At 34.8% G+C, this 72089-nt stretch overlaps 5 protein-coding genes across 12 annotated transcripts in view; 2 read left to right on the top strand and 3 right to left on the bottom strand.

Annotated features, from left to right (window-relative positions):
• Positions 1-5735, top strand: part of LOC112771355 (homeobox-leucine zipper protein HDG2) — a 6637-nt gene extending 902 nt beyond the window's left edge. The window contains exons 2-12 of one of the 4 annotated variants that reach the window (XM_072225320.1): positions 345-676; positions 1174-1460; positions 1534-1651; positions 1738-1926; positions 2425-2880; positions 2981-3082; positions 3158-3533; positions 3741-4012; positions 4105-4200; positions 4298-4675; positions 5247-5735. In XM_072225320.1, coding sequence (XP_072081421.1) covers positions 1219-1460; positions 1534-1651; positions 1738-1926; positions 2425-2880; positions 2981-3082; positions 3158-3533; positions 3741-4012; positions 4105-4200; positions 4298-4663 — 2217 coding nt within the window. In that variant the 5' untranslated portion in view covers positions 345-676; positions 1174-1218 and the 3' untranslated portion in view covers positions 4664-4675; positions 5247-5735. Of the gene's footprint in view, positions 1-344; positions 677-1173; positions 1461-1533; positions 1652-1737; positions 1927-2424; positions 2881-2962; positions 3083-3157; positions 3534-3740; positions 4013-4104; positions 4201-4297; positions 4676-5246 lie in introns of all 4 variants that reach the window. The other 3 variants (XM_025816075.2, XM_025816074.3, XM_025816073.3) reach the window with 3 other exon arrangements.
• Positions 5736-19585: 13850 nt separating this feature from the next.
• LOC112772699 (uncharacterized) lies at positions 19586-21186 on the top strand. The gene is made up of 3 exons (XM_025817674.3): positions 19586-19812; positions 20326-20405; positions 20739-21186. Exons 1-3 carry the CDS (start codon positions 19699-19701, stop codon positions 20815-20817), a joined length of 273 nt encoding a protein of 90 aa, XP_025673459.1. The 5' UTR covers positions 19586-19698; the 3' UTR covers positions 20818-21186.
• A 3487-nt stretch (positions 21187-24673) lies between these two features.
• LOC112771169 (glutamate receptor 3.4) lies at positions 24674-29608 on the bottom strand. 5 transcript variants are annotated; one of them, XM_025815812.3, is made up of 7 exons: positions 29132-29608; positions 28246-28576; positions 26433-27769; positions 26046-26323; positions 25916-25947; positions 25377-25786; positions 24674-25257 (listed from the first exon to the last, which is right to left on the bottom strand). In XM_025815812.3, the coding sequence occupies exons 2-7, from the start codon at positions 28562-28564 to the stop codon at positions 24814-24816; spliced, it is 2820 nt and encodes a 939-aa protein (XP_025671597.1). In that variant the 5' UTR covers positions 28565-28576; positions 29132-29608; the 3' UTR covers positions 24674-24813. The 5 variants fall into 5 exon arrangements, with proteins under 5 accessions (XP_025671597.1, XP_025671598.1, XP_072081418.1 ...); XM_025815813.3 differs by having other exon boundaries at positions 28710-29435; XM_072225317.1 differs by having other exon boundaries at positions 26433-27761; positions 29132-29392.
• Positions 29609-36725: 7117 nt separating this feature from the next.
• LOC112770740 (glutamate receptor 3.7) lies at positions 36726-41475 on the bottom strand. The gene is made up of 6 exons (XM_025815133.3): positions 40697-41475; positions 38819-40161; positions 38429-38706; positions 38195-38226; positions 37585-37991; positions 36726-37377 (listed from the first exon to the last, which is right to left on the bottom strand). Exons 1-6 carry the CDS (start codon positions 40944-40946, stop codon positions 36955-36957), a joined length of 2733 nt encoding a protein of 910 aa, XP_025670918.1. The 5' UTR covers positions 40947-41475; the 3' UTR covers positions 36726-36954.
• Positions 41476-57203: 15728 nt separating this feature from the next.
• On the bottom strand, positions 57204-61883 carry LOC112770647 (protein DETOXIFICATION 40). Its single transcript, XM_025814973.3, has 5 exons — positions 61195-61883; positions 60478-61109; positions 58295-58351; positions 57554-57998; positions 57204-57453 (listed from the first exon to the last, which is right to left on the bottom strand). Exons 1-5 carry the CDS (start codon positions 61516-61518, stop codon positions 57388-57390), a joined length of 1524 nt encoding a protein of 507 aa, XP_025670758.1. The 5' UTR covers positions 61519-61883; the 3' UTR covers positions 57204-57387.
• Positions 61884-72089: the final 10206 nt, after the last annotated feature.

Raw genomic sequence — 72089 nt, 5'->3', positions numbered from 1 at the left:
AGTTGATTTTTGTAGTTTCAGAAAATTGTCAACAATAGTACACTTTTCTTCTCTGCATTTTCAGTCACTTATATATATGTCATATATTACATCACATTTCTTTCGGAAATCCTTAGAAACACTCAGAAAAAATGTTAGTCCAACCCTCCTCTACTATCATTAATTTTTCTTCCTTACACATAATTCTCTCACTCTGAACAAATAGCATAATAAGAAGCCCTTAATTAATACGTCAACGTTTTCTAATTTGCCTAAATTTTATTTTATTTGATCACGTTGCTTATTATATAGTATATGTTATACATGTTAATATGTTATTATGTTAACTTCATTTTTATCTGTAGTGACGTACTCACATTAGCCTTGCCACACCGCCGTACCAACTGCAAGAATCTAAAGAGAAATTAAAGGATCCAAACTTGGATCGGAAGCTGAATTCATCGAATTAGTAAAAGGGTCTAAGAAAATCTAACTCTCTAACCCAATAACAAAGTTGTTATTACTATTATTATTGTTGTTTTGGGGGTTGTGGAGAAATATGCCAGCCGGTATTATGATTCCGGCGAGAAACATGATGTCATCGATGATCGGAAGGACCAACAATGGAAACAGCCTTGGGGGTGGGTTTGGATCTTCGTCTTCCTCTGGACTCTCTCTTGGCCAGGTTAATTAATTGGTGCGCTTCACTTTTAAATTAATTTAATTAATTAATTAATTAGTCGCTTAATTATTAATTTCAACATCCTTATTCAAAATTTTCGTGACAATTTTCTTGTTCTTGTTTCCCATATTTGATGCTAATTTGACTAGCTACTTGTCTATCTATTATGTCTGGATTTATCACAGTCTCTATAGCGCCATTTTCTTTTCTTTTTTTATAATTTTTTTTACCAGTTGGAAAATAAACATCCTTCTCGATATTCGTAAAGCGCGTTATCCTTTTCGATTTTCACTGTTTGGAAGCTAAGTTGTTTACCTCAAAAACATAAATCTAGTACTCTAGTCAAACCCCACTCACCACCCAAGTTTTCAGCACAAACATAAACCCTTTTTCACCATTTTTCAAAACTAACAAAATAGATAAAGAAAAATAGTAACATTAAAAAAGAAATTAATAAAAGAATAATGACTTAGTGTACTTGTACTATAAACCTCGTATTCTGTTGATGTTAGATTGAGAACCACAACAAGGGTTCAGAGACACATCACCAAAGATCCATGGATATGTTTCAAGCCAACATGATGGAAGGTGGTCAATTGCACCACCACGGCCTCGAGATGGGTCAGAACACGCCGGAGAGCGACGTTCCTAGAATCCGAGAGGACGAGTTCGACAGCGCCACCAAGTCCGGCAGCGAGAACCAAGAAGGTGGCGCCTCCGGCGAGGACCAAGACCCCCGCCCTAACAAGAAGAAGCGTTACCACCGCCACACCCAGCACCAGATCCAGGAAATGGAAGCGTAAGCAGCTATAAACGATAATCAATTTTATATTCACATTTTTGGATTTATTTATTTATTTTGGTTCCTTTAGATTCTTTAAGGAGTGTCCGCACCCAGATGACAAGCAAAGGAAGGAACTGAGCCGTGAGTTAGGGTTAGAGCCATTGCAAGTGAAGTTTTGGTTCCAGAACAAGCGCACTCAAATGAAGGTAACCACTAACCACTTTCTTTCAAAAGCTTAAACTGTTGGGTAAAGACACGCAAATAAATATACATGTTAATAATATCCGTGCAGACGCAACATGAGAGGCACGAGAACACGCAGTTAAGGACAGAGAACGAGAAGCTGAGAGCGGATAACATGAGGTATAGGGAGGCTCTTAGCAATGCCTCTTGCCCCAACTGTGGTGGACCAACCGCCATTGGAGAAATGTCTTTTGATGAACATCACTTGAGGCTTGAAAATGCCAGGCTAAGGGAAGAGGTATACTACATACAATATGCACCTTACCAACAATAACAATCTTCTCTCTCTGTTTCTTGCTACTTACTATTTGCCGAATAATAACTGTGAAAAACGTGTAATCAAAGTTGAAACCAACAGTTTCCCACTAATTTATCGTGTTAAATTAGTCTGACACGGGAATAAGTACCTTGCTCTAAATATATACTACATTAGCCACAAGCACAAAGTTATAAACTCGTTTAGAATGGTTAAAACAACATATTAAATTATCTAACAGTATTTTTTACTATCAATCTTAGATGAATACAACTGTACATAATTGCATGTAAATTTACACTTTAAATAAATAAATTGTTAGTAATTTTAAACACTTGCAAATTGCAATTACAGTATATATTGGTAACAAAACAACACTTTCCCCCCTCTATCCGACAAACCCTAGATTCAAGAATATATGTAGTTGAAGTTGATGAGCCTTGAAGTGTTTAATTTGTGTTTGTTACTTTTGATGTTCAGATTGATCGGATTTCTGCCATTGCTGCAAAGTACGTGGGGAAGCCAGTGGTGAACTACCCACTCCTTTCGTCATCCTCAGTTCCAGCACGTCCGCTAGAACTCGGCATTGGTGGTTTCGGTGGGCAAGCGGGCATGGGTGGCGGCGACATGTACGGAGGAGGTGGAGCCGGAGATCTTCTGAGGCCAATAAGTGGGCCCACTGAAGCAGACAAGCCAATGATAATAGAGCTGGCCGTAGCGGCCATGGAGGAGCTGATTGGAATGGCACAGATGGGTGAGCCTCTTTGGTTGACCACACTTGATGGTGCCACCACTGTGCTTAACGAGGATGAATATGTTAGATCTTTCCCCCGTGGAATCGGACCCAAACCTAATGGATTCAAATGTGAGGCTTCACGAGAAACCGCTGTTGTCATCATGAACCATGTGAACCTTGTTGAGATTCTCATGGATGTGGTAATAATACTAATCAATTGCATGTGTTATGCGTACACATATCAGTAATTTCTGTCAAGATGCATGATAATTAAAAAAATAGTTGTTTTCGTTTGATCAGAACCAATGGTCGACAGTTTTCTCTGGAATAGTTTCAAGAGCGGTGACTCTAGAAGTTCTATCAACAGGGGTAGCAGGAAACTATAACGGTGCCTTGCAAGTGGTATGTGTATATATATATATACATGGATTGAGAGGAGCATGAATGCATATTGTTAATTAATATGTACTGATGCAGATGACGGCGGAGTTACAAGTGCCTTCGCCGCTGGTGCCAACAAGAGAGAGCTATTTCGTAAGGTATTGTAAGCAGCACGCGGACGGCACGTGGGCAGTGGTGGACGTGTCGTTGGACAATTTGCGGCCTAGTCCTTCGGCCAGGTGCAGGAGAAGGCCTTCTGGTTGCTTGATTCAAGAAATGCCCAACGGCTATTCCAAGGTCATATGGGTTGAGCACGTTGAAGTTGATGACAGAGGCGTTCATAGTCTCTATAAGCAGCTTGTTAGCTCTGGTCACGCCTTCGGTGCCAAACGCTGGATTGCAACCTTGGATCGCCAGTGTGAAAGGCTCGCTAGTGCCATGGCCACTAACATTCCCACCGTTGATGTTGGAGGTAGCAAATAATTAATTACAATAATTGCTAATATTGATATCTGAGAGCTGTTAAATAAAAATTTAATTAAATAAGTTAAATCATCTAACGACTCTCAAGTATCAACTTTATGTGAAGTCCACTGCACTTGTTCACGTAATAAATAACTTCCTTTCTTTCTTTGTTTTTATGAGATGATTAATGTGGTCGGTGTTGAGTAACTAACAGTGATAACAAACCAAGAAGGGAGGAAGAGCATGCTGAAACTGGCGGAGAGAATGGTGATAAGCTTTTGTGCTGGGGTGAGTGCTTCAACGGCGCACACGTGGACAACGCTTTCTGGAACGGGTGCGGATGACGTCAGAGTCATGACACGTAAGAGTGTGGATGACCCTGGAAGGCCACCTGGCATTGTTCTCAGTGCTGCTACTTCTTTCTGGCTCCCAGTCCCTCCTAAAAGGGTCTTTGAATTCCTCCGTGACGAGAATTCCAGAAGCGAGGTCACCGTTTTTAACTATCAAATTGAGTTCAAATCTTTCTTCTACTCTTCAATCTTCATGTATGTCTAACTAGCTTTGGAAAAATCAAACAGTGGGACATCCTTTCCAATGGTGGAGTTGTTCAAGAAATGGCACATATTGCTAATGGAAGAGATACTGGAAATTGTGTCTCTCTCCTTCGAGTCAATGTATGTTACGTACTTTGACCTACAATTTACTTTATTTAGTATATATATATATATATATATATATATTCAAAAATAGTTATCCTTTTATTTGTTTCAGAGTGCGAATTCAAGCCAGAGTAACATGTTGATATTGCAAGAGAGTTGCACGGATTCAACTGGGTCATTTGTGATCTATGCCCCAGTGGACATTGTTGCCATGAATGTGGTTCTGAATGGAGGAGATCCTGACTATGTGGCGCTTCTTCCTTCTGGCTTCGCTATTCTTCCGGACGGGACAACGCCCGACGGAGGTAGCGAAGCCGGTGGACATGGTGGTTCTCTCTTAACCGTTGCGTTTCAAATACTGGTTGATTCCGTTCCAACCGCCAAGCTGTCTCTTGGTTCTGTTGCCACTGTTAACAACCTTATTGCTTGCACTGTTGAGAGAATTAAGGCTTCTTTATCTGGAGAAGCTCCTTCATAAAGAAAACCTATGGTATCAACTTGCATTATATTTCTCACCTAATTTACGCCACATAACAAAAATAAAATCACAATCTTTTTCTACACTTTTTGGTTCATAATTTCACCAAGAGGAGTGTTAGGGGCAGCAAGTTTTGTAATTTGTAACTATTAATTAATTATTATTAGTGTTTTTAATGGTATAAAATTACATCTAATGATGTGAAATTACTCACTTTTCTTTTGATAGTTAAGTGCTGGCCAAATTTTAATAAAAGTGCTGCCCCTAGATTTTTTCTTAGAGGAATTCTAATCCATGTTATTTCTTATATCATTTTTGTCCTATTTTCTAAATTCGTCACTAATATGATCAACAAAACATTGATGAAACCTAATTCATGATTTATACGGTTCATTCTTAGTGTTATTGTCCCTTTTTGGTCTTGGAAACTAGTGTTTGAGTGAGATATATTATGGTCATATGTTAAATTTAAGGTTTGTGTGTATATAATATAATGATATACACTTAAGTTTTCTAACAATGTACATGATATATCAAATTGGGAGCGTGAATTAATGTGTTTGGTTTAAACCTTGATATGCAGTTGTATTAGAAGAAGGAAAATGGGGGGTGCATTGCATTTTGGAGAAATGATGGAGGAAGGTGTATGTTTGGGAAGTTCGGCTTATACACAAAACAAGCTAAGGAAATGGGGGGAGAAGTCAAGAGCGCACCTTATTGCATGAACCCTTCTTTGCACATCGATCATCACCAACTTTATATGATCATCAGTGCTTAGAGGATTAAGGTTCGGGAATTGACTTCCCTTGAATATTATTATACCAAACAAGCTATATATCGAGCTAAGAGGCTTCGATTAAGACCTTAATTACTACTTCATTCTCTTCTTCGTTCATCACCTTCTCAAGACAAAACAACATAATTAATATTTTATTCTTAGCTAGGGTTTAATTTTTATTGTTGTTATTAGCTTTTTTGGATATGTAACTGGCGTCTAGCTTTAACGTACCCCCTCTTATGTTGTTCCTTCTTCACTTGTGCTAATCAATTAATATTATTGTTGTTGTTGTTATTTGTGTTTTAGCACTTGCAAGTTTAATGGAAAGCTTGCACCACTACCAAACAGTGGCTAATTTAATTTCTCACATCAGTTTCTTCACCTCATTCATATTTTTCTTATTTTATATATGGATTTTGAGATGTATGTTGCTTTCATTAATTTTCCTAGTGTCATGATATTAATTTTTAAAAAAATATAAGCTAATAGATGCAGGCAACATATATTTTTTTGGTGATTAAACAGAAAAGAAAGAAAAAAAAGATAAAGATAAAATTAAATTAATTAGCTAGATTCATATTTAAATCTATTAGATGTTAAAGTTTACTTTATGCTTGACTCTAATTTGAGTGAAACAATATATATATATATATATATATATATATATATATATATATATATATATATATATATATATATGTAAGTAAGTATTTTTTGATTTGTTTAATTTTTGGACAAGTCTTTTTTTTCTTTATTTTATATTATTTTTTTTTATTTTTAAAATTCACTAAGAATTAAACTCTAAATTTTTTGATATAAAATTTTGATATCATGTATGTGATACATTCTTTTTCAGAAATTTAGGCTGATAAATCAAAAACTTCATCATGACTTATTTATCTATTTAATTTTTTAATCCTATGTATATATGGCATATAAAGTATAAACATGTTGAATATCATATCTCACATCTAGGTGTTGATTTAGAGGCACAAAAGAAAATGTTTAAAGTGTTTTCTTGTAGTGTCAATCTCTCTAACGTAACAGCAGTAAAAGGAGCAAGCTCCCATAAATATGAAAGTATGGGTTGGTTATCAATTTCAACATCAAAATATCAAATGTTCAAATTGACTTGTCTCTGCTTCATATATAAGACTGATATTTGCTCCTAAAATGTAGTATGATCCTAGCTTTGTCCATAGATTTTACATCAAGGGAAATGAATAATGTTTCTTTTTTCTATTTTTTTTTTTATCGTTTGAAAACTGCGTCTAATTTTGTCAAAATTGATTATTGTAATCCAGTAATTGAGAATTGAATTACTTTATTATTTTTCTATATATGTCGCAATAATCAAGCTTATTACTTATATGATTAATTTCTTTAAGCAACTTACTTTGATTTGATTGGAATTTTAGGTTCTGTTTGTTTATAAGAATAAGACACTAAAATAAAAAAAATACTAAAATATTAACAAGGAATATAATTTATTTTTTTATTAATTTTTTTATTATTATATTTTTTAAAAAAATTTAAATAAAAAAATAAAAATAAATTAAATTTTTATAATTTATTTTAATTTATCACTAAATAAAATATAATAACACTAATTTTTATTTTTATATTTTTTATGTCTTATTTTTAATATTTTACCTTATCCTATTCTCATAACTAAACAAAACTTATAATGTTGTAGAACTTTATCCATCCTTGTTATAGAATCTCTACATGATCACATGCATATAGTTGCGACTAAAACATCTCAACTACTTTGTTTGCTAAGATTCTTGAAAAAGATGCATCACCTCAAAGGATTGTTGCGGTATCAATATGTTTTCAATAATTGGCATCAACAATACATAGATTTCATCTATAAAATTTTACTCTATATATTTTATCTATCATATACTAAACACAACAAACCTTACCTAAAACAATTTAGGGGAATAGTTTGTTGAGATTTTTTCGGAAGGATTATTGAACACTTTCAATGATATTATATGGATAATATATACTAAGAAAGAACATTGAGTAAAAAACTAAAAATATATATTTATTAATGCAGTCAATCCTTAACGGCTAACAATCAATTAAATAGGGTTTTAAAAAATGAGAGAGAGCGTGAAAAAGAAAGCGTGGGTGAGAAATACCGGAAGAAGTAGGTATAGAAAACAAGAAAAAGATTCAAGAGTTTGGAATCGAGAAAATTATTGAAAACTAGAGAATGAATTTTTTTCAATTTTCGTGAATAATTTTCCTGAAGATATATTAAAGAGAGAACGGTTTCAATTATATATATATTTGCGTTCATACATTACACTACGAAAGGAGGAGCCTTGATGGCTATAAGAGAAATGAATCGAATGAAGTTGAGAGAAAATGTTATTTTTGTGGGGAAAGTGAAGTATAGAAGAATGTTGGGTACGAATGAAATGAAGAGAACTTTGAGAAAAGAAGATGATCAAAACACTACTACTCGTTGGCCACAACGCGGGGAGGTTCAGATAGAGGGCCAGATGAATACAAAAGAACCAAGAAAGGAGACGAAAGACCTAGATCCATATGAAAACGGGTGGACAAAAAATGTGAAAGTAGTTGTGGTAAAAGAAAATTTGGACTGGTTACAGAAAAGCCTCGTGGGAGGGACAACAATTGCTATTAATTTTAACTATTTGAAAGATCAGATTGCAAAAAACCTGCCTCAAGTCATCCAAGTACGAGAACTGGGCGCATACAAAGTTTTACTGACTTTTGATAGTGTGTTGAGCGTTGAAGAGACATACACTTTTAAAATGAATAGTCTTCTACAATTTTTCTATAGTGTATGGAGATGGGAAGAGTCAGAGCAAAGTGAAATCAGAAGAGTGTGGTTAGAATATCTTGGAGTTCTGTTGCATGCCTGGTCTGTGGAAATGTTTAAAACCCTAGGAGGTCAATGGGGTGAAGTATTTGAGTGCGATACGATGACAGAATCGTGTAATTGCTTCAGTGTTGGATGAGTACAAATTGATGCATGTGTTATGGACGTGATCAACGAATGGATACATATTACAATAGGCATCAACAACTTTGATCTTTTGGTAAAAGAGGTGGGGCGCGAGATATATAAAATAGGTTGTAAGTTGGATAATGATACGCTGATGGAGACACAAGCTGTGAACAACAAAGAAAAAGTACTGCATGTAACTGTATAGATGCGACTGTCAGGTCGGTGGGGCAAACAAACCTACCGGAATGCGTTGAGCAGGCGGCAGAACTGCTAATGGCGGTGACGCGGGAGGGTGAAGAAGCTAAGGACAGAATGGTAATTTCAGAAAGTATTTGAACGAGTGGATTAATGAAAATTTAAAAGAGAATTATTTTAATTTGGTAACGTATAAATCAAATAATGATGTTATTGAAGGAAGTGCTGATTTTGAAGGGGGGGGGTACCATTATGAGTAATAAAGAAGATTCGGATAAAACTGTATCTTGAATCTTTAACAACTTGAATTGTGGGCTGCAAAGGAGTTCCATAAGGGTAAAAATAATAAACACTAGCATTAAAAAAAGCTAGCCCAAAAATACTAGTAATTACAATATGGGCTATGAAATGCATTTGGCCCAACTAATTCATCAAGCTTAACCTTGAGGGGCGCTGGGGCAGGAAATTGAGTGGTTCGGGTCTGGTGAAACCGGCTCGTGTGGAGCGTAATAACCTAAGGGAGAGCTGACCCATTCATAGCGCAACAGCTAGAGGAAGGATTCATGGAGGTGGAGGCGCTGACTTGACCTAAGACACACGAGCATGACGAGCTGGAAAAGGCTGAGGGTTGAAACGTGGGAGCCATAGGTTCGAGAACCGTATTATTGTGGTGAATGATGGGGCTGTGGTTGAGAAGGTTATGAATGATGGAAGCGGCAGTGCAAAGGCGTTTGGGAACGAGAAAGTTGTGGCGGTACCGACGGAGTTGGAGGATGTAAGGATTAGAGGGATTGAGGGGGTTGATTACGCTGAGCTCCTAGCGAATAGAGGCTATGGATATGATGGAGCTGTCGGAGGTAAAAATGGTGGAATCAAGGAGGTTTGCGACGTGGGAACTTTGAGGATATTGATGGGAAAAACGGTTCAGATGGGGAGAACAAGTCTGTAAGTGAAGCTGAAGACAGAAGCTACACAAATAAGAAAGTTGATGTTATTGATGCTGTAAATGGACGTAGTGGATCGAAGGTAGATCGGAGGATGTTAGTGCAGGGTGCGGATGGAGTTGGAGATACTCAAAGGGGGGAAGACGGAGATGAAAATGATGAGGAAATTGTTGACAATTAGAGTTCAACTTTGGAGGTGCAGATGCTGGAAAACAAGAGGACATGTGAAGTAGCAGTGGAGTCTGGTGCAATGTTGTACAATGAAGAAGATGATATTATGGCTATTCTCTAAGCTTAAAATGAAAAAATTTCTCAAAAAAGAAGATTGACGAAACAAAAGGCGAAAGCAAGACGGTGCAGACCTAAGAATAAAAATAAGATGTGTAATAGTCTTTTAAAATGATCTTTAGTTTGTGGAATGTTAGGGGGTTGAGAAGGGATGGAAAGTTGAGAATGATAAATGACTTAAAGAAAAAATATAGGCTGAATATGTTAGGTTTGATTGAGATTAAAAGGCATGTAGTGACGAAGTTTGATGTAGCAAGTTTTTAGGAGTGTGATAGTGTTGGGTGGGAATATATGTTGAGTCTGATGGTGCATCGGGTGTGTTGTTGTTAATATGGGATGAAATAATTTTTAAAATGAGTAATTATTATAAAAGGGAGAGATGGTTGTGTATGGAAGGGATCATATTAAAGAATAATTTCAACTGTGCTTTTTTCTTAATTTATGGTGCTCATATTAGAGATGAAAAACTTGTTGTGTGGGAGGAGTTGAGCTATACAACTGGATTATGCTAGGTCCCTTGTTGCTTCATGGGAGACTTTAATGAGATTGTACAAGTAGAGGAAAGAAAAGGTATTACTAGCTTAATAGTATTTGCTGAAGAATTCAAGAATTGGATACAAGATATGCGCTTGGTGGACTTACCACTTAATGACTGTAAGTTTACTTGGTTCAGAGGTTGTTCCTGCAATCGGATTAATAGAGTTCTGGTTAGTCTGGAATGGGTTGAGGAGTTCCTAGAGATTCGCTTAAGAGGAGGATCAAGAGGCTTGTCAGATCACTTCTCGATGATAGTGGAAGATACAAGGTTAAGATGTGAACCTAGACTGTTCCGGAGCCTAGACTCATGGTTTACACATGAAGGTTTTTTAAGAATGGTTAAAGAGGAATGGAGGAGATTATAGGAGATACATTTCATAGATAACTTGAAGACCTTGATGATTCCTCTGGGGTGATGGCACAGAGACAATTTTGGCGACATGGATAAAAAAATTATGAAATTTGAGGAAGAGATAAAAAAGATAGATGACATGGTAAGAAATGTGATATATGATAGAATGGTAGAGGTAAGAAGACAGGCGTTAGTGACTTGTTATGAGAAGTAGTTTGTGATAAAAGAATTGCACTGAAAATAGATGTCGCGATCTCGACTCGCGAAGGACATGGACAAAAGCACCAGGTACTTCCACAACATAGCTTCAACAAGAAGGAGGAATAACAGGATTGATGCGCTGGTAATTAATGGAAGGTTAGTAAGAAATCAAGCAAGAATAAAAATTGCTATCAGAGAGTTTTACAAAAAATTATATCATCAGGTAGAGTCTCCTATGGTGGGTTTTAGGGATGGCCTGGTGGATATGATAGCTCAAGAGGATTCTGCGGCTTTGGAGGTGTTGCCGTCAGTTGAGGATATTAGAGATGCAGTGTGGGACTGTGAATCATCTAGGGCACCAGGAAGTGATAGGTACAACATGAACTTCATTAAGAAGTGCTAGGATGAGAAATTTAAGAGTGGTAATATGCACCCTACTCGTGGGTACCCAACCCGACCCCACCCGGTCGGATAGGGTTGCCAACCCGATCCGCAGCAGGTAGGATAGGGTGCGGGTAGAGCTCTCGTACGGGTCGGGTAGGGTGCGGGTTGAGCTTCAACCCTACCTGACCAACTCGCACCCTATATATGTATATGTTATATACTTATATAAAAATATGTTTCAAGGGGATGTTGAACCAAAACCTCTCACTAAATGCAAAAGATCCTTAGCTACTATAAAAAGACCATTAATTGATAATTTAATATTTCTTTTACATAAAAGTTAGTTCTATTTTAAATTATCATCAACTTATATAATAATGTTGCATCTTTTTTGTAACCCACGGGTAGGGTCGGGTATTCGCGGGTTAAGAACGGGTAGGATTAGGGTTGAGATATTCTCAATCCGTCGGTAGGATAGAGTTGAGTTATATAAAAATCTCAACCCGTAGGTAGGGTTTGGGTTGGCTCCAAACCCTATCGTACCATACCCATTGCCACCCCTAGATGAGATTGGGGTTGAGTTCACGACAATTGTGTTGGGGTTCTTTCAGACATCTAGGTTACCGACAGATTCTAATATCACATGGGTTGCATTGGCACCAAAGTTCATTGGAGCTAAGGAAATTAAGGACCTTGGACCAATTAGCATGGTTGGTTGTATGTATAAGGTGATTTCTAAGGTATTGGTTAGGAGGATGAGATCAGTTATGCCAGGCTTGGTTGGAGAAACTCAGAGTGGATTTGTCAAGGGTCGAAAAATACATGATGAGACTCTTATTGCTTGTGAAACTGTACATTGGCCTAAAATAAAAAAAAGGAAGCGGCAATAATTAAGCTAGATTTTTAAAAGGCATATGATAGGGTCAAGTGGAGCTTTGTGGACATTATTCTGTAGAAAATGGGTTTTGGACGAAGGTGAAGGGAGTGGGTTGTAGAGTGTGTCGCCACAACTTCTATGTCGGTGTTGATAAATGGTTCACCAACGAAGCCATTCAAGATGGAAATAGGTCTGAGATTAGGTGATCCTCTATCTCCATTCTTTTTTGTACTTATTGTTAATGTCCTACATGGAATAATTGGAGAGCGGCCGGATATCCCCATTATTCGTTGGGAGAGACAATATAGAATTGTCACATCTTCAGTTTATCGATGAGACTGTGTTGTTTTGTCTGCCAGAGGAGGAGAGTATTAAGAACTACAAGAGGCTTCTACGATGCTTTGAGTTGATATCGAGGTTAAGTATCAATTTTGACAAATTCAGTTTGATCCCAATCAATTGTGAACAACAGTGTGTTCGAAGTATTTGCAGTTTGTTGGGGTGAAAGGAAGCTACTCTTCCGATCAAATACCTTGGAATTCCTTTAGGAGCTAACCCGAGGTTGGTCAAAACTTGGAAGGCAATTATAGACAAAGTGGAGGAGAAGCTCAGCTTATGAAAATCTAAGGTACTCAACAAAGCGGCGAAGTTGGTGCTCATCAAAGCAGTATTAAATAGCCAGTCGGTATATTATTTAAGCTTATATAAGCTGTTGAAGGCTGTTGCGGAGAAACTGATTTCATTACAGAGAAGGTTCTTGTGGAGTAAAGAAGATAGAAGGAATGATATGACTTTGGTTAGATGGGAAGTGGTCCAAGATCCAAAAAAGCTAGGTGGGTTAGGAGTCAAAAATGCAATGGTTCATAACACAACACACTTGTTTAAGTGGTGGTAGAGGTTTTCAAATGAGGAGTGTTCGTTGTGTAAGAAGGTGGTATGCTCTTGTAATAATCTCTCCCTCTAATGAACTATTATCCACCCCGACATTAGCTACTAGAGGTGGTCCATGGAAGGATATTTGTCAGCTACAGATAAAGGAGGAACATATAAGAGACAAGATGATAACTGGCTTGTCCATGGAGATTGGTGATGGCAGAAGAACTCATTTCTGGAAAGATGTCTGGCTAAGTTGTGGTCCTCTGAAGGACAGGTTTTCAAGGCTCTTCTCGGTTTCAATCCAAAAAGGATTTGTCATAGGAATTTGTGGGTTATAGGATGGGTTAAAGTGGATTTGGAACTTCCAATGGGGGCATGAGCTATTCCAATAGGAGTTGGAACTTGTGAATCAATTACACGATACTTTGAGACCGGTTAAACTAGCTTTTGACAAATAAGATAGAGTTGTCTGGAAGTTTGACAGGCAATGTGTATTTTCTACTGACTCTTTTGTGCAGGTATTACAAGGAAAAATGCTTCCAGATGAGTATGATGGTTGGAAGTATCAACGAAAAAGCAGTAAGTCTTGTACAAAGACTCGGTTTTATCTTTTCCAATTATGATGGTTGGAAGTATCCAAGGAGAGAAAGTTGTGGTGGAGGAAGACTTTTCCAACCCGAAAGATTGCTAGTACAGTAAAGAGGAGGAACGGAGTAAACCCTTCAATCCGTGTCCATTAATTCCTGTGTCTAAGAATGAATGTCGAATGGTATAAACCATGGAAGGCGACTTTAATGGTAAAAACTCTTCGGAAAGAGAGTCACTTTTGCATTCATGGAGCAACGTCTTTATCATAGGGATTGGGTGAATAAGAAAACAATAAAAGTCATAGATTTAGATTGCGACTACTTCCTGGTGCACTTTTCAGAATAAGAAGATTATCCTCATGCTCTCCTTGGAGGTCCATGGATAATTCTTGGCATTACCTGATCGTTCAACGTTGAAGACCTTTTTCCCTATCCTCGGAGAGTACGGGGAAGAACGTTGCAGTGTAGGTCAGAATTTCTAATCTGCCGATTGAGTCGTATAACCACCACTTTCTATGGAGGGTTGACTCGGTTATTAGTCATATGCTGAAGATTGATTAAACTATGTTCATTCACTCTAAAAGAAGGCTAGTATGGATTTGCATTGCGAAATCCTTCTGACAAGGAAGTTAGTTCCTAAAATCTCTATTTTAAGCAACAATCTTAATATTGAATATGAAGGTTTGCATCTTATATGCTTCTTATGTGACAAATATGACCACAAGACGGTTCAATGCTTTAAAGTCATCGTCACTAAGACCCAGCAATCGAATTTGGTTGCCGCATCCAGCTAAGGAGGGGATGGACTAGTGAAGGGAGGGACCAGCTCTTTAATGAAAACTATTATTCAGAAAAGTCCCAATTCGGGGGAGAAAGTTAAGGCCGAACAAAGTCTCTCCTATTTTTGGTCTTGGATGATGGTCAAATGACTAATTAGAAAAAAACAAGAAAATATTTTGATTGAAAATAAAAATAATTTGAAAAAAGAATGATACTCAAATAAGGCGAGTGTTAAAGGAAATCCTATCAATAGTAAAGAGGAGAGATCGTGTTTTGATATCCTGAACAAAGAGAGCTGAAGGGTGAATTTGATAGTAACGAGAACGTACGTGTACAAGGTATTCATGTTAAAACCATGTAAGATGGGCCACTCCAAATCAAGCCTAAATAGAAGACCAAACAAGTAAGCTTGAGATTAGGAAAATCTTGTGGCCTACTACCGGAAAAAACTTCCAAGAGTCCAAAAAAGCCTCTTCCATAAAGATTGGGCCTATTATGCTCAAGAAGGGTTCAAGTCCAAATAGAAGAACCTGGAGAAGGTATCTATCCCAAAATACTAAACTCCAAAAAATGAATGAGAACTCCACTCTAAAACTCAAGAATCCATACGCGAAGAAGATAGAGATGGATATACATGCTTGATAGAATCAGAGATCTCAAAGCAATAATGGGGTTCGTCTTAATTATGACTTGTTACTTGATTGCCAATAATGACATTCTATGATTGAAAGGTGCTGGTTAATTTTGTTTTTCGTATTCTGTTGTTTTCGGGACTTTGTCCTGTTTTTTCATAAAAAAAATGATGAATCAATATAATGCTAATATGAATAATGACTTGATTGTAATAAATAATAACGGATTTTTTAATTTAAATAAATGAAATGAATTATTTATTAAATTAAATAGATTTTTAAATTTTTATTATTTTAAATATTTAAGCATAATTTCGCCGACAGCAAAATCTGCTCCATAAATATTACTGATGTTCTTTCGCGATAAACATGATTTTTTTTTTGCGATTTCACTACTAATATCAGCAATATTTATTAAATTTAATCCTCACGGAATTCGTTAATAGTAACAGCGCAATCAATATAATCCTTGATTTCGCTCTTTGTGCTAGCGAAATCATGCTTAAATATGTAAAACGGTAAAGAACTAAAAACCTATTTAATTTAGTAAATAATTAATTTTATTTTTTAAATAAAAAAAAGCAAAATAATAACCTTTTTTGGTTTTCAGGTACACTATAGAGAGAAGAATTGAATCTCTTAATTAGATGCTAGGTGTGCATATTTGAGTTAATTTTACTTAAAATGTTACACACATGATTTTCAAGGACAAAATAACATAAAAGTGGAGAGTTGTTTAGATACGTCAATACATTTACATATCGATTTTATTTTATTCTTCCTTTATTTGTTTAGGTCAACGAATATACTTGTATTGTTGACCTTTTAAAAAGTGGTTATTTCCTTCTTTGAATTTTTTATTTTTAACCTACTAAGTCAGGTATTTTATAATAGATATTATTTTAACATTAGTATTTTTTTAACTAAAAATAAAGAATAATTTCAAAAAAGCAAGAATATATTTTGACTAAAAATAAAGAACAATTTCAAAAAAAAAAAATGACGCTCAAATAAGGCAAGTACTAAAAAAAATTCTATCAATAGTAAAGAGGAGAGATCGAGTACTAAAAAAAATTCTATCAATAGTAAAGAAGAGAGATCGTGTTTTGATATCCTGAATGAAGATAGCTGAGGAGTGAATCTGATAATAACAAGGACCTACGTGTATAGAGTACTCATGTTGAAATTATGCAAAATGGACAGTATTTAAAATAAGTCAAAATAAAAGACCAAACAAGTAAGTTTGATGTTAGGAAAATTTTACGGCCTACTATGGAAAAAGATCCCAAGGATCCAAAAAGGCTTCTTCCATAAAGAGTAGGCCTATTATGTTCAAGAAGGGATTCAAGTCCAAACAAAAGAATCTAGAAAAGATATCTATATCAAATGGTAAACCCAAAAAAATGAATGAGAACTCCTTTCTAAAATTTAAGAATCTATTTGTGAAGGAGATGGAGATGGAGATGGAGATGGAGATGGATATACTTGCTAGAACGAGGGATCTCTAGAAGCAACAGTGGAAAGTCTTCGATTTTATTATGCCTTATTACTTGAATGTAATTGCACTCTATAGTGAGAAGTACTGATTAATTTTGTTTTTTTTTTTATTTTGTTATTTTCGAATCCTTGTCCCGCTTTTTTTATAAAATAAAATAAAATAATATAATGCTAATATGAATAATAATGATTTGATGGTAATAAATAATAAAGTTTTTTATTTAAATAGATAAAATTAATTATTTATTCAATTAAATAGATTTTAATTTTTTTTATTTTAAACATTCAAACATAATTTTGCTGGTACCAAGAGCAAAATGAAAGATTACATTAATTGTACTGTTACTCGCAGAAAATCCGCTCCATAAATATCGCTGATTTTTTATTCCTGATAAATATGATTTTCTTTCGCGATTTCGCTACCAGTATCAGCGATATTTATTAAATTCAATTCTCGCAAAATTCGCTGATAGTAACAGTGTAATCCATATAATTCTTGATTTCACTCCTTGTGCCAGTGAAATCATGCTTAAATATTTAAAACGGTAAAAAATAAAAAATTTATTTAATTCAGTAAATAATTAATTTTATTTATTTAAATAAAAAAACAAAATAATAACCTTTTTTGTTTTTTATGTACACTATAGGGTGAAGAATTGAATCTCTTAATTAGATATTAGGTGTGCATATTTAAGTTAATTTTACTTAAAATGTCACAAACATGATTTTTAAGCTAAAAATAACGTAAAAAATGAAGAGTTGTTTAAATACGTCAACGCATTTATATGTCGATTTTACTTTATTCTTCTTTTATTTGTTTAGGTCAACGACTATACTTGTATTTTTTTTTATCCTACTAACTCTAATATTTTTTAATAGATATTATTTTAACCTTGGATGATGGTCGTCAAACGACCAATTAGGAAGAAACAAGAAAAAATTTTGACTGAAAATAAAAAATAATTTGAAAAAAGAATGACACTCGAATAAAGCAAGTGCTACAGAAAATCCTATCAATAATAAAGAGGAAAAATCGCATTACCTATATTCTAAAGTTTAGTATTCTTTTTTTATCCACTTACATCAATAATTCTTATTGATCTCTTGTCTGAGTCAAATCCCATTTGAATACACAAAATGGTTAGAAAAAAGAGAATAATAATACATTAAAATTTTGGTTAGCATATATAGATTTATAGGCTTAGGTCTAGGCATGATCTATTGATATCTTGAATGAGGAGATATAAGGGGTGAATCTGATAGTAACGAGAACGTACGTGTACAAGATACTCATGTTGAAACCATACAAGATGGGCCGCACCCAAAATAAGCCCAAATAAAAGACCAAACAAGTAAACTTGAGGTTAGAAAAACCTTGCGGTTTGTTACGAAAAAAATTATGGGTTCAAAAAGGTCGTTTCTATAAAGATTATGTCTATCATGCTCAAGAAAGGGGTTTCAAGTCCAAATAGAAGAATTCAAAAAGGTATCTATCTCAAATGTAAACCTCAAAACATGAATATGAACCAGCGGAGACCTAGCTCAACTGGTTAAACTATATGCCTCTTAATATGCTGCATCCGGGTTCAAATCTTGGTGAGTGCACGAGGTATTGAATATGAACCTTTAAGTGTTGTGAGTGTGTAATGTGGGTGTGTTGTGATACCTAAGATTGAAGGTTGTCCAATCTACTTGACCAAAAAAAAAAAAAAAAAAACCTCGAAACATAAATAAAAACTCCTCTCTAAAACTCAACCATGGAAAACCTTCGATTTTATTATACCTTGTTACTTGATTGTAATGGCACTCTATATTTGAGAAGTGCTAGTTAATTCTGTTTTTCTTGTCTTATTGTTTTGGAGGTCTTATCCCGCTTTTCTCATTAAAAAATAATAAATCAATATAATGTTAATATGAATAATAATGATTTAATTGTAATAAATAATAATATTTTTTATTTAAATAAAAGAAATTAATTATTTATTCAATTAAAGAAATTTTTAAATTTTAATTATTTTAAATATTTAAGCATAATTTTGCTGGTACAAAAAACGAAATTAAGGATTACATTAATCGCGTTGTTACTGACAGCGAAATTCATTCTATAAATATCACTAATTTTCTTTTGTGATAAACATGATTTTCTTTTTCGATTTCGTTACCAGTATCAATAAAATTTATTGAATTCAATCCTCGCAGCATTCGCTGATAGTAACGAGTCAATCCATATATTCTTTGATTTCGCTCTTTGTGCCAATGAAATCATACTTAAATATTTAAAACAATAAAAAAAAAATTAAAATTCTATTTAATTGAGTAAATAATTAATTTTATTTATTTAAATAAAAAATAAACCATTTATTTTTAATGTACACTATAGAGACAATAATTGAATCTCTTAATTAAGTACTTAGTGTGTATATTTGAGTTAATTTTACTTAAAATATCACACACATAATTTTTAAGGGCAAAATAACGTAAAAAGTAAAGAATTGTTTAGATACATCAACCCATTTACATGTCGATATTATTTTATTCTTTTTTTATTTGTTTAGGTCATGGAATGTACTTGTATTGTTTACCTTTTAAGAAGTGATTCATTCTTTGGGGTTCTTTTTATCTTACTAAGTCTAAAATTTTATAATAGATATTATTTTAATACTAATATTTTTTAATAGTTAATATATGTGTTCATTTTATTAATTAAAAATAACTTAAATATATAATTAATTAATAATAACTATATTTTTATATAAATATTAAAAATATTTGATGTATGAATAACATCAAATTTTTTTATTTTCTATGATATTTCTCAGCCTAAAAGGTTAATGACTAATTCGTTGCGGATAGTTTTATTTAAAAGTTTGCTATTAGCCAATAAATTATTACATACACTAGAGTGAAATTCGAACCTTGACACTTATTTAAAATATTTATTATTTTTTGGTCTTTCTCTTCTTCAAGATGGGCCTGGCCCACTTAGTATTTTTTGTTGTTAAAACTTATTGGGGCCAAGTTGAAAAGGTAGGCCCATTTAGTCCAAATCAAGGAGCAGAATGAACCAGTAGAGAGTAGCTCCAGGGACAGGTTCAGTTGAATTGCACAGAAGAAGAAGATGAGCGAGCCGAGGCCAGTGCCGAGGAGAGAGAGTCCATGGGGAATCACCGGAGAGGGTCATCGTGAACCCAAAGCTCACCGATGTAACGACCGTGTTGAAGATGTCGTTCAGGTGAAACCCCCTTCATCAATTTCAACTCCATTTTTCCAATTGTCTTCTTTTCTTTCAAAGTCGCTTCATTTGTGTTCCAAAGTTTCATTTTTTGTGAGGAACATTTCGTAATTTGGTGTTTTGGACATGTTGATTGTATTCTTGTGATAAGGTTCCAATGAGGGCGTGTGATTTTTTTTTAGTCATGGTTGTTTAGTTTCATTTCGTGGAATTTTGCCCTGAGAAAATTGTAATTGATCCTTAAGTTTCATAGTTTTCATAGTGACAATGGAAGCATTCTTGCCACTAACATGAAACTTTCTAAATTATGTCTCAATTAGTAAAATCTGTGGAAATCTCATTAGAACACAAGATAGAGGAGAGAAATATGCAAATTTTATATATATATAAAACCTATTAGAATGGTCATGATGGAATGAGAAATGGGATTTAAGTTTTCAGGTCTTTGGTTATTTCACTTGTTATCTTTATTTAGTTGGTATAAACTTGCTGTTTATTTCACAAATTGTGCAGGCTTGTTTTGAGGGGAACCCATTTAAGACAGTTCCAGGGCCTTTCAAGCTCTTCTGGAAATGCATGCGTTCTAAACCTGGGTGAGTATTATTATTATCATCTATCTATGCTGGAATATGAATAGCTTTACTACTGAATGTTGTGAATTAGTTCAACATTCAATTTCAACATATACATGTCTATGTGGTATATACTATTACTATATTACATTTGTTACGCCATAAGTTCTTGAAACCTAGAGAATTAGTCATTATTAGAATCATATCAACTATTTCTTGATTACTCATACAATGAAGCTGGCAATTTTATTGCGGGCAGGAGTTTTCCTAACTCTCAAATAGCCCGAAAAGTTTTCCAATTACATTTTTGCGAGTGTTCTGTCATGTTGCTTATGACAGTTTTGGATTTTGCAGCGAGGAACCAACAGAGCCATTTACCTATCTGGATTTGGAACCTCCAAAGAGAGAGGAGAAACCTGTAAAAGTTGAGTAATTCCACTCCTACAAATCCCTTTGGTTTTCAACTTCATTCCTCAACATGGATGGTTTTTATGCAGATCATATGTAACTAAACCTATGTTTGTTATTTTGCTATGCAAAATAGGTATCCTGTACATCTTGTTCTGCAGTATATGTTGGCATGTTGCTTGTCCAATAAAAAACATGGCCACTTGCATTGTTGAAATAACTTTTACAATAATTTCTTGATCACATGTTTATTGTTATAATCGCCACAAATTCCATGTTTGTTACATAGAATGTAAATTCCTAGTGTTTGCCACTCCTTGCTCTACCATTTGCTGTAAAATTAAAATGATAAAACATGCCTCTTTCCTAAGGAATGATAATGTTGTCTTTCAAACTTCTAAGTTTCCTTTTTATTCGATTAGAACATTGAGTTAATTTTGAAATGTTTGGAATAGAACGAAAAGAAGTGGATATTTTGGATAAATGTATGTATAATTCTGTTATATTATTGGCAGTTCAATTAAGCTGGCAATAATATTAATAGACTATATCTTGCACTTTCCCTTAGGCCAAATTTAAATTCTAAGAGAATTATATACTACTCTAGCTAACTCATATGATTGTATGATGAAAAATGTATTGCCAGTTATAAATATTAAATAAAAGGTAATACCAAATACAAAGCATATATGAAATAATTAAGGGAAGTACAGGGTCCTTTTTCTTTTAATTTTAAAAAATAAGCTTATGCTTTACCCAGAAAGGATAAACAAATAAGCTTTGCAGCTGAAAAACAAGACAATATCATGCATAGGTTGTAAGCATGTTCCCATAAAAAACATGTGGAATGGGCGACTGCCCATATTGTTTATTTAGATGTATAATTTTAGCGTAACTTTTATAATTATTGGCGGATAAGACCTATGCGGAATTCTTTAATAATGCATAATTATATATTTATTTTTGCAGATTTGTGTATCTAACAATTATTGTAATTATCTTCCTTTAAACAACAAAGAAAAAATATCTTTAAAAAATAAGGAGCAAACTGGCGGCATCTCTATAGGATAATTATTTAGGTTTAGTTAATCAGTGTCTTAAGAACTTATATTAATATTATTATTAATAAAAAAATGCAAATTTATTTTAATAAATATATAAATAAATACATTAAAAATTTAAATTTTATATGTTTTTTTTTTATATAAAAACGTGTTAACATGTATGAGAACATCTATTAGCTAAACTTAATTATAATACAGAACTCATTAACCAAGGAAAAATCTTAATAATGTGAATGTGGTTGGTGAGATACAAAGATTCCTTTAAAAAATTACTAGCTTTGATGGTAGCTGAGGCCTGAGGGTCTACATCTATAGGATAAGATCATTAAACTTAATTTGCTGTATTATATTACAAGAGAGAATAATTTGTTACCGATTAAGGGTTAATACTTTTGGATAAACCAAATTATATTCAAAGGGTTAAAAGTGGTGTTTCGTAGGGAAATATATTTTTTGTTTTTAAAATTTCTTAAAAATTTTAGAAATATTTTTAAATTTTATTTTATTTCAATTTTGTATAAGAAGTTTTGATTTGTATTAAATATATCCCTTAATTTAGGACTACTTCAATAACATTACAAAGATAATCTTTAATATGAGCAATTAGCTCTTAGTTATCAAGTATTATTGTTAAATTGACTTAAAATTTTTAAAAATTAGTTGTTAAAAATACATTTAATGTAAATAAAATTTTTTTAAAATAAAATTTACGAATATTTTTAAAATTTTTAACAAATTTCAATGATAAAAAATATTTTTTACTCTAATTTGTATCTTAAAACTAAGAGAAATTCTTTTTGTGACCATTTTTATAATTGTATAACAAAAGTAAGAGAAATAATACAAAGTAGAATAGAAAAGTTTTCAAGGTTGATTAAGAGGGCTAGGAGTTAGATTGATTCACCACTAAACTTGCACTTTTATCACTCTCGTGCTTAAGTATCTCTTTAATTTCTGCTTCTCTCTTATCCACAAATTCAATCAAGTCCTTGAAACTAGCAATTTTGATTTTAGGCCTTGTTGATTGAATTTCTTCATCATCTAATTGCTTAGCCTTTGGTCTGAATTTGGAGTACTGACAAAGCACTCTAACAAAGAATACAATCAAAGCATTGCCTTGAATTCAAGATCTCTTGTTAAGCAAGCACAGTGCACTCCTTCAGCTAAACCATGTGTTTGTTGGTATCTACTTTCTCTTGTTTATATACATATATGGTAATTCATACACAAAAACTGAACCTGATTATGCAATGAATGATATATTTTCTGTGAAGAATATGGTCCAAGGTGGCACACATATATAGCTTCAACCGCAACTAATTGAAGGGGAAAAAAATGGAGTACAAAGAAATAACAAATAAGTAACTACTCCTATAATTGGTTTCTAAAAGGTTGGGAAATACCTTCTGCTATTCCAAGAAACCCGCTGCAATCTGTATCATGCAAGATAAGTTCAAGTTTAGTGTGAGGGAGAATGCTTGTGTTGGCATTAACATCATCAATGGCATCAAGTATTGCAGGTCTAGCTGTTCTTCCAATGACAGAATTCACAGTAAAGAGTGCTCCAATTCTCGAAACATTTGGTTTAGGATCAACAGTAGAATCTGCAAAGGTAGTTCCTTTTCTACCCGAAACTTGCATTGGAATCCACCTGCAGGACCATAAAACCAAAAGCAACAGAACCATCATGTTGCCATGCCTTGTGATTGAAAGCAGCTCCATTTTCTAGAGAAGAATCTCTGAAAAATCACAAAGCAAGAATCATCATTGCATGTGTTAGATATATAACCAATTACGCACCTTTAACTATCAGTGACATTTTTATTATCTTCTGGTTTATAGTAGTAAACCCAGACAAACTTTGATTATAACAATTATTATTGCCAATAGAGAAGCAATAATACTCCTCAAAAATATCATATGAGGACTCACACATTTGTCGTCTCTTAAACGCCTCCATTTCTTGGTCGTATAAAAAATCTTAATCTTCTTTTAGTTAATGAGAGTGCTTTGCATATTCTCATGAATGGTAATAAAGAAGGGCCACCGTGGAAATAGTAACACTAATCTTCCTTGCTTTATATTATAGTGGATTATAATCGATGAAAATAAAAACAGAATTATTAATTAACGTAAGAATTGGATAGTCTTCAAGAAACTGTCATTACTCTGCAGAAGTACCAAAATAAGATTTCTGAAGTTTCTCACTTTTTTTTTTGAAATAATAATGCTGAAATGAAATTTGATATTGTTTTGTGCAAATTTTATATTCTAGGAGAAATTGTAGACTCTAACTAACTAATAGTGTTGTATGTTGATGAAAAATATATATAAAAATACTTACTTAACAAAGCCTTATCCCACTAAGTCGGGTCGGCTACATAGATCAAAGACGTCATTGCATCGTGTCATGCATTGAGATGCGACATTGTTTTACGTTAGTTGTCGCAAGCTTAACACAACCCTATATGGATCCAAATAATGTTTAAAGAATAAACTTTGCTTTTACCGGAAAACGGATAAACAAATCATGTTTGCAGTTGAAAAACAAGACAATATCATGCATAGTTCAGCATGTTACGATAGAAAACATGTGAAATAGCCATATTTTTTAGATTAATTTTTTTTCAGTTTTAAGAGTACAAGTTGAAATTATTTAACGGTTTAAGGAGTCTTGCAGAATTTAATAATAGTAGTGTGTGATATTATATAGAAAAGTTGAATGCAGTTGCTGCATCTTATTTTCAAGAGGAAACAGTTTGCTACATATTAAGGGTTTGCATAAACAAACAAAATTATTAACACTTAGAGCTATAATTTCCTCAGCAAAAAGGAAAAGCTAAACTTTTTATATATTTCAGTGTAGACAAATTTGTGTCACTAATAGTTGCTATGGTATAACAAAAATAGGATGGTTAAAAGGAGTTACCAACCAAAAATAAATGTACATGGTTAACTTAGGAGGGTGATGAACTAGATTGCTCATCTAGACTCTGGCTTCTTCTCCTTTTACTATTCCTAAGTCTCTCTTTGATTTCTTTTTCTTTCGTATCCACAAATTCCATCAAGTCCTTGAAACTAGTACTTTTGAGGTTCCTTCTAGGAGGCCTTGGTTGAATTTCCACATCAACTTGTTCAGGCTCAGGGCTAAATCTGGTGTATTGACAGAACACTCTAACAAAGAATACAACCAAAGAAAGGAAGCATGCAACGCCACATATGAGAAAGAGGCCCCAGAAGCTACTCAGAGACAGTTTATTTGAGTCTTCAACGTTGAGTTGCGCAGTGCAGTCTCGTTTCAAAAGCCATTTGTCATGGATCTTTTGCAGTTCCCCGTTCTCCGAAAGTTGAAGGATGGCAGTTGACAAATCAACAGCAAGCGGTGAATCCCTTTGGAATGCCTGTGATCCCATTTGAAAATAATGACATCAGAATAAGATAATCTTACAAGAAAACTTGGCATAAATTTAAGGAGTGTAAAAAACTATAGACATGCATATGAAGAATTGAGGATACTTACAAATCCCCAACCACTTTTAGTGAACTCCTGTCCAACTGTTCTGAACTTACAGTTGGTATTGGACATGAAGAGCTGAATATAAGGAAGCTCATCAACAATGGCCACAACCCCTCCATTCCTTGGTCCGCGTTCAAGGGCATCAACATATGCCTCCATATTTTTCAGTGTAACTATCCTAGATGGTGCTATGTTGAGTTCATCTGTCAGATACTTTTTCGCAAAAGATCCTTCTTGGATTCCAATTGGTTGAGTACCTGAGATCAAGCTGTCAATTCCTTCAATCTGTGATGAAAGTTGCTGCACTGTAAGGATGGATGTTAAGCTAGCTGTGTAGCTTGAATTGATGATTAAAACCACCCAAAGCCATATGAGTAGAACCAATCGACCGAGTGCACTCACAGTGTTCTCTCCTGTGCAAGGTGAAAAGCAGAGAAGATAGAAGTCAGAGTTCTCAAACCATGTATGATACAAAACATATAAGGAGTGTTACAACAGAAAATGGAAAAAAAAAATAGAAGTGAGAAATTTGAGGAACATACTGTGTGAGAAAAACATTGTTGAGAAACTAAACCTGCACAAGAGGAACTGCTCTCAGCACGAGAAGATTTGAGCCTAAATAAGATGCAAGATTTATCTGAAAAGGCTTTAAAATGATCAAAACATACTAACCAACACACTGTTATAATTTGTTTCCTTGGAGGACCGCGGAATTCTTCATTGTGCCGGTGCTCGAGAATCCACACGACGGCTCCCACGAAGAGAAAGAATGCACCGGTAACTAACCACATTTTAGTGGTGAATGGCTTTAGAAAGGACCAAGGGCTTGACTTGATTTCCTTAACAGGAACAACAACCACCAGCCCTGATTCCATGTAAGGCTGAGTAAAATCCACAATCCTTGTCCTGTTTGTGACAATTGTAATATCTCCAACAACTGCATCAAAGTTCTGAAAAAAAGGAAAGTATTATGTTAACATAACTACAACCTCAAGATAGCTACTTAGATTAAGAAATATGATTAATAAATTAAGCCAAAAATTAGACTAAGAAACTTACATTTTGTGCAACCTGATATGCAAGGTCATCATAGCTGGGATTTCTATCACCATGACCATATAATATATATTCTGTTGGGACAGGATAAGGCAACAACTTTATGGCTGCTTCAAAGACATCAATGCAATAGCCTTTTACCCCAGGAGGGTTCTTGTCCTTACCAACAAACTCCAAATAGCTTACTCGATTAGGCACTGCGATTCTCAATGGTTTCCCATTGTTTGGGAATACCCATCCCCTTGGTGTAACTGTTGTTTCTCCAGGCCATATAACACTATATAGGTGTTGGTTGCTTGCCGAAGCGTTAGGTGGTTTCAGATACAAAATTTCAGGAGCTGTTACTGAGAGACCAGAATAATTAGACCAATAACCAATCCTACGAGTTCCAAACCCGCCGATATTCATGATATCATAAGCTGGATGAATCAAATTCTTATCCATACCAAACTGAACTGGGCCACTCACACCAGTGAAGTTTGTTTCCAGAATTGTCTGAAGAAACTTATCACCGCCATCAAACACACGGAGTGCTGAAAAATGCAACATGCTTGAATTTGTGTCTTGCAACTTAGGATCCGAGGAGAAAGATATGTTTCCACCTTCATTGAGAAAAGTATCCAGAGCACGCGCCGCTAACCAAACAGAATCATATGCATAGAATGCATAAGAATTGAAGCCTGCAGTCTCATTGTTCTTTCTGCTCTTCAGATTTGAGATGAAACTCTTCTTAAGATCAGTGTCAGGCGTGTGATGCCGCAGAGCAACAACTCCTTGTAGTATATTAAGGGTGTCAGTGTTAACCTGCTCCATAGAATCCAGCACAGAAGGAAGCCAATCTGTTGCAATCCACACATAGCCACTAGTCATCATCCCAATCTTCTTGGCAAGTGCAAAAATTGACAAGCCAGAATCAGGATTAACATGCAGCACATAAACACGTGATTCCATCAGGTTCACCTGATTCAACAAGTCACTGATATTACTCATGGGGGCTCCAGGAGGGAATGCAGCCTTGTAAGATATCTTGGCACGTTTCTTAGCAAGCGCATCGCCCAACACTGAAATTCCATTTCTTCCATTGTCATCATCTACAAAGATAGCTATTACCTCCCTCCACCTATAGTGATCAACCAAGTCTGCAATTGCATACATCTGGAAATAGTCATCTGGTGTGGTGCGGATGAAATATGGATACTGGAGTGACACTAGAGCAGGATCTGTCGCGAATGAAAGAAGAGGCACATGGAGTTCATTAGCCACATGAGAGATGACATGAGCTATTCCAGATGATTGTGGACCAATTGCAGCAACCACTTCATTCTCCATCAACTGCAGAGCTACATGATCAACAAAATCAATCAAATTCCCTTTTCTCACACCCAAAATGCAAGAGAACATGTACTATCTAAACATATATAGTCCACAGAAACTCCTCTCTGGTTTCTGTCCTATGAGAACAATGAAATACTAAGATGTTATAAATTGATTCTTATCAACAAAGATGGCCACACAAATGGGGAAATGATTGATTATGCATACACTATTTTTGGAAGAATATACATTTAACATGCAATGAAACACATACTACTGCATAGAATAATGTGAATTAACAAGCATAGACATTTAGGCAAATTCACTGTAAGAGAGATTTTTTTTTCTTTTTCTTTTTTGATATGGTAATTCATAAAGTTACAAAACCCGAATAAGAAGCTATAGAACATGTTTTATTTGATTGCCAGGGTCCATAACAAGACAATTACAGTTTCAACAAAAGAAATGCAGCTTGAAGCTACTGAGAAGTTTCGGAAAATACCTTCCACGGTTCCAAGAAACCCGCTGCAATTTGTATCATGCAACATAATTTCAAGTTTAGTCGAACGAAGGATGCTTTTGTTAGCATTAACATCATCAATAGCAGCCAATACACCAGCTTTAGCTGATCTTCCAATGACAGAATTCAAAGTAAACAGCACCCCAATTTTCAAAACTCTTGGACTCAAAGAAGAAACGGTAGCGTTTCCAATGGTAGCTCCTGTCCTCCCCATCACTTCTATTGGAATCCAGGAGCAGAAAACCAAGAGGAACAACACCATCACCATGCTTCCATGCCTTGTAAGCAAGTGCACCTCCATTTTTGAGAGAACCTGTTATCAAACCAGCATCAAAACAAAGCACATGTCATGTGCCAACCAGTTTCAGGAGCAGCACAAAGAGGAACATCAACACATGACAAGAATAATCATAACCAGAATGAGGCAAACACAAGGATATATTTACCTACAACCAACAACTTCAGAGGAATTTAAGAACTTCCACATTTGCAGCAAGGAAAACAAGATTCATCACTCAAGAGAAGAAAAAACATTGTATCAGCAATTTGAAGTTAAAAAAATGAGATACACCCTTACCCAGATGAAAAAGATATGATATTCAGCATATCCAGACTTCAAGCCTTATTTAAATATATATGTTACTATCACAAGTAATAATAACCCAATCAAGCTCAGTTATTCAGACAATAAAACAAACACTTAAAAGGCAGAAAAACCATACATAAAATATTGGGGTGTGTTTGTAAAGTGGAGACCCACATGCCTAGTATATATAATTGTCAATTTGAGAAAAGAAACAATATAATATGCAACATAACAGAAAACCTTGAGAACAAGTTAAAGAAGATATAGGGTATCTGAGATTACCTCAATACCACACTCAACAGAAGATAAAGAGCTTTGTAGCTAGCTAGTTGCAACTTGCAAGAGTTATGAACTCATTACATCACTGAAAGAAGCTACAATGTTCCAAGATCAAAGCAAAGAATCATTCACAAAGCTTTCAAAGTTTCAGGCATCAACCAGTGCCTTAATTATCACTTCAGTTTTACCTCATATTATGCACATGAAAGAATCAAATGACTAGAGCAATTTAACAAAGTACAAAATGTTAAAAAAATATCATTCAGATTCAGACATTGTTGGTAGGTACTAGATACCCCAACCAAAAGTGTCTTTATCTGTAATATCTTGAATTTGTAACAGTCACAGTAGATTATCTTTTGGTTCCCAAAAAATATCCCATGCCCTTTCATTATTTGTCCAAAATATGGTATAGGATATAAACACTCCAAAATTTGTCCTTTTCTAAGTTGATAAAATTCTTGGTCACAAAGAACAAACATTTCTTGGTCAGATTCATGAACGTCACTTTATATGGTAATAATTTTCATGTATCACATGTTCAAAGTAGTTTTAATATGTATATATACACTGTGGCCATTATCCAAAGTTCACAAAAAGAGAATTTTAGAAAATGAAGCAAGATAATGATTTCAGTAAAATACCATATTATTACAATCATAAAATGTAAAACAATATATAAATTCTTATTTGATTATATATATGCGTGAATGTGAGTTTACTTATTATTCCTTGCAAGGTAACGTGGCATATATTTTATGAATCATGTATAACATATGGTTATCTAGAAAATTAATTTTTATTAGCCTCAAGCATATTTGTTAACATTTGTATTGCTGAATTGAAATAAGTCAAACAATAACACGTCATTATAAACCCAAATGTCATAGTTATAGCCTTATAGCCTATAATTGAAGTATGAAACGATAATTATAAGTTAAAATATTGGTTCAGTTCTGTCAACATTAAAGTAAAATAAAATTAAAAAAAAAAGTGTTTAAACTGCTTTATTCTTATCATCAGCTGATTCAATCTAATTGTTCGAGATTCATTAATTCAAATATTTATATTTCGTACTAATTTTTTTTTTTAAAGGAAAAAAAATTCCTGACAGCTAAAGTTAGGATTGCAAATAACGTATCACCGAATTTGAATGAATTTTACATGCACCTTCTTGTAACAACCATACAATATACAATTTTTGTTATTTTATTATATTTATTTCAAAGTAAGGAATTGATTCCAAACTAGTGATACCGGTTCGTCACACATCGATATTAATGATTTATGTATGGTCGTTTAAAGTTTAATAATTAACTTAAGATTTAGATTGAGACGCGTGTAATACGTAGGGTGATAAATTAATGATGATATAAAATATATTTTAATAAATATTATATTATTTAAAAATTAATTAAATTATATATAAATTAATATTAAATTTGATGTATTTTTATTTAATATTTTATAATACAAAAATTTTGTATATTAAAATTGTACAAAGTTATACTTTTATTTGTTGTTTTTATTTTTTTATTTATTTTAATCGAGAGATTTAGTTTTTTTTATGTGGTGTTTATTTTTTTTATTTTTAATTGTCGTTAGACTTTTTTTTTTCATATATTCTTGTGAAGATATGCTTTTTTTTAATTGTTAACTTGTATATATTTTTTATTGGTTTTTTGTTTTATCTTTGTATGTATGGTTTTATTTAAAGATGTGCTTTGGATTCGTTTACTTTTCTTTTTTCTTAATCTCTTAATTGGTATGTATGTTATCTTAGATCAGATGATATTAGTGTTGGTGAAGTTGGTTCTTATAATCAATAAAAAATATAAACGAGCAATATAAATGATGTTTTGAATAAATAAAATTTTTTTAGTATTACCTATTAGATTTGTTGTAATAAGAGTTGAGTTTCAGTATTTTTTATTAGGACAAATATCTTAGTAACAGTGTATTGTTAAGAGTCTTTTTTTAAGTTAAAATAATTTACTTTGACTTCTAATATAAGTGTGAGGTTGTATAAATTCTTCAATTGAGATGATGCTTTAGTGTCATCGGTACTTGGAGTGTAATTAGATTTGAGGCAGTTGTGTTCAATAATTTTTTTATCAAATAGTACAAAAGTTATTGTAGCACTTTGATTTGTAACTTTTAATTTAATGTTGAATATGTAATCATTATTGAGTTAGTAATTTATAATTTAATAAAAAATTTTATGATAAATATAAGGGAAAAGCTCTACATCCATGTAAAAATTACATGAACGGTGTCCAAGTAATTTTCACTCCACACCCCACATCCCGTTTGTCTTCTTCTTCTTCTTCTCCTTCTCCTTCTCCTTATCCTTCTTCTTCTCCTTCTTCTCCTTCTCCTTCTTCTTCTTCTTCAACCTAATTAAATTCGTTGTTCTCTTCTTTCGCGTTTTTCTTCTCTGTATTATGGATCTGGATTGATTCAACGCAATTATCTTCGTCGTTCATCTTCTTCTTCGTTTTTTTCTTCGATCTGCACTTTTACTCTGCTGGTTCCTATAGTTTCGCAAAATTTTCAATTAGGTCCCTATACTTTTTTTTCTTTTAATTGAGTCCTTGCACCAAATTTTTTTTTAATTGGGTCTCTACACTTTTTTTCCTTTTATTTAGGTCCCTATACCAATTCTTTTTTTTAGTTGGGTCCCTATAAAATTAAGCCAATTACTACTAAGAGGGACTTAATTGAAAAAAAAAATTTGGTACAGGGACCAATTAAAAAGAAAAAAAGTATAGAGACCTAATTGAAAATTTCACGAAACTATAGGGACCAACAGAGTAATTAAACCTTGAAACAATGAATGAATCAACTTCAAATCAGTTGAATGAGTGCAATTTTGATGATTCTTCTCAAACGCATCAATTTGATGAGGTTTGGATTATTGAATTTTGAATAGAATTTAATGGAATGAAACTTTTAATTTTATTTGAAGTGAATTGAATGGATTGAGGTGATCTACATCTAAATTGAATTCAATTGAATTGATAATATGTAACTGTGAGTAATTGTGAGTGTTAGTAATTGTGAGTAACGCTGAGTAAATGTGAGTAACTTTTCGGTTCGGTAAATACTAAAGAGGTGATTCATCACTTTCATGTTTTCGGTTTGGTCCATAGAAAGGAGTCTAACAAAAATTAGACCAATATTTTCTATTTTCTTCCCTAAGCACTATAAAATTGTTTCACCGTAATTAAGATTTCGGTTCACCATGAGTACTGTGTTCGGTTCACCATGAGCACTGTGTTTGGTTCATTCTGCACTATTCAAAACTCTTCTTCCTCTCTGAGTAAATGTGAGTAACTTTTCGGTTCGGTAAGTACTAAAGAGGTGGTTCATCACTTTCATGTTTTCGGTTCGGTCCGCAGAAAGGAGTCTAACAAAAATTAGACCAATATGTTCTGTTTTCTTCCCTAAGCACTATATAATTGTTTCATCGTAATTAAGATTTCGGTTTACCATAACTAAAATTTTGGTTCACCATGAGTACTGTGTTCAATTCATTCTGCACTATTCAAAACTCTTCTTTCTCACCTTCTACTGCTTCTTCACCAGAGAGAGAATGAGGAAAAGACAAAAAAATACATCAGCAACAACAACAAAAGAATGACGATAGGGTTTCAAAGTTTAGGGTTTTAGGGTTTAGGGTTTATAGGTTCAGAGTTCAGTGTACAGGGGTTCAGTGTGTTTCAAACTTTTGGTTCGTCCCGTATATTAATTTCGGTTCACCGTGTTCATGGTTGAGGGTTTAGGGTTTAGGGTTCAGGGTTCATGATTTTAGGGGTTTAGGGTTTACGGTATGGTTCAGGGTTTAGTATTTAGGGTTCAGAGTTTAGTGTTCAGGGTTCGGGTTCAGGGTTTAGAGTTTAGCATTCAGGATTCAGAGTTCAGAGTTCAGGGTTCGGGTTCAGAGTTTAGGGTTTAGGGTTTAGGTTTTATGGTGTATGATTTAGGGTTTAGGTTTTAGGGTTTTAGGGATTTAGGGTTTATGGGTTCAGGGTTCAGTGTTCAGGGTTCTGGTTTTAGTGTTTAGGAGTTCATAATTTTTTGGTAAACAGGAGAGCGATTTGGATTACTCTTCTGAAACGAATCAAAATGACAAAGTTTGGATTATTCAATTTTGAATCGAATTGAATAGAATGCAATTGCTAATTTGAATTGAATTAAATTGACGGAGGTGTACTGAATTGAATTGAATTGATAATATGTAAATTGTAGGCAGAGTTATTTGAATTTGATTTTATATAATGGATTATGTTTTGTTCACTCAATACTATACAATTGTATTGTTTTCAGTTCACCATGAGTACTATGTTCGGTTCACCATGAGTACTGTGTTCGGTTCACCATGTGTATTGTGTTCGGTTCATTCTGCAGAAAGCTGTTTGAATTTGATTTTATATAATGGATTATGTTTCGTTCACTCAGTACTATACAATTGTATTATTTTTGGTTCACCATGAGTACTATGTTCGGTTCACCATGAGTACTATATTCGGTTCACCATGAAAACTGTGTTCGGTTCATTATGTACTATTCAAAACTCTTCTTTCTCACCTTCTACTGCTTCTTCACCAGAGAGAGAAAGAGGAAAAGACAAAAAAGTACCGCAGCAACAACAACAAAAGAATGACGATAAGAAGAAAACACGTGAAGAAGAATGAACGCGAAAAAGGAAGAGAAGGAGGAGAAAGAGGAACACGAAGAAGAAGGCGAAAAAGAAGAAGACGCTCCGTGCGTAAACGAGCGTGAAAAGAAGAAGAAGCGTGGGGGAGAAGAGGCGTTGGGCGATTTCATGTGTATTGGGCGCGTGTATTTCACATTCTATTTAATGGTATTGGATTTTTTTGGTGTTGGACCAACTTGGTTACATAGTTACATGGATGTGTAGCATCCCCGTAAGTATAATTTGATAGAATTTGATAGAATTTTTTATAATTTAAATATGTAATAATTTTTTATATTGTAGCACCAAATTTTATTTTTCGTATTTTTTGTAGATTTTTTTTTACATCTACTTATTTTTCTTCTCTTAGTGTATACAGATTTTCAATGACATTTATAATAGTAAGAATGATAGAATTTTTTATAATTTGAATCTATAATATTTTTTTATGTTGTAGCACGAAAATTTTATTTTTCGTATTTTTTGTAGATTTTTCTTTGACATTTACTTGTTTTTCTTCTCTTAGTGTATACAGATTTTTAATAACATCTATAATAGTAAGAATAAAAATTTTTAGAATATTTATTGACTTATATATATATATATATATATATATATATATATATATATATATATATTGCATAAGTTAGTTTTAATAACAATAATTTAAATAGCATAAAGTAAAAATACTTATTAATATTTTTTTAAATCTATTCTATCAGATAATGTCTCGAGTGATACAAATTTAAAATAGTATTGAAAAATGATTAAAATTAATTTTTTTATTTAAATAAAATATTAAAATAAGTATAATTATAAGAATCTTAAAAAAATATAAATAGTAAAAAAAATAAGAATTTTTTTCGTAAATTTGTTTTAAAATAATGATAAATATTTTTATTTTGTAATCATCTAATAAAATTATTTTTCAGTAGATAAGCTTCTTTTTATTTATTAGTGTAAATATTTTTTATAGACAAATCACGAATGTAAAATAAAATAATAGTGTTAAAAGTTAAAACTTAAAAATCTTATGTATAATATATAAGTAGATCACATATTATTATATTTTACGATAAATTTTATTATTTTACTAAAAATTAATTGATTAATTTTTAAAGTTTTGTTAAGTAATTAAAATTAATGATGTAGTATTATTAGAGAAAAAAATATAGTTTAAATTTAATATATAAAAAATTGGTATTAATTTTTATATAATAAAAATAGATAAATAGATAGATCATAGATGACAATGATCTTTACTCCCGCCAATAAATTGTTAATGATGGTATCTTTCATTATTTTCTTTTCTTTTCTTATGTCTTTTCTTTGCTTTTCCTTTTTCAGGATCTTGGAAGATAATTGCGTATTCCTTTCTCCCTGCTTTTTAATTAAAGTTGATTTATACATTTCTTAATAAATAAACTTTAAATCATTCTGATATGGACCCATGTTCTTCAATAAATAGGCATTTAAAAGGGGCTAACTAAATGTGAAAGAAAAAGAATAAGAAATTAACTATAATGTCAGTTAACTTGAACAACTTTAAAAAAATTAAGAATTTGAATTAAGATTAGTGTGATAAAATTAGGATAAACACAACATAATTCTTTTTTTTTTTCAAATTAACTATGTCTTTAGTTGTGCATGGTTATTTAAATAATTATTAAATTTTATTAAAAATATAAATAATCAAAAGAAAGAAATTATAGTATATTAGTATTATTCTTTATCTCCATTAATTCTCAATTTTTTAAATTTTTTAAATTTTTTAATTAATAATAGAGAGTATAATAGATAAAATTAATTCATAACTTTTTGAAATTAAAAAACGATATTTAATTTACAAAAAAATAAAGAGGGGAGTAACATTTTAAAAACAACAAGAAAATTTAGTTGACACAAAATATAAAGTGTGAACTTTTATATACCAATAATTACAAATTGAGTGTAAGCTTAAGCACCACAAAATTTATTCACCTGATATGGCTCAGACAAGTAGGTCCAACTTGAAGGAAAAGGGATAAAGACAACACATGAACCATATTTTTGTCATTTGACACAAAATGCGACACTGTAGATAGAGTTGTCTGATTGGTTCCCGCATTACATATTCACATTTTGATTTACTTCCTCCACTCTAATTTTTATGAGCACATGCCTGTAGGACTGTAGGATCTTAGTTTTTGATAGAGAGACAGAGACAGAAAGATTGAGATTGATAGAGACTAAGTACAAAAATTGAAATTAATTAATTAAAAATAAAAGTATTTTAGGTATAAAATGTTATTAAAGTTTTAGTCTCTATTTCTAAAAATTTCAGTCCCATGTGTCCTTACTTTTTGAAGGTACTGAAATACTGAAATTTTAAAGACAGAGACAGAAATTTTAGTACCAGTCTTTGAACTAACAAACACAATACTCCTTCTCAATCTCTCAATCTTTGTCTCAGTACCTCAAAACAAACGCTACCTTTCTCTTCTCTCTTCTAGGGTAGACTTAAAATTTCTAAGTCAATAGCCTATGTAATATTAATAATTGCTTGATTATTTTTGGCACATAAATGAACCTAATCATATCATATAATATAAGGTAGATTTTAGTACGACTACGTGACGGTAATTTTGATAGTTATGATATTTTAAAAAATATTACTAAAAATTAATATAATATTTTTATTATTTAATAACATTTTTTAATTTAAAAAACAAAAAATATTATTAAAATATAAAAAATATTACTTTAATTTTAATATTTATATAACTAATATAGTCATTATAACATAATCATACTAGAACTGGCTATAAAAAATGGAGAAAATCTTATTCTAAGGAATTATGAAAGAAAAGTCTATGTTTTGATGAAACTACTACAAGATTGAAGATTATAACAATTGCATTTGATTCATGTGTTGACATTATTATTACTTGAAAAGAAAAATCACATGTTAGTAGAGTAACAGTTCTTAGTACTAGTATACATGGCCAACATTATATTATTTTATTTTATTCTTTGGTACAGATTATTGTTACTATACATAGATTAAAAGCTTCTCAGTGTATGAGTTTACTAAAACCTACAATTTTATGAATCACTTTTAGCAGCAGAACCATGAACCAATACTCTCTTATCTGACTTGAGGTTCAGGATTGTCACATTGAGTGAATATTTTCTTTATGGCCTCTTCTTTTTCATCAATGAAGTTGAAGAAGTTAAGGAGAACCTGGGAACAATGGCTGCTGGTCTTTGATGGTTCCGACGATGAGGCGACAGCAATGTCCTTTTCCCGTCGTTTGAAGCGAGCGTATTGGCGAATCGCTCGCAGAAGAAACACCAAAAGCGAGGCGAGAGTGACAACACCACATGACAGATACAGACCCCAAAAACTAATCAAGTGAAGTTGGTCAGGCTTGGAGTTGCTTGTTGTTTTTTCAGAGCAACCCATCTTACAGAGCCACTTGTCATGTATCTTCTGGAGCTCTCCGCTCTCGGCGAGTTTTAGAATAGCCGTGGACATGTCGAGGGCGAGAGGAGACTCTTTTTGGAAAGCCTGGTTCAATGTTAAAATATGTCAGGAAATGACACAAATAGTCATAACAGATTTTCAAAGAACCAAATGACTAAAATGCAGTTCTGTATAGTCCTACAAGTCTCTGCTTCAAACTAGAGTTTAAGAATTTGAACATTATGTATTGGACAAAAAGGTTTCGTGATAGAATGTTTGGTTTTATCATGCATATAATCATTTTGAACTTACAAATCCCCAACTGCTTTTGGTAAATGGCTGTCCAATGATACCAAACCCGGTTTCTTTTGACAGAAATAACTCCACGTAAGGAAGCTCATCGATGATAGCCGCCACCCCTCCATTAGACGGCCCCTTCTTCAGAGCTTTAGCATATTCCTCCGGAGAGCCTAGCTGAACAAGTCTTGATTTTGATATATAAAGACTATCCGTAAGATAGCTGTAAGCAAAAGATCCTACTTGGTATCCTATGGGCCAATTGCTCGCAATCAAGCTATCGATTCCTGTGATGGGCGATGAGAGCTGCTCCACTGTAAGAATTGAAGTCAAGCTTGCTGTATAGCTAGCAGTGATCACCATCAATAGGAAAAGCCAGACTATCATCACCATTTTGGATAGCGAGCTTATCGTCCGTTCCTCTGATTTCATGAAAATTTTAAAAGACCATCAGATCAAAGTGTAATTCATATATCTTAAATATCATTTTACCATTATAGCAAGAAAGCCTCAGAAAATATTCATAACTATTTATTTTTTCTGTGGTTTTTTATTTCAAAACTACACAGTCTATACAGGATCACATAATTGGATATACAAAACTGAAAGAGAAAGATTTTCTTACGGTTTGTCTTAAACAGTGTTGAGAGGCTGAACCTGAAAAACAAATAACAAGAAGGAGTTATTAGAATCTAAAACACAAGGTAAATAGTGGAATATATATATATATATTGCTGCATCAAATTTCATAAACAAAGTCTTAAAAGTTAATTGAATCACACTGAACTACCACTTGTAGGTGTAAACATAGCAAATCAATGGGGGAAAATTCAGAAACAATTTTAGTATAAGGGCTTACATAAACGCTGTCACCAGTTGTCTCTTAGGAGGACCACGGAAGTCATCATTGACTCGGTGCTCAAGAATCCATATAACCACTCCAATCATCACGAATGAAGCAGCCGTAGCACACCACATATCTGCTGTGAATGGTTGGAGAAACACCCAAGCATTTGATCTTGCATTGTCGACAGGAGCCACTATAACAAGGCCAGATGTTGCATAAGGCTGAGAAAAATCCACATATTGTGTACGGTTCGTCACAATTGCAATGTCGCCGACAACTGCATCATATACCTGAAACAAACTTCCAATCATAAACAAGGATATAGAAAACATCAAAACATTCTTTATAACCAGGAAAACCAAAATCACTGCCTATATAAAGGAAATATGCAAATTATCTTACACTGTCAGCAACATTTTTCACGAGTTCATCATAGCTCGGATTTGATTTACCATTCCCAACAGGCATGAAACGGTAAGGAACTTCATATGGAATAAATTCCAGGGTCTTGTTGAAGACATCAATGCAGTACCCCAGAATTTGATGATCCTTCACAGTCACAAATTCAACAAAACTTGCTCTACGTGGTACTCCAATTCTCAGTGGTCTTCCATTATCAGCAATCACCCAGCCGCGCGGTCTTTCTGTCCCTCCACCAGGCCAAGTAATATTGCCAAGCTTATGACCTTGAGTTAACCTTTTACATTTCTTAGTTTTAAGATTTTCAGCGGGGATGACCGAAAATCCTGAGCAATTAGACCAATAACCAACCGTAGTCATTGCATTCTGATTGATATTTATAACATCATAACCACCACTTATGATATTCCTGTTTGAATTAAACTGAACTCGACCACTCACACCAGTAAAATTTGACTGTAATAATATACTGCCCAGATCAGATCCACTAGCAAGGATTTTGAGCTTGTCAAGTTGAAGATCATTTCCTTGTGTGTGAGATGGCTTATTCTTATGATTAACTACAAAGGTAATATTATTATGCAATCTGATGAATCTGTCAATTGATCGCGCAACTGCCCATATTGTATCATAAGCATAATATCCATAGGCATTCAAACTACCATTTGGTATACCTTTATGTGCATTTCTCCATTGAGAAACGAAACCTCTCTTCTTTCGGGAATCTGGAATATGCTGACGAAAACCAACAACCCCTTGGAGAACACTGAGAGAGGTCTGATTCACTGGGGAGAAAGAATCTAAGGTAGCAAAGAGCCAATCAGTGACTAGCCAAACATAGTCTTTGGTCATCATTTCAAGTTTGTTGGCAATGTTGAAAAATCTCAGTTTTGGATCCAGGTTGATATGAACAACATACACACGAGGACCAAACAATTTGGATTGGTTCAGCAAAGTGGTGATTTCATTTGGATCAAACTGAATACTCAAAGGTAGCTTATGAGCAATTTTCAATCTCCTATTTTCAAGTTCATCCCTCAAAGCCGACATTCCATTTCTTCCATAATCATCATCCAAGTATACAGCAATGACCTCCTTCCATTCATTGAATTCAATTAGATCAGCTACCGCAATCATCTGCTCCAAGTCGCTTTGTATAGTACGAAAAAAGTAAGGGAACTGAAGGGAGGACAGGGTAGGATCAGTGGCACCATATGAGACAAGAGGCACATGGAGAGCATCAGCAATTTGAGATACCATATGAGCTATAGAAGACGACTGTGGACCAACCATTGCTACGATCCCTTCCTCGAGTGCCTGAAAAGCTGTATACAGAGGTTCAATTCAGGTAATGTAAATTTACAAGAACTTCCTGTTAAAGTTGATCCATATGCATCCAGTGAACAATGTCTATAAACTGAGGTCTGAGTAATTAAAATACCAGTGAAGCAAACTGAGAAATCAACAAGAACTACCTCATTAAGTAATAAGCTGCGGTTAAAAAGCAAATTATATTAATTAAGGTAGAAATGAATGTGATAATGTCACAAATACCTATAAGGCTATAACCAAGTATGCAAGAAGGTAGTAATATGCATCATGAAACATCATAGAACAGAACAATAAACCTTTGATATTGACTGAGAATTTTAGAAGCAGAAGTCAACAACATTAAGAACCTCACGGCATTCAAACTTAGAATTGTCTAAAAGAGACATCACTTAATAATGTGAAATATTTCCTAAGCAATTAATTGTTACATGACATATGCTAGAAAACCAAACTACTTGACGAATCATTTAAATTCAAAACAAAAATAGAAATACTATAAACAAGGTGCTCAAGGATCAAGCTTGCCACCTCCAATAGCTCCCAGAAAGACACTGCAGGCAGCATCCTTCATTATCAAGTTGAGGTGGGTGCCATTGAGGATTCTAGGGTCAGCATTGACATCATCAACGGCCATTTTCATGGCCACCTTTGCAGCTCTACCAATGACCGAATCGAAGGTGAAGACTGCACCAATGTTCACACTTGCAGGCCTACTGCAGAAAATACCACCACAAAAGATGGTCCAAATCACAAGGTGGGAAACAACAAACGACTTCATATTTTGTAGCACACAAAAAATTCAAGCCAACCCCACCAAACTTTTCACCATAAAGACTCAAACTTGTGGTCACCCAGAATCTGAAAACACCAGAAAACTAATAGGGATGGAAGAAAAATCACATTTTGATGGGTTCCCAGATGAATTTAGCTGGTAAAGGAACTAGAAATGAAGTAAGAGCAAAAGAAGAAACCCAGGTTCATGAATGAGCATGGTTCCAACCCAGAAATGGTGGTACAAGAAAGGAAAATGAAAAGGGGGTGCTAAATTGGACAGAATATGTTCACTTGAAGAAGGAAAACTTTAGAAAAGGAAAGAATATGTGACAAGTCAAAGCTTTGAATCAAATATTAATGGTTTTGTGATGGAAAAAATATGGACAATGTGAAAAGAATGAGACTCGTGGGCATGGTGAGGGTTGCTATCTGCAAAGAGATTATTTTGGTGGCTATGAAGACTGAAGAGGTAACAGCAACAGTTCAAATTAGCAGTCAACCAAGTCAACATAGTTAGTAATAGCTATTAGGATACGTATGAGTTTAAGTTTTACATAAAATAATAATAATTGTTTGGGTTTTTTGCTTGCACAAAGTTTTAAACATGAAAGATAGTAGAAATAAAAAATTTTCCCAATTATATTTATACGGGTCCTAAGATTTTAAATTTTTTATATATCAGATGTATTGGAATCTTCAGTTTTATATTTTATTTGAAAATGTTGTTTTGAAAAAAAAAAAAAACATTTATCTTTAAGACTTTTCTTACCAAATAAAAGCTCATATTATAATGATTTATAATTTATAATGTGATACTATGACAATTTAAGCGAGTTAAATTCCAAAATGGTCCTTGAGATTGGCGTCGTGCACTAAAATCGTCTTTGAGATTCCAATTGCACCAATTATGTCCCTGAGATTGAAAAAAAATGCACCATATTAGTTCCTGACCTATTTTCCATTAACGACGTGATGACATGGCATGATGACGTGGACTGTAAGTGATACGTGTCACCTCATGATTTGGCCACGTGTAATGGTATGATGATGTAGTGACCAGTGACACGTGGCATGCTGACGTGGATGGTTGTGCCACGTGTCACAATGTTATTTGGCCACGTGTCTATTTGTGCCACATGTCGCAACAGTATTCGTCCACGTGTCATTCATTATGTCTTCGTTGCATATGTACTAAATTAATCCCTCACTTTGCATTAAGTGACTCATTTTAGTCCCTAAAATTAAATGTCTTGCACCAAACTAATCCCTTCACCAATTTTTTCTCATTTTTTTTAAATTTAAAATTTAATATCTTGGATACACTAATTTCAATTCTATTTTTTCATATATCGTTTAAATACAAGTGCTTTCATAAAAATTTTTAAGATTTTAGTTTTAATTATATAATTTTTCTTAATAATTTAACATTGGTAAATTTTGTAATATATAAGTATGTTATTATAAAAAAATAATTATATGATTGATTAGACACATTTTTTTCATAAAAAATGTGTTTTTAACAATATATTAATAATTAAAATAAACATTTTTTTTTCTTATGAAATACACGTTTTCGTTATGTGTAAATGAGCTAGATTGAAGGCACTTCAAGTAACCTCACTACCATCTTTGACCTCTGCCGTCTAGACGAAAGAGATTGGAGATGGTAATGAGGGAAGTTTGAAATGTCTTCACATCAACTCCAATACGGCAGTTATTAGGGATATCCACAAGAAAAAAATATTTTATAAAAGTACTGAAAGAGGTCAGAGATGGAAGTGAAGGTGCTTGAAAAGCCTTCACGTCAACTCTAAGTCGGCGGTTAGGGTATTCGCAAGAGAAAAATATTTTATAAAAACACTTTTATTTGAAGAACATGTGAAAAAATAGAATTGAAATTAATGCATTAAAAAATATTGAGAATTTTGAATTTATAGAAAAAAATGAGAAAAACTGGTGAAGGGACTAGTTTAGTGCACGACATTCAATTTCAGGGACTAAAATGAGTCACTTAATGCAAAGTGAGGACTAATTTGGTGCATATACAACGATGACATAATGGATGACACATGGACGAATACTGTTGTGACACGTGGCACAACCATCCACGTCAGCATACCACGTGTCACTGGTCACCACATCATCGTACCATTACACGTGGCCAAATCATGAAGTGACACGTGTCACTTACAGTCCGCGTCATCATGTCATGTCATCACGTCGTTAATGGAAAATAGGTCAGAGACTAATATAGTGCATTTTTTTCAATCTCAAAGACGTAATTGGTGCAATTATAATCTCAGGGACGATTTTAGTGCACGACGTCAATCTCAAAAACCATTTTGGGGTTTAACTCCAATCTAAGCCTACAGCGAATATAATATACAATATAGTGTTAGGGTAAAAAATTTATATACAATACAAAATGATGTGAAATGTAAAAAAAAAAAAAAAAAAAAAAAAAAAAAAAAAAAGAGCAGCAATATAACTATATAATAATATTTAGGAGATAATAAAAAAAATATTCAAATAGTCTAAAATAATTTTATTTAGTATTTATTAATTGTTATTAAAATAATTATATAATTTTAAATATAATAAATATATAATTACAAATATTATATATATAAAATTGTAGATATTATATTATATAAGATAAATTTTTATTATTATCTTCTTAGCATTAACCATAAATATATAAATGATTTGTAAAAATATGAGAATAACTAAAATTTAGAATTTTTTTATTTTAATAAATAAAATAAATATAATATTAACTAAAATAAATAATTTTTGAAGTATTAACTGATTTAAATTCCCTTGCCTTATCTCGTTTATAGTGTAAACGAGATGATAATGCATATATCTCGTTTACAGTGAAAACGAGATAAGGCACGTTAGTGTGACACGTGCATATTTCGTTTACACTGACCTGTCCGCGCCTATATATACAAGTCGTTTACAGCTTGGTTCCGGACTCCAATTTGACTTTGTCAACCTCTTTCTCCTCTCTTTTAACCCTTTCTGACCATACCTTCGACTGAATCGGTGATGGCGCGCGAGGCGGGGAATGACGGAGATATCAACAGGCTGAACGAGACGACGCATTACACCGGGGCGGCCGACTTCGAGGTTAGTTTTCATATGTTTTTTTAATTTTAGGATGTGGCCATTGTTAGGGTAGTCATGAAGAACTAGAACGTAGTTATATGAGTTAGCAGTTAGGTCTCTAAGAGGAATTTAGAACTCTATTTGGTTGTTCTAGGTTGGTATGACATATATTATTAGTTTAGAACTCTGTTATTCTTGTGCTAGGTTGTTAGTATTTATAACGCTTTAGTTAGGATTTGGTTGTTATGGACAATGTAATTTAGAGAGATGTGTAGGCTAGAAACATGAAAGTACGTTCTTCAGTAGAAGTAGCTATGCGTTAGAAATATTTGTTGAAATTTAATGTATTATGTACCATGTTATGCCGGTCTAATTACTTTAAAAAAAAAAAAGAGAAATAATACAGTAACCCAGAATTTTAGAATATTTTATTTGTAAGGTTAAATTCTTTTTTTTTCATTCTTCAGAGGCCTCGCCTCCTACTGCCCCGACGAGTGAGCCGTACTCTTCCTCCACCGGACGCCATTGTCTTGTATCTGGCTGAGGCCGGATTTGGCGACACGGTTCCCCTCAGGATGACAACTCCCTAATTTTGGCACTCGTGGAGCGATGGCGTCCAAAGACGCACACGTTTCATCTCCCGTGGGGTGAGGTCACTATCACCCTGCAGGACGTGGCGTACCACCTAGGCCTACGTGCACACGGTAGTCCCGTCGGGGGTGTCTCCGTGACTTTGGTAGGTGGTACCAGACGGAGACGTGGGCGTTGGTGGAGCAGCTGCTCGGCGCCAGGCTTCTCGTGGTAGCACAGCAGGCTATAGAGAGGAAGGAGTCCTTCACGCTGAAACTTGTGCGGCTGCAGGATCGTGTCCGCCAGATGCCCTCGCCAGACGATCCCGAAACCCTCTGACAGTACGCCAGGTGCTATATTATGTTACTAATCAGAGGGTATCTTATGACCAAGAAGTCCAACAATCTGGTGCACCTTCGTTAGCTACCGCTGCTCCAGGACTTTGAGGAGTGTAGGGCGTTTTCCGGGGGGCTCGGCTATGCTGGCCTGGACGTATCAGTCACTTTGTTCGGCGGCACAGCAGGGCGTCACGGATATCGCTAGCTGCACTCCACTTTTGATGTCTTGGATCTATCATAGATTTTCTTAGTGGTGTCCACCAGATAGAGGGGTATACCAGTATCCTCTAGCCGCCAGGTGAGAAATGTTTATTTATGTATTTGAATTAAATAATTGTCAATTCTTTAAGGATGTTACTTAACCAACTGTATATGTTCTCCTGGAATGTGTCAGGTTGGTTGGATTGCAGCAGCAGAGCAGGGACCAGCATGAGGCTAGGGTCTTGCATTGGAGGGTTTCGATCGACCGGCTACGGTTCGATGAGGTTAGTCGTAAAATACTTAGGTTTTTATTGTCGATAATTATATATCTATCATATGGTTTAGTTTGTTTGTTATCTGTGTGATTAGATAGATTTCGTAAAATAATTATGTTTCTGTTATGTCTGAAACTTTTTTTTATTCAGTTTGCATGGAGAGTCTATGATGACCCAGCTATGCAGGCTCTGTGCCCAACCTGGTTCCGCGAGGAGGAGGAGTGGGGGACATGGTTGTCAACCGTCCCCCTATTGTGCTTCAACATTGTCTGGTTTCACCACGTTGATCGGGTGAAATGGCAGTTCAATAGAGAGCAGCAGGTACCAGGCACTCCGATTAATCTTGATAGCTGAGATTGATGTTATATTTCAACTTAATTATCTGTGATTAGATGTCAGTTATTATGAAGTAAGGAAGTAGTTAACGCACTTACTGTGTTCACTGTCAGGCAAGGTTCTAAAAACTGGACCGGTCATCAAACCGTTCTAGTCACTTGTTCACTGGTTTACTGGTCTAACCGGTGGTTCAACCGAAAAAACTGTTTTAGAATAAAATAATAAATAAATTATAAATAAACATCCTAAAATATCTTCCAAATTTAAAACACTACACAAAAAAATCATCAACCAAATTCATATGATATTATCAAAATACAAACTCAAAAATTAAATAGTAAAAAAAATCTAAATATTAAATTTTGACTTTGAAGGTTAACAGAATCACTTAACACCTCATATTCTAATTTAGAAATGTCAGGAGACAAAGGATTATCAATTTCAAAAGAATGTTGAGCTAGTTCAACTAGAAAATGTTGATCATTCTGTGGTATTATACTAACTGAACATGAACATGAATCTTGCAAGATTACCTTTTCGGTTTAATCTTAGGCAGCATTGCGTTCATCTGTTGTAAGAGAGCTCTCTTAGCAACAGATTCTTCTTGCTGAGCAAGCCATAAACGGGATCTAGTGTTGTTTCCAAGTTGAGGTATCAACATAACAAGTAGTCATTGAATAAGAAAGCATAACATATCACTAACTATCTATACACTTTGACTCTCCTTCCACTCCCATCATCATCATTCATCAGTTTATTTATATATGGCATTGGCAGGTAGCTACCCTACTCATTCAGCAACAACCAGCATTTGATTTGATTTCTATTTTTAGCATTCAGCAACAACCATTACAAAACAGTAGCATAACAACAACAATGCCATAACAAAATAGCAGCATAACAACAATAACAGCTTAACAAGTCATTAATCACAAATTCCAAATTCAAAACACTGATCAGTGATCACACAATCACAGTGCCATAACAAAACAGCAGCATAACAACAACAGCAGCTTAACAAGTCACTAATCAAAAATTCCAAATTCAAAACACTGATAAGTGATCGCAGAATCACAGTGCCATAACACAATCACAGTGCCATAACATAACAGATATGAAATTAAAAACAGCCACAACACAATGAAAAATAAAAAAAATCCTCAACAAGACTATATCTAAATTCTGCCTACAGCATTCAACAATATTGCAACACAGAGCCATCAGAGCAATTAAAAAATAGCAAAACACTGGTCCTGGTGAGGATGTATGGTGGCCGCTGAACCTTCAAGAGTGGTACAATAGATGGCACTAGAGGTTTGCTCCCGGTTGCTGGATCACTGTGCACCACACCTTCGACACCAGGCCGACCCTAGAGTACTATGACTGGTGGCGTGGGACTTGCCGTGTTAGGCATCTGTCGAGGCAGGAGGTTCTGGAGGACACGAGGCTCGCGGAGTTTCCAGCCGACGTACAGCCCACTGCCAGCCAGCCCAGGGACGATCTCGCCCTTCCTCGTGGTGTGCCGGATCGATGTCGACGTGTGAGGGAGGATACTCGACGACCAGCTCGGAGGGACAGAGGCCATAGAAAACGTCGACCTGGCGAGCCGGTGCGGAGGGAGAGGGCCCGACCACGTCGTGTAGGGGTCGGCGTCGAGTCTAACGAGGAGGCGGAGTACACCCATCAGGAGGAGCATGGAGACATCCCACAGGACAGAGAAACTTTACCTCCGGGCCTGCCATCTCCATCACCTCCTCCTCCCCCGCCACACGGAGCGTGGCATGCATCCGGGATCGGTGGGCAGCAGCCTCTGGGAGCCTAGGACATATCACCGCCTGGTTGGCATGAGAGTGGTCCATCCGGGACCCATCAGGACGACGAGGATATGGTTGACGAGATCTTCATTGATGATGCCTTCCATCTTCACACCGCCGCGCCTGTCACTATGGATCGGATAGTCGAGCCATTCCGTACAGGCAGGAAGGTTGGTATCGGGGAGTACCAGCACCCATCAGGTCCCGCGCACACGTCCTCCTGGTTCCCCCAGATTTCACCGGATTCTACGCCGTCGTTTGGGGCAGGTATTCGGCCGGGTAGCCAGTATGCAACCCTGCCCTCCCACGACTATGGTATGTATCTGACCTCATCCCAGCCTCGTGTCATCCCTCCGTCAGTGCCACAATCACACGTACCTTCCGAAAGCCGAACCCGGAAGGAACCTTGGCCCCATCCCTCGAACGGCTCTAGCTCCTCCACAACAAACACAAACGCCCACTTATCGCAATGTGTCACACGCATCTTCGGAATGCCTTCCCTATTCTTCTCAATGGCGGCCAAAAGTCTCTGTGAGAAGCGGTTTTCGGCCGCCAACTAGGACTGCCCTTCCCGGCCCTTCGTAACGGCTAAAATCGGCAAGTACCGTGTCCCGTTCAACACTGCATTGATGCACTCGGACAGATTTGTGGTCATGTGTCCAAACCTCCGCCCACTGTCACAATGTTGTAGCCAGATATCCTTTCTGAAATGACCAGCCCAGTTCGCCATCGCCAATGAGACGCCTCTCAAGGCATCCATGTACCACTCAAATCCAACTTGACTAGGACTGTAAGCAGCATTTATGAGGTATTGCTTGCCCTCGGCATACTTGAACCGGGTCATGAAATTTGCAGCCATGTGTCTGATATAGTAAGCATGGAACGCCTTTGGAAGATGCCAACCACTATCATCGAAGCCTAGGGCGGCCTTGATGGCCTGAGATCTGTCGGAGATAACCAGCAACCCGTCTTATGGGGTGACTTGGCGCCTCAGATTAGTAAGGAAGAACGACCACGACTCGGTGCTCTCAGACTTGACAATGGCAAAAATAATTGGAAGTATGTTGCTGTTTCCGTCTTGTGCCACCGCAATAAGCAACACTCCACCGTACCTGCCATACAGATGTGTGCCGTCTACAGATACAAACGGCTTGCAATGCTTGAAGGCTCTCGACACATGACGGGAAAGTCCAAAATACTTTGTCGAACATGCTGCAGTCGCGTACCATGAGGTGTCCATCGTAGTACGGTTTGACGCGTAGATCACAAATGGTCCCGAAAAAACAGCTCTGCAGGGCCGAAAGCAGCTTCAGCACCTTGTTGTAGGACTCTTCCCAATCCCCATAGATCCGTGCGATTGCCTTTTGCTTTGCCATCCACACCTTTCTGTATGAGGGTTTGAAGTGATAGCTTGACTGGACCGCACCTTGCAAGACGGGGATACTGACAGAGGGGTTGGACTGTATCATATGGCCAATATGACCCTGCAGATGAGACTACTATCTAACTGACGATGATCTTGAGACATAGTGGGTGCTAGACAACTGTGCGGTCCACCAAATCTTCGAACCTCCCCAATCACAACAAAACATTTATGCTTCAACTATATCTCTAACCTACATAACAAATCATACAAAAGTACTCAAAAACACAATTAAATTTCAACGTACCAGTATCCGAGATTCCAACGAAGTGCCACACGGAGGATCCATTGACACCCATTGTCGGCTTGACGACACTGCACATGGTACTTTAACCGGTCGGACTCGATCACCCGATACTCAGCACTCCTGCGAATACTGTAATTCTTCACACCTTGAAACACTGCCTCTCGGCTTCTGAACCTGTGGCCGACCCGAAACTCTATCCCACTGTCTAAGTTGTAATCCGCTTCATATGTGTCAAAAATCGGAGTCCTCTCTTGCATTGCGTCCAGATGCAGACTGTGATAGTGACTTGGGACTGCTGATAGCACCGGAATCGGGTGAGGTGGAGGCAACACATGGCGCGCCACAGCCCCCGGCAGGTGTCTCCGGCACAAACTCATCCTCATCGCCACCATCGGATGACTCACTGTCCGCACTATCCGCCACGTAATCTTTGTCCGAATCCTTCTCACTCTTCTCTGCCTCATGCTCTAGAATAACGACATAAATGGGCGGTGGTGCGAGAGGTCGGTCTTCCTGCACATAGGTATCGTGTACGGAACCACCACTACCACCATGACCCACCTCGGCCGACAGCTCCATTACCTGTTCTACCATGATCCTCCCATGGATGTCGAATATCAGTCGCACATACTCGTCCCCTTGAAGTCGAAATAGTCGAAACCGGAAGACTCCATTTCCCATGGGTACCAGCAACGTATACCCCACCGTTCCTATCTCCCATGCTTGTGTACCACCGAGCTTGCTCAATATCAAACTCTTTAAATCCGACAACGTCTCCACACGCTGAGTGCGAAATAATATCGGATCCTCACACTCAAATGTCACCCCGTTGTCGCGATTTCTCATACGACAATTGGGATAAACAAGCACAACTATGAATGGACTGTTACTGGCCATTGAACTTTGTTTTCGTGAGAAAAACGAGACAGAGAAAGAATATGAAATGTGTGAAGGAATACCAAGGATTACACATCGTTTTTATAGCAGCTGAATATTTGTCTATCTCTATCTCGTTTACACTGTAAACGAGATAAGGTAAGGAAATTTAAATCAGTAAATACTTCAAAAATTATTTATTTTGGTAAATATTACATTTATTTTATTTATTAAAATAAAAAATTCTTAAAATTTGTTAGAGACAAATTCTATTTGTTTTAATTTTAAAAAATAAATTTGTTGGGTGAATTGTTCTTTATTTATTTTTTTCTAATTACAATACACAGAATGAATTATAAGACAAATTTATAATTAAAGAATGAGAAATATTAGAGGTTATTATTTTTTATCAGCAACTAACCTTTGAACTTTTTTCTTAAAAAATTGCTTAAATATTTTATTAGTTTGTCTCTCTAAATATATTTTTCAAAAAAACATCCAACAATTTTTTTTTTCAAAATTTTTTAAATGAATTCATTTTCAACAGAATGTCTCTAATTCAGTAATTTCTTATATTGGTAAAAATTATCATAAAATATAAACACAATTAATATGCAAATTATGTATTAATAGATGAAATATTTGTAAAATGATTATAAAAAATAATATTATAAATTATTAAATAATTTAATCAAACATATTATTTTATCTAATTATTAGTAATATTATTTTTATGTGAAGACGTTATCAGTTAAAATATCCGCTTAGAATAAAATGCTTGCACAAGTGGGAATGGAATGCAGTGGGTAGGATGAAATGGAGTGGTGCACAAAAGAGAAAATTAAGGAGCACGTTTAAGAAGATATGATGTAGAGTTTACACAAATAAATCTCACACTATCAAATGACAATACAAAAAAAATATCTATCTCTCATCTTAGTCATCTCATGTCTTTAAAGTATGTAGAGTGGGGTACTAGGGTCATTAGTTTACTTTGTAACTTATTGGACATCGCTCTCTTAATAAAAGTGAGATTATTAAATATTTAATGGTCATTAGATAAATTGGTGATTATAAATAATTTAAACAAAAGTATAATACTACTGATAAAAGCTACAAAATTGATGCCAATCGTGAACTATATTATAGACAAATTAAATAATGTACAGAACAAATTCCTTAACACATGCTTGCCATAGAAGTTAATTGAACTGATTCTCAAAGAAAAAGAAAAGGGAAAGTAATTATTTTATATTGAAAAAGATTTAGTATTGATAGATTCTCTTTGTCATAGTAATAAATCCACGACAAACTAGATTAACCAAAATCTAATAAACACTATCTTGATACAGATCGACAGTTCAGAAATTTTAAATTAAAAAATAAACACCCCCCCCCCCTCTCTTCTTCTTTAATATTTAAATATAAACAACCTTTGTAGACATTTTATTTATTTATTTCTAATCATTTTAAGGTGAGTTGGGCACCAAGTGAAATCGATTACTAAAGCAATACGATACTATAATATATAACATTAATATAAGGACAATTTACGTAATTAAATTGTTTGTCTTTTAATATTATTCAATTACAATTTTATAAAGTAGGAGATATAAATATATTTTTTTTACATATTTATAGAAATCGCTATTACCGCTACTGGCAGTAGCAGTTTATAGAGCTACACAATTCGTTACAGACAGCTACGGATTACGTGAACGAACGGCAACACAGAAACTGTTAGAGGCAGTCGCGGTTTTTGTTGAAGTTGGCTTGGGTATAAACCGCTGCTGGCAGTATCGGTTTATGTGTATGAAAATACGTGCGTAAACTGCTGAAGGCAGTAGCGATTTACGTGGAGTTTGGGTGCCTATATAAACTGTGGTAGGCAGCCACGAATTCTTCATTTAGAGTGGATCTTGGATTTTTCTAGAGAGAAGATTCTAGAGAGAGGGTAGAGCAACTGGGGGTGGGTTCGAGGTATTCGAGTGCAACCTGTGGCTGGATATCATGGCAGAAGAACGGAGCTTGTACCGACTGAACGGTGTTGCCCATATTGCCAGTGTCATTGCTGACGAGGTCGGTTATATGTTATATTTTTTTTAATCATTAGCATTTAATTTTTTTTAGCATTAGTATTTATTAATTAGAAAAATGGTATGTAAGGTAGAGGAACTAGAATTTATAGTTTAACCCTTATATTTTGGAATTAGGCCTTGCATGTTAGGATGTAGAATGTAGTGGGGCTGTATATAGGAATCGGTGTGTATAGCGATTTTAGTTCAGTTAATTTACGAATGTTATATTTTGTAAGAAAAATAGTTTTTACAGTCTTATTTTCGTTAAATCGGTTAAATTGTGTAACCTGTTTTCGTAATAGTCCCAGAAAAAAAGTTTTTCACATTTTGATTTGACGATTGACTAATAGGTTAATAGTTTAATTGTTTAGTTGTTTAATTTGTTTCCTTGTTGTTATTATATAGGGGAATTTGTTGCAGATAGTAGAATTTAATTGTTTCGGGTATATCTTTCATGTTGTGTGCAGCCAACTAGGTGTATCCTATAGTGTGAGACGGCAACAAAATATGCCGATGCATGACAGGATCATCCTGTATTCAGAGAGGACTGGATTGTACCACTTGACCAGGTTAAACAGCCACTGGTTCTGGCTGGACGAGCCCTTGGTCAGTGCGTTCATTGAGAGGTGACACCCTGAGACGCACACATTTCATATGGCTTTCGGAGAGTGCACAGTGACATTGTAAGATGTGGCATTTCAGCTTGGGTTGCCTGTCGATGGGGAGGCCGTGAGTGGTTGCCTTGGTGAGTTTGAAAAATTCATGGAGGGTAGCCGACCAGCTTGGGAGTGGTTTCAGGATCTATTCGGTGAGCTGCCACCACCGAATAAGGTCAAGCAGATGACAGTCCACTTTACATGGTTCCATGAGAGGTTTAGGGTGTTACCAGCAGATGCGACCGAGGACACTGTTTGCATTTACACACGTGCCTACATCATGATGCTGTTATCCACTTAGTTGTTTGGGGACAAGAGTGCGAATCGGGTACATATACGGTGGTTGCAATTTGTGGCGAATCTTGATGACATGGGGAGGTACAACTGGGGGTCAGCCGCTTTGGCATAGTTGTATCGATGCATGTGTCGGGTTGCGAACAGAAATGTTACCAACCTGACGGGTCCTCTCCACTTGCTACAAAGTTGGATATTCTGGCGGTTTCCCTCGCTGAGGCCGTCTGGGTTTGAGGTTTTCTCGTTTCCACTGGTATCTAGGTATTCTTTATGTTTTTGAAAGTTTAAAAATGTGATATGTCGTGCTATTACAACCTTTTTTTTACCTATTTTTTCCGTTTAGGTGGTCTGCTTACTTACCTCCGAACGATGGCAAGGAACAAAAGGTCATAAATTATCGCCTTGCGTTGGAATGACTAGCCAATCTAAAATTCCGTTAAAGCATTCGCATCATGCATACCCTGGCCCGCGAAGGTTGCCTTTACATTCTGGTATTAGTCGATGGCTTCCAAGTTCAACGATGACAGGTGCGGAGGATACTGTTGTGTGCCAGAACCGGAACCTCCATGTGGTGTAGGTGTACCGCTCGGAATATCGTCATCACTGTCCCCACCAATTGCAACTGGCTCGTCATCTGAATCATTGTCCCGCATCGCATTCTCAACTTGATCCGGTCCGGCCTCAAATTCAAAATTAGGATTACTAGGAGGCACACCAGCATGAATAGCCGCAACGTGTTGAGGATCAGGAATCAGAACTGCCGCTGCTGTCACAGGCATCGATGTCGAGGCACCACTCACCGTCGTCAACTGAGGATTCGGCGTCGATGCCCCGGACTGTCAACACCATCTTCCAACTTCGCAAGCAGCTCGGGTATTCTGACCTCCGAAAAACTCCACCTGTAGTGAAACAAGACCTGCAGGTCTTCATCGGACCCTATCACAAAGGTCTCATATCTCACACCTGTTGACACAACGGCAATGAGAATCTTGTAAAATAACTTTTTAACCCACTTCGTCCCACACACACTGAGCTTCCGTGATATGCTGAGCTGAATCTCTGCCAACGTACTCGACGACCGGATAAAAATACTAAGCGGTTCTCTATCTGTAAATTTCACACCATGCCTTTTGCTCTTTTGAATTTTCTCAGAGCAATGCACTAGAGCCACAAAACTTTCCTCACCCTCCATTTGTGAGAAACAACACTCTTCCTCCACCTTTGGCCTTTGAGGGTTTATATAGGCAGCCACGCTCACACACACTCCACGTAAACTGCTACTGTCTCCATCGGTTTATGCACGCATCTCCATACACATAAACCGTTACTGTCAGTAGCAGTTTATGCCCAAGCCAACTTCAACAGAAACTGCGACTATCTCTAGCAGTTTCTGTGTTGCTGTTCGTTCGCGTAATCTGCGACTGCCTGTAGCAAATTACGTAGCTCTATAAATCGCTATTATCAGTAACAATTTCTATAGATATATAAAAAAATGTATTTATATCTCTTATTTCATAAAATTGTAATTATATAATATTAAAAGATAAATAATTTAATTACGTAAATTGTCCTTAATATAATATAAAATATATGACATCGGAATTCTTAGTGCAGCAAAGAGAGCTGCCTCCTAATAATCATAACCACACATAAAAAGGATGAATTCCTCGCTTCATTTAATTAAACCTCGTGAAGACTAAAATGGTTACCATTATATTCTCCATAGGTTGCATGAATATTGCCAATTTTTATTTCAAATTAAAAAAATTGTTGTTTATTTTACGATCCTTATTTCACTTACCCTAATGATTATATATCAACCACCTATATAAATTTTGTCTCATCACTTTCTTATTGGTTTTAATTTTCATCACTGTCATCTTTCTCTTTCATACCTTCAATTCCATCTTCCACTACGTACCCATACTTCACATTCATTCACTCTCCAGTGGCCTCACTGCCACGAATCTTCGTTCAACAACCCTAGTAAATATATTAATTAATTAGTAGTTACCATCTCGTTCATATTTATAAGACCATGACCACCGCATACATGTATATGTACTATTGCACTATATTAAACTGAAACTGACCACTCACTATTGTAATAATATGCTGACAAAATCAGCATTTAGACCCACCAGACAAAGACACTGAGTTTGAATGTATTTATTATGAAGCTTTTAATTTCTATGCATTGTTAATTTATTTTTTGTAAATATTTAATTAGGTGCTATTATAACATTTTATCGCCTTATCTCAAAAAAAAAAAAAAAAAAAAATCTATCTAGTATCAACTCGGTGAATGATAGTACATAAAGAAACATAAAACTCTCTTCTCATTTTTAAAAGGTCTTATTCTTATCTATAGTGGATTTCGGAGCTAGAAATTCGTTGCGTAATATATAAACGGGACACCATCTAATAGAACCCCCCAAAAAAAGAGTAAAATTACCCAACTAGTTTTTCAATTTGCCAATTATGAAACCTTTTATTTCAATTATGTTAGGTGTATATCAAAATTAATTATTAGCACAAAATTAATATTAAAATATAAAATATATATTAACTAATTTTAATATACAAATATTTTTGTATTTATTTTTTTGTTAATAGCCAGTTAATTTTTTTTTTGGTAGTTAACACGGGGCTTAAAAATCCAGCAGAAAATTACATATCAAAAGAGATTTTGGAAAGCGAGACTTTTTTTTTTGATAAAGAAAGGCCCAACCCACAACTAGCCCACATAGGTTAAGAATATTGTTTAAATATTCTTAGTTGAACAATGCGGGCCCAGCAGGAGACAATCTTTTTTTTTTGGACGGGAGCAGGAGACAATCTCAAGTAACGACATTAAACTTCACACTGAAAACACAATAATAAAAGCCCAAATATGGACCCAAAAGCCCAATAGAGCCCAATCAAATGGGAAAAAAAAGGGGGAAACGTATGATCCTTTATTTATTCTTTTTCTACCTTGCTTTATAGACTTCATTATAAATTATGAAATAGTTAAGGTTGCGTTTTGTTCCGGTCCGGCCCAGTTGGCATAAAGTTCTGGCCCGGACGGCCGACCCAACGGGTGTGTGACACCCGAACCGGGAAGAAAACCCGGACAACTCCTCTCCTTCAGCGGGGTACCTGACAACTGGGAAAGGGAAACTTCCTGGAAGGTGGGTCTGCTCCTGTGGGACCCACCCTGATGCTGGGTATATATGGAGAGGGCCTTACCCTTTCCCCAAGATACGTCACAATTCTTTCACTTTTACTGCCACCTCGTACGGATTTTGACTTGAGCGTCGGAGTCCCTTTTGCAGGTGGCTCCTCCTCTCCTCACTACTACAACTCAAGAGGTCGCGAGGCTCCAACTTTTCGCCTATCAACACGAACCTAGGAAGTCCACTTACTCACCAACAACTCAGTTTCAGATTCCCCCTATCTCCCTCTCTCACTTTGCTTATCTGACCCGTTTGGTACCCAGCAAACTGAACACGTTTGTTTACAAAGATAGGACATAGAGAAACAAAATTATGTTTGACAAATGAGATATAGATAGAAATCTTATACTAAATTAGTATATTTTGTGTTTATTCTGACAGGAAAGACATTGAGACACTAATGAGATACACAATAGGACACAGAGTCACAAAATCATATTTGGTAAATAAAACATGGGCAAAGACTTTGTATTCAGATATTCTGAATTAGTATATTTTGTGTTTATCTTACAACAGAAAGGACATTAAGACACTAATAGGATATACAAATTATTTTTTATTTTTCTTTCATTATTTTTATTAATTTTTCATAATTATATATTTTATTATTATATTTTTCTTCCTAAAATTTTTTTAATGAAAAAAAATAAAAATAAATTGAATTTTTATAATTTGTTCTAATTTATCAGTAAACAAAATATAAAAACACTAATTTTTGTATCTTTATCTTTTGTGTCTTGTTTTCAGTGTTTTATCTTATCCTATTCTCATAACCAAAAGCAGTGTAAGTAACAAAAAGACATATATATAATAGGCTATACATATAACTAATTATTTTTAATTGGCCTTTTTATTGTAGAAAGAAAAATAATTAAAGGGCATACAATTAGGCTCACTAGAGTCCAGCCCAAAAAAATTAATTAAAGGATATAAAATTAAGGTCACTAGAGAGTCTAGCCCCACTTAAATCCATGAGAAAGAAGTTAAGTGCTTCAAATCAAAATTATTTCAGTCAAGAATTGGCTTATTCTTCTCCACCTCCCATTTGCTCAACCTCTTAGCTGCTTCTTCTACCTACAAATCACAATAAGTCAAATAATAATAATAGTATTATTATTACCACTGTAATGGAAGGACAAGAATTATTGCAGAGGTAGCAGTGGTATTTGATTACCTCTTTATGCCAATTGGTTCGAAATGTGACCCACACCAAAATAATTGTTTGCATTGCGGTTCCACCTAACATTCCCAGCCATATTCCCTTAGCACCAAAATTGAAATAGAAGCCGAGAAGGGCACCCAATGGGATACCAATTCCATAGTAGCAACCAACATTGACATATGCCACAAATGTTTGCCATCCACATCCAACAGCCACCCCTGAGAGTACGGGCTGAATGCCATTCAAGACAATGGCAAATGAGAGGAGAGGGCAAAGATCAGATACAGCAGCAGCCACCTCTTCCCCTTCAGTGAAGGCATAGCTAATCACATCCCTCAGTGCAAGTATCACAAGTCCCGCAATCACTGATATTATGAATGAAATTATTGTCACAACCACCACTGAGAATGATGCTGATCTTGGATTTGATGCTCCCAGTTCATTGCTCACCCTCACGCTGCTTAAACATTAATTCATTACATTTCTAAAATGAATAAATAGCTATTTTAGAACTCAAAAGGATCTGATTTTGACAAAACGAACTTCAACTTTTGTTTGTAACACAATGAATCTCTAGTGTGAACTTCCTTTGACAAAATGACTTAATCCTTAATTTAGTCCATCTTGTCAAAAAGAGCTAATATTTATTTAAGAATTTATTCAACTAAAAACAAAAATTAAAATTTATTTTGTCAAAATTATAATTTTTCGAATGTGAAAATGAGTAGTAGTATATGGATCTAAATAACAAACCTGGCAGCTGCGTTGAATCCAACAGATATCATGAACACCCACCCGGATATTGTGGTACTGCAGTTTAATCATTTCAAGAAACATGTGAATAAACTAATGGGCCATTGACCTAGCTACCTACTAGTCAAAAGTAAAAAATGGTGGCTGTTTACTAACTTGAAGACCAAATTAACACGAGAGATAATATTTATGGAAAGTTTGTAAGTATATCGGTATATTGGTGTTTTAGTAATTTTTAATCATTGATCCTAATTATATATATTATATATATTTTTTAAAATTAAAATTAACGGTTAAAAATTACTGAAATATCAGTATATCAGTACATTTAAAAAATTTTTAATATTCAAAATGTGTTGTTAGTAATTTTATTTTTAAGAGAATAATAGTCAAATCATGCATCACTAACCACCATAATGATGTGCACCATAGTTTGTCTTCCTCATATTAATGCAATCCCCAACCCCCGCCTCATCTACCCCACAAAAGAATGACTAATGCTCACTTGTCAGACTTTTTTTTTTTTTTTTTGGTAGGTTCGGAGGAGGTGTGGGATGTTCAGAATCAATATGGGAATATTCATTCTAATTTAATCTTATTAAATTTATATTCCGTGGAAGAAATCTCGTTAAATTAGAATTAGAATGAATTATTTATTCAATGGGGTTTCTCAAGCTTTCTCTTTCACAAGCACGTTGCTCGCTACTACCCTCACATGTTCTATCCGACGAACATCTTTGTCATCGAGTATTTATTAGAATCTTCTATTATATGCAAGTTTCGATCCAAATTTAAGTATATAGGTTTGAATCATCAGCTTTCACACGATAAAAACAAGAAACTATATAGAGGAAAAAACAAAGAGAACAAATTATCACTAGAAAAATAACAAAGTTGAGGGCCTCGTGTTTCGTATTCTACATGCTACCTACCTAAACAGGCTAAAAAGAATTTAAAGAACTCCAATGTGAGCGAAGAAAAGGCAAAATTTAACTCAAAAACGTAGAAAGACGCAAATTTTAAAATTTTATAAGACACGTATATATAAAATATAAATTAATTTTTTAATTATTTTTAATGTTTTATTTTAATTAAATCAAATATTTAAAATATTTTTTGTTTTAATAAATAATAATATATACTATATCTAAATTTATTTTAAGAATATATGTTAAAAATAAGACTGGACACGCTGATATGTGATGGTATTTAGGTGTGTCAAACGGTTGAACACAGCAGACACGCGTGTCAGATGAGTGTCGTGTCCAAAATGTGATTTTTTTTTTACCAAAAATAGAAAGACTCAAACCTATAACTTCTAAGTGAGTATGAAGAGATAATGTGATTTGAGTTATTGCTCATTGGCACTATTTATACATTAAATTTAGCTCCTAAAATCGATTATGATATATTTATATATGAATATATGTATAATTTAATTTATTTTTAATATATATTTTATCTTGATAATTAATTTTAATAACTAATTTTAATATATAACTAATATGATTAATTTAATATGTACCTTGATAAGTGTGCTGTTATTTAAATCTAAACATTAATTAATTAAGGGGTAAATGTTGACAAATCATTAGCTGTCTTTTACAGTGGCATCTGATCTAAATGATGCAGTAACAATCATCATTCATTCATAAAATATTAATATATATTTATTACCAGTACATACACAGCAAAATATAATACTCCAATTTACCGAAAACACACACACACATGCATATATGTGTGTAAACTGTAAAGTGTAAACTAAACATTCAAATAAAAAATCAATTATTTTTTATCAATTTTATAATAACACTGCCTACTTTTGCATGTTCATTCACCACACAACGGTGCATCTCACCAACCACAGCCGATACACGAATATATTAAATTGGTTAAGTGAACATTATTATGCAAATAAATTTTGAAAAATAATAAAAATTAATCAACAATCAGTAAATATTATAAATTCTTTTTATTATTTCCTTGAAAGAAATAAATATCAAATAATAATTAATATTTGATATTTACTAAATGTATCGGCACTTGTCATTCTCCAAAATAGAAACATGTAGTACACTAATGTATATAATAGGTGTAACACATTTCATTACTTATATGAAATTATGAATATGAAATAAATAAAAAAATAAATAAAATAGTGTTAATGGGAAAGAAATTACCAGATGGAGAGAGAATCGAGGGCGAGCTCAGGGTGAGGGAGCAAGCCAGCAAGCAAGACGAGGATCTGGAAATACCAAGTCTCAAGGCAGAGCATCACCGCCGAAGCCGCCGAAAGCTTAAAGAACTGCGGCAGCCCGGAGAACGCTTGCGTACTGAAACCCCGCCACGTGTCCTTGCACCTCTCACTCTTCACAATGTACACAAACTGCGCTATCACAATTATCCACCACGACAAGCTCAGAACCAACGACGCTCCAAGAAGCCCCAGCCCCACCTTGTACACCACCACCCAGCTCACTATCAGGTGCAGAACCAGCGTCGCCGCCGAGATGTACGCGCTCGGCGCCACTATGCTCTGCGCCTGAAGGAACTTCTGAATCGGGAAGTTCACCGCGTACGCGAAGATTTGAGGGATTAGTCCGTATACGAAGAGCGCTGCCGCTGATGCGATTCTTGGTGATTCTCCCAGGAACACCAGGATTGGTTCGCTGAACACGTAGATCACCGTTAACACCACACCTGCTAGTGAAAGCAGCACCGTTGATCTTTGAAGGTACACCCCAAGCATCTCGAATCTCTGAGCACCGAATGCTTGCCCGCATAGCGTCTCAACAGCACTCCCCATTCCCAACTAATTCAAAATCAATAATCAAAATAAGTTAGTCTTGAGTTGAATTCAAGCATCAAACAGTTTTTCACTTTATCAATTTTCTCACCATCAGTCCATAAGCGAAGATTTGGATGCCGGTGTTGCCAAGGGAAGCGGCAGCCAGCTCCAGGGTGCCGAGGTGGCCGGAGAAGATTTGCGTGGACATAGACATCAGGTAGTTGATGAGGTAGACGACGACGGCCGGAGCAGCCAAGAAGAAGAGGAGCTTGAGCTCGATCCACGTGGCGGGTCCAAGGCGCTTGAGGAGTGGCTGGGAGGTGTCGGAGAGTATCCTTTCAAGTTCTCCATCTCCGGCACCAGCTTCGGTGAATGATCGGTGGTGATGAAGAGGAGCTAGGAGTGGTTCATGGTCTTTGTTTACAGAACCCATTTGTGGTGTGATGTGGATGAAGCTCAATGATTGAAGAAATACTACTTGTCTACTTGAGGCTTCAGAGAGGGCTAAGGGGTTTGGTGTCGATGAATGAATGAATGTGTATTCAATGGGGAAAAAAAAGAAAAAAAAAAAGAAAAAGAAAAACAAAACAATTGTTGGGAGTAGGTGGACTTTGTGATTCTAATATTTTAAAGGAAAAACAATAAGTGTGATTTCATTTTATATCATTTCTTTTCATTTTATTTAGTTTTAACATTTTTTTTCTCTTATAATATTAATTACTTCTAGTTATTAGGGTGACAATCTTTGTTTTCCTATACCAATTACAAATGTTCTAGAAATATCATTCAATTCATTGACAAAAATCTAAAAATATCGTATATTATGGTTTTTTTTTTCTTTTCAAAATTCTAGTGTGTAAAAACGAGTCTCATTATTCTAAAGTATATATATTATTTTATTTAAGCATTAATCACTTCCCAATAGTATCTCGAAATATATTGAAGAAATTTAACGGATTTTGTAACTTTTTGTTTTTTTATATTTCCTTATATGCTTACTTTACATATGTTATACTATAGGAAGCATTTCAAGTACACCAGGAGTATCGGTGCACCAGTTGTTTTAACCGTTGATCTGAATTATAAAAAATATATATAATATATATTAATAAAAATCAACGGTTAAAACAACTGGTGCACCGGTACTCCCTGGTGCACCTGAAATGTTTCCTATACTATATGTAATGTGAAAATGATTATAGATCCCAAATTTTATTTGGAGTTTATAACTTTATATGTATCTTGTTTATGGTTAAAGGACCCCCACCGAAAAGCCTTCAAAAAAGACTTCTTTACTATACCTCCAACCAAAGACTTTAAACTTTTTCCCTATTAAATTTCCCGTCAAACTTATGGGAATGACTACGCATGAGATGAGGTGCGATGTGATGATGAGGGTATACATCTTTTAAGTATTCCATTAAAGAATAAAAAGTATCCATCAAACCAAGTCATTCATCTATATAATAAAACTAAAATCATACCCTAAAGGCCTAATAATTGAATCGAACAAAAGCAAAATACATAACTAAATCACGTGATTCGTCGTATCTCGGCTTAGCCGCCGAGGGCTGAGGACCAAGGGAGAGAGACAGAGAGAGAGAAACATCATGCATATGCATTTCTTTATTGTAAGGGGAAACCGCCGGGAAAGAAAAAAAGCAATGCGCCTTTTGTGTTATATAATAATAGTGGGATTTGTTAATGTTAGAATTTTCTATGGTAGATTTTTATTAATTATTGATTTTTGTCTTTGTAAAAATAAATTGAATATTTAAGTCTGATACTTTTATAAGTCTATGAAATAATTGAGTAATTTATTTAAAATTTTAAATATTATCATGTATTATTCAGTTTTGAGATCTTCTAATGATAAGTATAAATAATAAGGTAATATAAGAAGGAGAAATTCTTCACATACAAACGTTTTTTTATACAAGTCTTTACAAATGTACATTCTTGTTCTTCTTGCGCACGTTCTTCTTCCTCTTTCTCTCCTTCTTCTTCTTTTCTTTAGTTTCTTGTCTTCTCTTTTTTCTTCTTAAACCATTACTGCACGTTTTCACTGCACCTTTTCTTCTTCTTGCTGCACGTTCTTCTTCCTCTTTCTCTTCTTCTTCTTCTTCTTCTTCTTCTTTTCTTTCGTTTCTTGTTTTCTCTTTCTCCTTCTTCAACCGTTACTGCATGTTTTCACTGCACCTTCTTCTTCTTCTTGCTGCACGTTCTTCTTCCTCATCTTCTTCTTCTTTTCTTTCGCTTCTTGCCTTCTCATTCTCCTTCTTCATTTACGTGCTTTTCTCTTTGTTTTCTTTCTTCGTTATTCTCGATTTTCATTATTTTTTGACATCAAGCTCTGAAATCGTTTTTGAAGAAGAAGAAGTAGCAGAAGATAAGGAGGAGAAAGAGAAAGAGTTCTGAATTATGCATAAGATGTACTTCAATAAATTTTGGGTGTATTTCTTAAATCCTTTGGGTGTAGTTTTTGTAATCCTTTGGGTGTATTTCTGTAATCCTTTGAGTGTATTTCTATAATCGTTTGGGCGAATTTCTGTAACCGTTTGGGTGTATTTCTGTAATTCTTTGGGTGTATTTCTGTAATCGTTTGAGTGTATTTCTGAAGTTCCATTATCTTCAAATTTGGCAAGAAACTTGTTTTCATGGAGAAAGAAAAAGAAGAGTCGTTTATAATGCATGGTGAGTAGCGTACTTTGGAAACAGGAAATGGTTAAATAACATGCGTTTATTTACTCTTGAATGTGGGAGTGTAATACGTGTTTTTTGTTGGGCTTGTGCCAACTTGTAAGACTTATAAGCCAAAAAGACTTGTATGTGTAGCAGGTCTCTATAAAAAAATGGTGTAGAACTCTTTATCATCTAAATCTTTAATGGTTATTATATCTCTTCGAATACTAAATCATCACACAAATATTAGTTTTCAATCAATTAACTTATATGATAATTATGAACTACAGATATTTAACTTTTGGTATAAATATGATAAGTTCTATTATGTGGTATCAAAGCGGATTATAATGAAAAAAAATCCAATACATGAAGTTTGGAGAGATGATATAATATGTGCACAAAATATTTTTTTGGAAATAAAAGGTTGTATTTTAAGTATGAATACAATCCAAAAACTAAAATAAAATAAAAAATTAAAGCATTCGATAAAATGTACAAAAATGTCTTTTTTCATTCTCTAAAAGCAAGAGAATGTATAACGGAAGGTAAGAGATTGATTATCATTTGATTTAATAGTTTTTAGTGGAATGATTTAGAGAGGTAAATTCATTATTTTATCCAAGGTTTAGAAAACCGGACCGGTCATCAAACCGCTCTAGTTATTGGTTCACTGGTTCACTGGTCCAACCGGTCCAACCGATGATTCAATCGGAAAAACTGTTTTAGAATAGAATAATAAATAAATTATAAATAAACATCCTAAAATATAACTCAACCTATTTTTTGTCTCATAACAACTATGTCATTCAGCCAAGAATATATCTTTCATCTCTTTCCTAATGTAAAGAATTAAAAAAGATCAAACAAATTGAACAAACCTTGTAATACTAATGGTGAATCCATCTCCTTAATATAGGAATTAATCACATAAATACATTAATATTACAAAATATACTAATATACTTGACAAATAGGTAAGACATGATATAACAGTGCCTTTCGATCGATTTTAGAATTCGTCAAGCAACATGTAGAGATGAATTAATAGCATAAAAATAGATAAGAAGACAACACTAAAGGTTCAAATAATCATTGAATACAATGCAAAGCTGCTTATTCATTGAGATCTCACATTATACAAACAACTTTCATGACTTAAGTTTGCACATTTTCAATAAACAATTGTAACCAATGTTATTTTTTATTTTACTATGATATGTACAAATCACTTATAGCACAAAAGAATTAGTAAAGAATTAAAAAAATAAATAAATTCACTATTTATATTGAATTAGCTAGAGGCAGATGCATGTTTACCAAGTGATGCAGGATTGTTTATCATTCCACTGGTAATTGAATATGTGCCTCCGAAGGAGAACTTAAATTCAGGGAACTTTGATGAGTTCAAATAAACATTATCACAAATTTCAGATTGAAAACACAAATCAATAATCAAGTAATCAGAGATATTCAAAATCACAAATCACTACTTCAGACTTCAGAGACATTCAAATTCAATAATCCAAGTACTTCAGAGACATTCAAATTCTGCCTACAGCATTCAACAATATACAAATTTCCACCATTAGCAACAAAGTTTTTAACCCAATTTTAACAAGCTCAGCACAATGATTAACAACAAAAAAAAGCCCTAAATGAGGTAATGAGCACAAAATCAAGAAACTTTAACAAAATTTAACAACAGATAAAAAAAGCCAAGAACAAGCCAGTAACAGTTTATCAGTGCCAATTTAGCATCAATCAATAAGCCACTGATTAACAAGCTCAGCACAATGATTAACAATAAAAAAAGGCACTGAATGAGGTAATGAGCACAAAATCAAGAAACTTAACAACAGACAAAAAAGCTAAGAACAAGCCAGTAACTTTTTACCAGTACCAATTTGGCATCAATCAATAAGCCACTAACAGAGTTAATTAATCAAGAATAGGCTAGAACAAGCCAGAGTAGTGAGCAAAGCCAATCAACCAAAAACAAGCACTAAGCACTGACAGAGCATCCAATTAACTCAAGCACAAAGTAAAAAAACAAAACAGCAACACATCACTTAATCAATAATCATCAACAAATGAAAAACAAAACACCAATAGTGAGTATTAAAAAACGACGATCACTAACCATCAAAGAACAAGCATGAAGAGGGTTTAGTTTCTGAACAGACAATAAAAAAAAACACGAAGAACAAGCACTAGCAGTGAACATTGACCTTCGACGGACGACGGAGAGCGGTTGAGCGCGACGGACGACGGAGAGCGGTTGAGCGCAACGGACGATGGCGAACAGGCGACTGATGAGAGCGAACAGGGGATGGAGAGCGAACAGGTGACTGATGAGAGCGAACAGGGGATGGTGAGAGAGAAGTAACGAACGCCGATAGCATGAAGACGGAAGTTCTTGAGTGTGACGGAGGCGGCAGCAGCAGTCTCTCACTCCGCCAGACGGCGACAAGATTGGTTGAGGCTAGGGTTTGCTTTCTTTGGTGGAGGCTAGGGCATTTTGCTGATGACTAAGGAAGGAGTTGGACTGTTGGAGAAGGGAGCCAAACGCGTGAAATCCCTTTTTTCCTTTCAACAAAGGAAACGGCGTCGTTTCTTGTAAACCGGCCGGGTCCCGGTCCGATTTGACCGGCCGGTTCTCGGCCGGTTCAACAATTTGTGTCCGGTTTCTAAAATAGCAGTTTCTACTAATAAACCGAACCGTCTAAACTACCGGTTCGCAGTTAGACCGGTTCGACCGGCCAGTCCGGTCCGGTTTTCAGAACCTTGATTTTATCACCTTAAGCGCGCGCTTAGTTTGGAGAAGTCAAATTCAAATTTAAGTAGTCACCAAAAAAAAAAAATCCAAATTTTAGTACTTCTTAGCAAAATAATATATAGAAAATTATAAAATGACTTCCCCTTAATTTTAATATTCCAATAGTGTAAACAAAATTATGACTAAAAATTGTATAAAATTGTCATCTTATTAATTTATTAGTTTATACGATTATTCAACCGTGAACATAAAAGATAATTACACTTTTTTACGGTAAGAAAAAATAATAAATATCTAGTTAAAAAGTGTTTTAAAGTCATTATTAATTGAGATGAGAAAAAATAAAAAGTTTTTGTCTTTCGATACATTTAATGTATTAAAAAAATATATTTGACCTACATATTTGATGTAATTTTTTAAAAATTTAGTTAATTTGTGCTCTAAGATAGTATTTTGTAATTAGTACTGGAATTGAGATTAGAATTGGGACTCAATATTGTATTTGGTGGTAGAGATTAAAGCTAAAGTTTTAGATTTGGGACACAAAATTTTAATCTCTTTAATACTTTCAAAAAATAAGAACATAAAAAATTAAAATTTTTGAAAATAAAAACTAAAACTTTAATAATGTTGCGATAAGGATAAAAATGGATGACCATGAGCAGATCATATTTTCCATGCTGAATGGCTACATTATCAATGTCCTTATATTTAATGATAGTTGAAAATTATAGCCTCCTTGCATGTATAAATAGACATCCTCAGTGCATGATATGGAGACACAAGAAAATAATAAAATCAAATACTCTCTCTTTATGTTACAATCAAATACTTTTCTCTTTATATTACTACTACAGTTCTTTCTCTTCTTTTATTTTATAAGTATTTTAAATTCTATTTTCTATTACTCTTTACATATAATATTAATAGCAATATTAACCATCTTTATTATATTGAGATTGCAACAATAAACAGATGCGATTCTCTCTCTCTTTATTTTTAATACTTCTTTCTATCTTTGTATATATATACACATTACAACATATTATATTATTATATATATATAAATTATTATTGGGCTAATTATTTTAATACTAGAGTCTTCTATTTGTACATCTCTATTATATATATATCTTTTATTTCACAACACGTTATCAGCACGAGACTCTGATCAAATTTTTAGGAAGACTCAGGTAACAAATTTTCATTATGTCGAAGCTCTCTCATCTTGAATTCAATGCTCTTGATATATCTGGAAACAATTATTTATCATGGATACTAGATGCTGAAATCCATCTTGATTCAATGGATCTTGGAGATACCATTAAGGCTGAAAATAATGCATCCCAGAAGGATAAAGCCAAAGCCATGATTTTTCTCCGTCGTCATCTTGACGAAGGATTGAAAAATGAATATCTTACATTAAAAGATCCTGCAGATCTTTGGAAAGACCTTGAAGAAAGGTATAATCATCAGAAAATGGTGATACTTCCTCAGGCCCGATATGAATGGACACATTTGCGTTTACAAGATTTTAAATCTATAAATGAATATAATTCTGCAATGTTTCGAATCACCTCACGAATGAAATTGTGTGGGGAAAAAATAACTGATCATGATATGTTGGAGAAAACTTTCTCAACCTTCCATGCCTCGAATGTGCTCCTGCAGCAGCAGTATCGAGAGAAAGGGTTTAAGAAATATTCTGAGTTAATTTCTTGCCTTCTTGTTGCCGAACGCAACAATGAGTTGTTATTGAAAAATCATGAAGCGCGCCCAGCTGGCGCCGCCCCATTTCCTGAAGTAAATGCGGCAAATCATTACCTCAGAAGAGGTAAATGGCAAGCTTTTAATAACAAGAAAAATTATGGAAGGAAAAAGAATTATGTTCAAAAGAGAGGATCTCACCAGAAGTGGGACAAAGAAAGGAATATCGGGCAGAATAAATCAACCGAGGAGAAGTGTTTCCGTTGTGGTGGAAAGGGCCATTGGTCACGTACCTGTCGTACCCCAAGGCACCTAGTCGATCTTTACCAGGCATCTTTGAAAAAGAACGACAAAGGAAAGGAAACAAATTTTGTTTCAAATGATGCTGAGAACTCCACCACTCATTATGATGTATCTGATTTCTTTGAGGACCCTGAAGGAAATATTGGCCATTTGATCAATGATGGAATAGTTTAATATGTGGGATTGTGAAGTATATATGTAAATAAATAATGTAAAAAAAAAAAAACTTATTGTGAAGTTTTATTTTCTATGTATTTATGTTTCAAATGTGATGTACATAAATAATGAAATATTAATGAATTTTGAAATTATTAAATGTGTCAAATTTTAAAATAAAATTTCAGTATATGACATTATTTTATGTACAGTGTTTCTTAGAAAATAATTCTGATCAAGAATTCAATTTAACTGTGCATACTACTCATTTTATTATTATTTGTTTTTGAAGAGAATGGCAAGGATATGTAATGAAGATGTATGCCTTGCGGATAGTGCAAGTTCGCACACTATTCTCAAAAGTGATATATATTTTACCCATCTTGTGCCAAAAGAGGAATATGTTAACACTATTATTGGCTCAGGCAATGTGATAGAAGGCTCCGGAAGAGCTATAATTTTGTTTCCTGGAGGAACAAAATTTATAATAAATAATGCACTATTATCTACCAAGTCTCTGAGAAACTTGTTGAGTTTCAAAGATATTCGCCGAAATGGATATCATGTTGAGACGATGAATGAGGGAAATCATGAGTATTTATGTATAACAACTCATGATTCAAATAAGAAAGTTATATTAGAAAAATTACCCTCACTTTCATCTGGGTTGTATTATACCAAGATTAGTGCAATTGAATCACATGCCACTGTAAACCAGAAGTTTACTAGCTCAAATGAGTTCATAACTTGGCACGACCGATTGGGTCATCCGGGAACAACCATGATGAGGAGAATTATTGAAAACTCTCATGGACATTCACTAAAGAACCAGAAGATTCTTAAAACTAGTGAATTTTGTTGTGTTGCATGTTCTCAAGGGAAGTTAATTTTAAGGCCATCACCAGTAAAGATTGGATTTGAGTCTCCTGAATTCCTAGAAAGGATTCAAGGAGATATATGTGGACCTATTCATCCACCATGTGGATCTTTTAGATATTTTATGGTCCTGATAGACGCATCTTCGAGATGGTCACATGTGTGCTTATTATCTTCTCGCAACCTGGCGTTTGCGAGATTACTGGCTCAAATTATTCGATTAAAAGCACAATTTCCAGAAAATCCAATTAAAGCAATTCGTCTTGATAATGCTGGTGAATTTACTTCCCAAGCGTTTGATGCTTATTGTATGGCCAATAGAATAAGTGTTGAACATCCAGTAACTTATGTTCACACACAAAATGGGTTAGCAGAATCACTTATTAAGCGCCTCCAATTAATTGCTAGACCCTTGCTTATGAGAACAAATCTCCCAACCTCGGTTTGGGGGCATGCTATTTTACATGCCGCAGCACTTATTCGTTTGAGGCCAACGAGTTATCATCAATTCTCTCCTATACAATTAGCTTTTGGCCAGCAGCCAAATGTTTCCCATTTAAGAATATTTGGGTGTGCGATATATGTTCCCATTGCACCACCTAATCGCACCAAAATGGGACCCCAAAGAAAATTGGGGATATATGTTGGATATGATTCTCCCTCTATAGTGAGGTATCTTGAGATACAAACTGGTGATGTGTTTAAAGCCCGGTTTGCGGATTGTCATTTTGATGAATCAAAATTTCCAACATTAGGGGGAGAGAATAAGCTTCCTGAAAAGGAACTTAATTGGAATGCATCATCGTTGATGCATTTAGATCCTCGATCAGCGCAATGTGAACTAGAAGTTCAAAAGATTATACATTTGCAAAGAATAGCAAATGAATTGCCTGATGCATTTTCCGATACAAAGAGGATAACCAAATCTTATATACCAGCGGAAAATGCCCCAATTCGAATTGATGTCCCAGTAGGACAAGTAGCTACTGAAGCGAATTCACGCCAGAAGCGTGGCAGGGCGGAAAATGTCCCAATTCGAATTGATGTCCCAGTAGGAAAAATAGCCACTGAAGCAAATACACGCCAGAAGCGTGGCAGGCCTGTCGGTTCCAAAGACAAAAATCCTCGAAAGAGAAAAGAGGTAAATAATATTCCTGTTGAAAAAGACATAGTAAAGACACCTGCAGTTGTCCAAAATTCTGATATAACGCCAGAAGACGTTCAGGTACCTGAAAATTGTGAAAATGACGAGATCTCGATAAATTATGTCTTTACAGGAGAGAAATGGGACCGAAATAAGACAATTGTCAATGAAATATTTGCATATAATGTGGCATTAGATATCATGCATGAAAGTAAGGATCTTGAGCCAAGATCAGTCGAAGAATGTCGACAAAGAAGTGATTGGCCAAAATGGGAAGCAGCCATGAAGGCTGAATTAGACTCACTTGCAAAACGTGAAGTCTTTGGACCTGTAGTCCGTACACCTGCAGATGTAAAACCTGTTGGATACAAATGGGTATTTGTGAGAAAACGAAATGAGAAAAATGAAGTTGTGCGCTATAAAGCCCGACTTGTGGCACAAGGTTTTTCACAAAGGCCCGGTATAGATTATGAAGAAACGTATTCCCCAGTAGTGGATGCGATAACATTGCGTTATTTGGTCAGTTTATCTGCATATCATAAACTGCATATGCATTTAATGGATGTGGTAACAGCCTATTTGTACGGCTCATTAGATCGGGATATCTATATGAAAGTCCCTGAAGGACTAAAGATATCTAAACCATCCAATGAATATTCGCAAGGGTTATACTCAGTCAAATTGCAAAGATCTTTATATGGTCTAAAGCAATCTGGACGAATGTGGTATAATCGTCTTACTGAGTATCTGGCCAAAAACGGATTTAAGAATGATGATATCTGCCCGTGTGTTTTCATAAAGAAATCTGCATCCGGATTCATTATAATTGCTGTGTACGTTGATGATTTAAATATCATTGGGACTCCTGAAGAGATTCCAACAATTATAAAAACTCTAAAAGAAGAGTTTGAGATGAAAGATCTTGGAAAGACTAAGTTTTGTCTCGGCCTGCAGATCGAGCATATAAAAGGTGGGATCTTTATTCATCAAGCAACATACACAGAAAAGATCTTGAAAAGATTTTATATGGATAAGTCACATCCATTAAGTACCCCAATGATCGTAAGATCTTTAGATGTGAAAAAGGATCAATTCCGTCCTAAAGAAGAAAATGAAGATATCCTTGGTCCTGAAGTACCATATCTTAGTGCCATTGGAGCACTAATGTATCTTGCTAATAATACGCGACCCGATATATCATTCGCGGTGAATTTACTAGCAAGGTATAGTTCCTCTCCAACCAGAAGACATTGGAGTGGAATCAAGCAAATCTTTCGATATCTTCATGGAACGGTTGATATGGGATTATTTTATCCCTACGGATCCAAGTCACAACTAGTTGGCTATGCAGATGCCG

The sequence above is a fragment of the Arachis hypogaea genome, chromosome 18, assembly GCF_003086295.3.
Source record: "Arachis hypogaea cultivar Tifrunner chromosome 18, arahy.Tifrunner.gnm2.J5K5, whole genome shotgun sequence".
In the NCBI taxonomy this organism is placed as follows: Eukaryota; Viridiplantae; Streptophyta; class Magnoliopsida; order Fabales; family Fabaceae; genus Arachis; species Arachis hypogaea.
The sequence above is the reverse complement of the archived record's forward strand: the minus strand, read 5'-3'. Positions and strand labels throughout refer to the sequence as shown.

Excerpts from the sequence above, each read along its gene's own strand:
- LOC112770647 (XM_025814973.3), bottom strand. The coding sequence starts at position 61,518 with ATGGGTTCTGTAAACAAAGACCATGAACCACTCCTAGCTCCTCTTCAT. Across the intron at positions 61,110-61,194 it reads TCTTCGCTTATGGACTGATG|TTGGGAATGGGGAGTGCTGT; the intron begins GTGAGAAAATTG and ends ATTTTGAATTAG. Across the intron at positions 57,454-57,553 it reads GAACCAATTGGCATAAAGAG|GTAGAAGAAGCAGCTAAGAG; the intron begins GTAATCAAATAC and ends TGTGATTTGTAG.
- LOC112772699 (XM_025817674.3), top strand. The coding sequence starts at position 19,699 with ATGAGCGAGCCGAGGCCAGTGCCGAGGAGAGAGAGTCCATGGGGAATC. Across the intron at positions 19,813-20,325 it reads GTGTTGAAGATGTCGTTCAG|GCTTGTTTTGAGGGGAACCC; the intron begins GTGAAACCCCCT and ends CAAATTGTGCAG. Across the intron at positions 20,406-20,738 it reads TGCATGCGTTCTAAACCTGG|CGAGGAACCAACAGAGCCAT; the intron begins GTGAGTATTATT and ends TGGATTTTGCAG.
- LOC112770740 (XM_025815133.3), bottom strand. The coding sequence starts at position 40,946 with ATGAAGTCGTTTGTTGTTTCCCACCTTGTGATTTGGACCATCTTTTGT. Across the intron at positions 38,227-38,428 it reads CAACTGGTGACAGCGTTTAT|GTTCAGCCTCTCAACACTGT; the intron begins GTAAGCCCTTAT and ends TTTGTTTTTCAG. Across the intron at positions 37,378-37,584 it reads CCAAAAGCAGTTGGGGATTT|GCTTTCCAAAAAGAGTCTCC; the intron begins GTAAGTTCAAAA and ends ACATTGAACCAG.
- LOC112771169 (XM_025815812.3), bottom strand. The coding sequence starts at position 28,564 with ATGGAGGTGCACTTGCTTACAAGGCATGGAAGCATGGTGATGGTGTTG. Across the intron at positions 25,948-26,045 it reads CAAATTATAACAGTGTGTTG|GTTTAGTTTCTCAACAATGT; the intron begins GTTAGTATGTTT and ends CCTCTTGTGCAG. Across the intron at positions 25,258-25,376 it reads CTAAAAGTGGTTGGGGATTT|GCATTCCAAAGGGATTCACC; the intron begins GTAAGTATCCTC and ends ATGGGATCACAG.